This window comes from Colossoma macropomum, unplaced genomic scaffold (genome assembly GCF_904425465.1).
Source record: "Colossoma macropomum unplaced genomic scaffold, Colossoma_macropomum, whole genome shotgun sequence".
NCBI lineage: Eukaryota > Metazoa > Chordata > Actinopteri > Characiformes > Serrasalmidae > Colossoma > Colossoma macropomum.
The window spans coordinates 5,175-77,263 of record NW_023495330.1 but is presented as its reverse complement, the minus strand read 5'-3'; the positions used below and the strand labels follow the sequence as shown (position 1 = coordinate 77,263).

Here is a 72,089-nt window from a genome sequence, read left to right as displayed (position 1 = left end):
AAAAATATGAACAAATGAGCAGAAACGGCCTCCAGTCAAATTCTGCACCTGTACAAACCAGGAAACAAGGAAATGCACACAAATGTACAAATGTTGCTTCTACACATATTTAACTTCCACACATACTGTACAGTACTCTGTATGTACAGTGTCTGTGTGTGTGTGTGTGTGTGTGTGTGTGTGTGTGTGTTCAGGATGCAGGAAAAGTGACTGATGAGGTCATGACAGACAGCAGCCTTGATTGGAGGACAGCTGCTTCTTCCTGTAGCTCTTTTTACACACACATGCGTGCACACACACACACACACACACACACACACACACACACACACACACAGATACATAGATAGTGATTTTTTTTAAAAAAAAGCCTGTTGCCTTTTACAGTGAGTGTGTGTGTGTGTGTGTGCGTGTGTGTGTGTGAGTGAGTGAGTGCGTGAATGAGTGAGTGAGAGAAGAAATGGCCCAAAATTACTTAGAAAACATTCTGGTTCCACTGACTTACATCATAAGCAAAGTATGTTTTTTCCTTCTCCTGTAAAGTTACCATATGTAATTTTTTTCCAAGCAATTTCTATTCACACAAAGTAATCTGTATTTTCAAGCTACACCATTACCCAACAGTGACACACACACACACATATTACACACACACACACACACACAAGTCAATGGAACCAGATATATGGGTCATTTTGGCTGCATCCTTTTGTCCATTCATCATGACATTAGCACACGATGTAAAGGACAACAGGCATTTTCAAATTATGTCAAAAACTGAAAAACGACAAAGACAGAGATATGAGGTTTCCCTTAACTTCTGTTCGTTTTTTGTTAATTTTGTTTTTATTTGTAACTACTTTTGCACTAAATGTTGACACTGGAATAGTGTAATACTAATGTATATTGTGTATATGTGTATATTCAGAGTCGGTGTATATATATATATATATATTTATTTTTTTATTTATTTATTTTTTCTTAGATATTTATATTTTTTGTATTTAAATTCTACAGGGGGGCTACACACCTAAGATTTTCACTCACTTTCCACCTGTGTAAATGTGATGTGACAAAAGTGATTTGATTCTTCAGACAGCAGCGATACACACACACACACACACACACACACACACACACACACATATACACACTCTTAAAAAATGTATTCGTCAAAGTCTCTCTTTTCTCTCTCACACAAACACAGTTTTCTTGGACAATAACAGTAACAAACACTACAAGAACATCAATACAGACTAACAGGCTACAGATGCTCATGATCAGTAAAACCCACGTCACTGACAGTCGCAGATTCAGCAAGGCTGCCGTGCCGGAGCTGATTTGTATGTTTGGTAAAAGGGAAAGTTTTGCATGCTGGCACTTTGCATAAATTCACTTCCAGTGAATGAACACACACACACACACACACACACACGCACACACACGCATACACACACACGCATACACACACACGCATACACACACACACACACGCGCATACACACACACGCATTCACACACACACGCATTCACACACACAGAGCATACACACACACACACACGCGCATACACACACACACACACACACACACACACAGTGTGCAGTTACAGGAATCGTGCAGGATCAGTGAGAAAGGGAGGTTTGGCTGGACTTCAGAAGCTGAACACTTGTGTGTCAGATCTGTTCCTCCTCTCTTACTGAAATCCCCCAAAACACACGAGTCCACTCCAGCTGCACTGATATGAATTAAACTGACGACACCGAGGTCACTGAACTTATTTACTGTGAAAAAACACATTTTACATGAACACACACAGGAAAATGGTGCTGATTATTTTATCTCTGAACCCGGATTTGTGGAGACAGGAGCGTGTCTCTGTGTGTGTGTGTGTGTGTGTGTGTGTGCGCGCACTTAGGAGGACAAAATCTGAGAGGAAACAAAAGCCAATCTTGTCTACACTTTTAGCACAACTTTCTTCACTCTCTTTCTCTCTCTCCTCGCATGACCTCTCAGCAGGACTGCTTGTGAAGGACAGGTGAAAGGTCACAACCCCTACACAAAGCCACACATGGCTCTCTAGAGGGGGTGGAGGGATGGTTGGGGTCTTAAATGGAGCTAGTGAACCATCACTTGGCAGCTCCCATTCGTTAATATATTAAATCTCAGTCCAATAAAAATAGAGACTGAGATGTTTCTTAAAGTTCTAAGGCCGGTTACACCAGCTATCTAGTACTGAGTCGTTCTCCGTTTGAGTGGGAAACCATGTAACAAAGGTTGCAGGGCTTAAAAAGATCAGTATGTAGGGCTCCAAAAGTCAGTATGTACATTTACACAGTTGACCTAAGAATAAATAACACTTTTCCCTTATAATTTCTGATTTTTCTTTTTTTATCCTGTTTCATAGTCGCTCTGCATCTGTAAAACAGCTCATCACAAAACCAGTTTTCAACATTTGAGAAACCATTTTTAATATAACAGTATTTTTAAGAGAGGTTTAACTGAGGAATTTGTATAAAACAGATTCATGATTACTTTTTATATCATTAACGTTATACTACATTTAAAAAAAATATATGTATTTTATTTAAAATATTCATTTGTCACAGAGATTCTGGTCACTGGTGTTATCAGGACTCTTATTTTACATTAACATTTTCAGCTCTATTAAACTGCTTCTTTGGGTCGAGGCTCATCAGAGAGGAAGCAGCTCAAGGCATGAGAAGGCGAGTCACACTCGCTCACTATATTTCATTAATTTATTAATAATTTTGTTTATCAGGCAGCACAGAACTTCTATGTGTCACTGGTGTTATAAGCTTTAATGGCTGGGTAATTAAAATAATGTCATATATCATTTTTATGACTGATATTAAACAGTTGCACAAGGTCACCTGATCAGCCAATGAGTCAGTTTTAACCGGAATGTCACTGGAGTCACAGTCACTGGTGTTACACCATATTCATACAACACCAGTGACTGTAAAATATGTTTGTAATTAAGCTCTCCTTTTTCCATATATGATAATAGGAGATGTTAATGGATGTATTAAGATTATTTAGTTTTAGGATGAAAGAAACTGATTTTTTAAAAAAAAATGTATCCACCTGAATTCCCACTCCAAACAGAGAATGACCCAAATACAGTTAGAGTCACACTAGTTATATAGAGCCTAGTATGTAGAGTTTACAGGGTCAGTGTTTGCACATTAAATCAAAAACACATTGCAACATCTAGTTGGTTATGGTGGAATCAAAGCAGCCATTAAGCTCCATGCAGAAGCTAGTTAACCTAGAAAAACATAGCTACGTTATAACAAGCCATCAGCTGAACTAGCTACGGTTGCCGATGCACAAACCATTTGCTTATATCAAATCTTTCCAACTGTTTTTGACGTATCACGTTCCCTGTACGTTCAACAGAGAAAAAACTAGGCTAAATATGATAGTTGGTCCTTTACTAGAAACACAAACCAGTAAGAACCAAACCTATAAAGAGAACCTGCGCTGTGCTCTTCTGCACAAGCTCTCTCTCTTTTGCACGTCTACAATCCCATTTGATGTTTGTGTGGGTTTTTGGGCCTTTTATTCATGTAAATGAGCTCTGCTCTGACTGGCTGACCTCATTCAAAAGCAGTCCAGGCTGAAACACTCCTTATAACTTCAGTGTGAATAGGCAGAGCTAAACTGCTGTAGGCTGAATAGGTGGGCATAGATAAACGTGGCATCCCCGAAATGGACTGTGCAGTTTAGTTTCCGTAAATGATCAACACGTTTACCCCACCTTTAAAGGCACTTGCATTCAACATGATGCCCACATATTATATATCAAAGTATATATTCAGAGCAACCTCAGCTCTCTCTATAATGAGGCCCTTTTGACCGTGTAAAGTGATAATCGGGCCAGAAAGCTGGAAAAATTAAATCCTTTTTTAGAAATTCTTAATATATCTTGTGAAAACAGCTTTACTCAATTGGACAAATTGTTCTGGTGCTTGAAAGGGGTTTACAAAGTCTTCAGTTCACAAAAGTAGCGGAATGTATGAATAAAATAGCAGAGAAATATTCTCCTCATCACTATTTTCCAAAACCGCTGAAACAACTTCAGCAGTTGTAAACTTTTTTCCCCACACCATTTCACATCTCTGTCCGAGGCAACTGAACAAAAAATGTGTTTTTGATGTGATGGACAGTCCTTAGTGATTTCCTGGTTGTCTATTGGTCAGTTTCACGTAAAATGTAGACAGAATTCACCAGTTACAAGCAAGAGGCAGACGACGGACATACATTTTCACCGGTTACACACAGTGAGAGGCGGATGGTGTGTGTCTCAACCTGTCTTCGTTGGCTTATAACTCCGGATGTGAGTCATGTACGATCTCACAATGTGATGGAATCGAAAGGGTGAATCTACAGATTCAGGAACTGTTGTAATCGTATTTCTGCACCGACACAAACACCTTAATACAAACATAGAGAAACCTCTGATTTGATGCGCCAGCATGTTTATCAAGCCCAGAGGGTTCATTATTACGTCAAACTATTACTTAAAACAAGCAGGCTAAAGATGATAATGGGTCCTTTACTAGAAACACAAACCAATAAGAACCAAAACCAATGAAGAGAACCTGCGCTGTGCTCTTCTACACAACCTCTCTCTCTCTCTTTTGCGAGATATGCTCTGCGAGTGTCTGTAGATCTCCCAGGTGGGGCTCCTTCCCCTCCTTAAACTTTTCAACTCAGCTCTGCAGTCTGGAGCTGATTAGCTGAAGCAGCAGCAGAGTTCAGGCCTCAAACGCACTTTAAACTCTCAGAAGTGTGTCTCTGTTTGTGCGTGTGAGGTGTGGCAGGGGTTAAAGGAAATGACCCACAACGCCTCTTGCCAGATCGGGCGGTTTCCCACCAAACTGGGTGGAGCTTTGTTCCATTTTGTGGGAGACGAAAGTGCTCTGGTGGGTGAACACAATTTGGGCTGCCTTGTTATGATTCTGGATTAGATTTTAATAAATCTAATTTCTCCCCACATCCAATCAGTTTCTGATAGATCTACATTTTAGACACTCTAGTTGAGAGGATAAACTCACAGTAGTTGACAGTTGATGTAAAGACCTGTTCTGCATAGCCCAGGGGTCAGCAACATGCGGCTCTTTTACTGCCCTGTTTGTGGCTCCACAGCTGAATTAGATTTGTAGGTAAAAATAAAATAATCCTCCTTTACAGTAAAATAAAGCTCTGCTGATCGTTCAACACAGTTTAACAATAAATGGTCTTAAACTCTGGAGTTAATGTAGAACTGCTAATTCACCCTTTAACCCTGAAGGTTTGCACGCAGACTGCTGGTCACCATAGCAACGGCGGCAACAATATTGTCTAGCTAGTAGCTAACGATAATTTGGAGATGAATGGACTTATTTGCATTTATAATCACTCCACTCATTTATAATCACTTAAGCTGCAACGAGAAGCTGTCAAACACTAAAAAGTCATAAAGCTGAAGTCAGTTTCTCGTTCAAATTGTCCCGTTCCACCTTAAATCGTGCAGCAGTTACATTCTGGTGTCTCAGGCACCATTTAAGGTGGAACAGGAAAATATAAACAAGAAGCTGGCGAATGAGAAGCGACTTCAGCCTTGTAAAAAGAATCAAACATTGAGAGACATTTTACAAGAAACTGTTTCTACTTTTGGAAAAGTTTCCTGCCAGAGATGCAAGAAAAGTGGCTATAGCTGAGCTTAAAGCAGAGCAAAGTAAATCTGTGTTTTCATTTGTCAAATTTTTTTTGCCTATACTAGCATATTAGCACATCCTGTGAAGCTTTACAGCCTAGATGGTAAAATGGACATAAAATGTTGTGGCTCCCAAGGACAAAACGGGTTGCCGACCTCTGGCATAGCCTATAAAAGTAAGCATGTTGCAAAATTGTGTATGAGTTGTAGTACACATTAAATGGGTTCTAAATTATGCAAAATGTGTTACCCCATATTATAGCAAACACATAAAAAATGTTAATACTATGAAAATATTAAGGAGATGGAAACAAATCAAATAATGAAATTATTTTACTGAGATTATGTAGAGTTTCTTAGTGTAGTTTTTTCTTAGTGGTTCTTTTGGTTCTTTGTGGCAGTGATAAATACAGGGATACAAAATGTTGGAATCATCAGTATCAGCAGATATTTACTTTAAAAATGTTTAAAATAAAAAAAACCTAAAAAAAAAGATCTGACTGATATTTGATAACATAATTATTGTGCTCCAGAAGAGCAAAATATTTCAGTGATGGTTGGTTATTGTGCTAAAATCTTGTCAGCAAATTTTTGAAGGCAAGGCATTGGCGGTCAGTGTATCCAGATCCTTATCATTATTGTCATGTTGGCTAAATGCTGTATTATTGAATATTATGGTTGAAATGATCATACAATGTTTGGCTGAAAACTATAGCAACAATCAGGCAACCTTGCCTGACAGCACCATAAGATCTCACAGTAACAGCACTGGAGTCATTCAGTCAGCCCAGTGTTCTCCAACCCTGGTCTTTGAAAATCTACCTTCTTGCAGAGTTTAGCTGCAAACTGCACCTGATAAGCTGCGTCGCCCCTTACTTAACTCTAGTACATCTGAACCGGCCAATCAGGGACTGGGGAAGAGGTTGATTAGCTGGAGCAGGTGTGGTTGGAACTAGGCTCTGGAGGAAAGCAGTTCTCCAGGACCAGGTTTGGAGACCACACGTTTCACCAGATGACCACAGTAAAGAGCTGCCTGGCGCTGCTGTAGAAAGTTCTGAAGACAGACAACTTATAAGCGCTAATATAGGACATGGATTACACACTGAAAAGACAGTTCACAAGATACATATGATTTCCTTGTGCCCTTATAAGTCATAGTTCAATATCTGATTTTAAAATCGTCCAACTCAACAGCCATCATGATGCAATCGTCAGCTCAAGCCTCGTCCACTGATGAACACTGTAAAGTGGGAGCCACCAAATTATGCAGGGAGGTGGACTACAGTACACAGAGTCAACCCAATCTAACATTCAACTTTGGAATATTAGAGCCAGGTGTGGATCAGAGCTCTCCAGGGAGGACCTACAGGACCAGGAATGGGCACCACTGCACTAATATGATCCAGCCAGCCAAGGCCTCCTGAAGAAGCTAATTAGCTGAGGCAGGTGTGGTTGATCGCGGTTAGAGCCAGACTCCAGGGTTGGTGACCACAGAGTAACATCACTAATAGTGTCAAGCATTACTTTCACTGCTTTGGCATCATGATAATTATCATTCATGTCCTACGAATTACTCAACCAGTGATCTCTGACCTAAACTGCCCCTTTTTTATTCTACTATATCCAGTTATCCTACTGACCTCTAACAAAGCAGCAGCACTGCTAACTAACAAATGTAAAAGTAAGGTATAAAATACTACTTGAATTGCTGTGACACCAAAACACAAAGCTACAAAGATACAGTATTTGTCCAAAAGTCTGTAGACACCTGCAGAGCATCAGTGAGGTCAGGTTCTGATGTTGGGTGATCTGTTCTGGATCTCCAACCCATTCCAAAGGTATCAACTCAGCTCCACAGCTCAAATTCAAGGCTTTTTACCCCTCCTGCCCATGCTTGCCGCTGGACATGGTGTCCAGCTGATCCAGAGCATCCCATTCTATTGGCAATGCTTTTCTATGGAGATTACAGAAGTTGAACACCACTGTCAGCAATAGGTGCACCTTAAAAGAGCCAAGCTCACTCATTAGAAGGCCTGTCAAGACATCTGGACAGACAGTTGGTGCTAAAGAAGCTTTGTCTCATTCACTCCTGCAGTATCTTCCACTGAACGCACAGTAAATGTAAGTTCATGCACTTTTTTGTTGTGATATTGGCGATGTGCCGTCACCTGTTTCCTTTCTTACACGCTGAAATGTTTATATCCAGCAGTATGAAGGTCAAAAGCAGTTTATCAAACAGTTTTAGTATCTGCTTCCATCCTGCCTTATGATCAGATTAGGGTAAGTTATGAAGAAGGTGAGAACGCGCAACGTGATTATTTACCATTCTGCTCATAGCGGTCTGACCAAACCACCGCAGCTGCTCACCTCGTTTATGGTCCGGGCTTTTCTCAGGCACTCTGCAGAACTCTGCTGTATGTTTGGTTGGTCGAGCAGGCTGGTGACTCTAACGAGGGTCAGAGGTCAGTAAGGTTTGAAGCGCAGCTCTGAGATCATCTAATTAAATCGGTTTACGGAACCCTTGTGTCGCTGAGCTCCGTGTGCAGGACGGGCGCAAATACATGTGGCGCAGCTGTAGCTTAGTTAGGCTAATTCGCTAAGTGCTTTTTAGTGACAAACCACTTTTTCACAGTTTTTACAACAGAAATTCAGTTTTAACGAGTAAACATGCTGTTAATAACGGCTGAAAATAAGATTTGATGTGAAAAATGCAACTTTTAGTAGTAGAAATGATGTTTAGCACCGAAGGTTTCTGGTCTTACTTGTGGGAATTCATGGCTTTTCCCATTTTAATATCTGGGAGGAGCAATTTTTACTATAATGAATGAAATTTCTACATGTTTAACCAAAATTCTAACATGTTCAAGTTCAACTTCATATTTGTACATGTAAGAATTTACACAACAATTCAGTTTTCATTAGCAAGAAATCAATTTGAGCATTTCCTCCCATTAAAAAGAAACAAGGAAAAGTCATGAATTCTGACTACCAGGAACTGAAATCGCATTCAAAATATAAAATTCCAGCTAGTAAAACTTGAATTAGATTTTTCTTTTTCAACATTTTGCTCAATCAAACTGAATGACTAAGTTTTGCTGCACTGTTGGTTAGTCCTGCTCCTCTCGTGCCTAACATTTTTCCACTCAAACAAATTGTTCTCATGAATATTATATTTCCTTCAAAACTGCTTTTTGTTTTGCTTTATTTATTTGTTTCTGGCTTATAGTCAGGTTAGCCAGTTGGCTAATACTGGCACATTTAGCTTGATAAATAAATAAATAAATAAAAAAAAATTAAAATGCTGTAATTTTCAGATACTACATATGACGGAGTAGAAACATTTTCTTATCTCAGCTGAGGCTCTGGTTTATTAACCTGTTTGCAGACAGGCCTGATTCTGCCAGTGACAAGTTACTCCCTGAGAGGAACAGGTCATTAGAGCTCCAGGTCAGGGTTAGAGAGACCGCTGTGTAGGAGTGACCTACATTCAGAGCCAATTCACCTCACCACTGAATTGGCACTGGATCCATGCTGATCCAGCACATCCCACCATAACTGCTCCCTGACTGCTTCCTGTGAGTGCACTGTTTGCTTTTTTAGCAGGTTCCTATCACCACCACTGTAAAGAAATCTGAGTCTCCACAATCAACCATTTCACACCAAACCACTCTGAATAACACATCTCAACCACTGGATTGTGCAGAAATTTAGAGACGCTGGTGGAATTCCCCTTTAATACACACTCTTGGCCTAGTGGTGACATCATAGACAATCAGGAACCACACCAGGCATGCCAGTCAGTAATCTGAGAGAGACAGAGAGTCAAAACAGAAGTAGCTCCTCCTTAGGGAGCGTCTTGTGGTTTACAGAGAGTGGAGCTGATGACAGAGCAGAGCTTATAGATGCAGTCTGGAAGTCCAGGAGACTGTATACAACCGTCGCCATCTGGCCTTTAGCGCTAAACAAATACCAGATACACCTAAATCATGTTAACAGCTTCCATCCAAATCATCTTATACCACATTGAGATTTAACAACCAGAGCCAGTATCAGAGTTCCTGTGAGCACTAATTAGAAACTGATGTGCTTGTATATTGTAGAAAGCTTCAGACGAGTCTAAAGCTCCTTTAATGTGAACTTTTACACTGGAATTTGATGGGAAGGGATAAGAGTCAATACAAGCCTTAGTCGAATTTCCAGATCTGCGGGTGATCCCGTTCAATTCCTGGGAAATTACTGGAAGTGCTTGTGTGTGATACGTTTCTGGTAGATCATCACATTTTACTTCATTTCCATGTGTGTGGCTGCCACGTTACATTGTTTCTTTTTTGTTTATTTTTATTATTTGCGTGTACATTTTGATGTTTTCCCACTGGCTGAGGTGTTTACCGTGGCGTCCAATGAGATAGCGGCCTACATTGACTTTACCTTGTGGCTCAGAGACGATTTGAGCAAAGCTATATGGCTGCAAAACTGCGCAGCAGCAGATGGGCTACAGTCAGAAACTGTAAACCTGAAGTGCACTGTGGAAGGTGTTTCTGATAAAATGGCCAATGAGTCAAGGTAGGTGGACCTGATGACCTACATTAAAGGGCCCATATCCTACATAATTAATATATTTTATTCATTCGCTGAGGTTCACTTATGACATTTTTGTGGGTTTCATGTACTAAAAACAGCCATAATTCATGTTTATAAGACAGTTTCCCAACCTGTCTTTGTGCCTTAGAATTAAACAGGGCTGCTTTTGTTACTGCACCTTTAAGACCGATATATGTAAATGAGCTTTGCTCTGATTGGCTGTGCCTCATTCAACAAACAGTCCAGGCTGGAACACTCCTTATAACTGAAATGTTCATTTGCAGGGTTAAATGCTGTAGGCTGAATAGGTGGATGTGTAAATTGGTTGGTTCTTGTGACATCACAAAAAAATGAATTCAAAACAGGCTGTTTTTACAGCATAGTTTCCGTAAAAGGACTGTATAGAATGAATGGTATATTTTGAAACTTTCAGAAAATGTACATCCTACATCAAACTGTTATTAAGAAAACAAGGAAAAACATTACGTGGCCATTTTAAAGGGGAATTTTATTTTTTTTTACATTTCTGCATACATAAATGATGTGAACAGAGTGATTCAGAGTGATTTGGTGTGAAATGTTTCAGATGTCTTTACAGTAGTGCTGACAGGAACCAGGGGTCGCCATGGCTACAACACAAATATAGCCATTTTATTTACCATCGAAGCCACAGTGAAGCTGAATGTGTCTTCTGAGTTTTATATGAAATGTTTGTTAGTGGATGTTAATGTTGTGGAAAATCTGAAAAAATAAGTTTTTTGGTGGCTATTTTGCCTCACAACATCCAGCATTTATCCCTCCACCATGAATGTATTTAAAAAAACTTTTTAAGCAAAAACTTCATCTCAAAATTATCATAAAACAATGTGTCAGACATCAGGCATCACATTCATAAGCATTTCATGTAATTCATGTAGTTCATGTAATAACTTACATAACTTACATCATGAGTCATTAGTTCAAAGCCATGTTTATTAGTCAGGGCGGACCCCGACACAGGAGACCCCCACCTCCTGCCTGTGACAAACAGCATCCAGGCGCTCTACTGTGTGTGTGTGTGTGTCTCATTTAAAGTCTTTCATTTTCAGTTGTCCCAGTGTTTCAGTATGATGTATGAAGGTGGACGAAGCACAAAAAAAAAAAAGACAGGATATTGTGAAACTGCGAAGAACAACCCTGCAAAAGTGAAATCATCTCATATCAAGGCGATAAATCTTGTTTCTTCCTCTGATAAGATTCTTCATTCCCCAAAGCTTATTTACTTTTTTAAAGTGTAACTACACCCCACTACTTTCAGCTAACTCCACCTCTGACTCATCTTTGAAAAATGCTCAAAAATGGGAGGGGCACTGCAGTGATGTTTGGGTTTGGAGGTGGGGCTGCGAGGGAAACCGGGTGGGCTGGGCTGCTGTGTTTTTAGAGCTAGCATATGTTAGCTACCAGAAAATATGGAGAGTGACAGAATCAAACACCACTTTTGCAACATTGAGGTCTTACGAGGTTGACGATTTTTCTCTACTACCGTCCCCATCTTCAACGAAGGAAGGTGTTTCTGATCAGCCAGTGTATCCTGAGCCTTAACAGTATGAGCCACTGACTCAAGCCGCTGAAGAGTTAACGTAGTGCCAGAAAATGATTAGTGGTCAGCGGCAGAGGTGTCTGAATGGTACAACATTCTCTAAAACCATGACAGCTCGCTTCTAATTATCTGTTCAGCAGGTTCATATTCAACAAAACAAAGAAAAAAGTTCAAGAAAGGCTGTACAGACGAAAGGTTGACACAGTCAGTAGCAAAGGCCATTTAATGTGAACCCTTTCTGAACCGTTTCTCTTTCCGTAGTTGCTGCTTGCCATTGAGTGTGGTTATCGCTTCACTCTGGGCTCCTGCGCTGTCACATTTATGAGTGCAGCATGAGTAGGGCGTCATCAGGGGGCGGTAACATTATTTGAATGATTTGAATACTGTGACGTGTCACCATATGCCCACAGCAGTTTAGCTCCACCCACACACTCTGAAGTTACAAAGAGTGTTTAAGCCTGGACTGCTTTTTGAATGAAGCACAATACAGGAAAGCCAATCAGAACAGAGCTCATTTACATATATCAGTCTTCTATGTACAGTAACAACAACAGCCAGTTTAATACGAAAGGGTAAAGAGAGGAAAAATATGAAATGTAAATGTCATATAAAAATGATTCATGATTCTTTTTGGTACATAAAACCAAACAAATGTTCTAAGTGGACCTCAGAGGGAAATATAGGTATGAAAAATGTAAAATATGCCTTTTTAAGAGCAATTAGCCTCATCAGTCTTTGTGCATATTAATGAGACAAAACAAGCACAAAAAGTCACTCATCAGGTTGTTGTGACTGCTATGTCAAAAGTTATAATATTAAATTAGTTTAATAACTTGTTTAAAAAGCAGATTTGATGTTATACGAAAGTAAATTTTGAGGTTTGAAATATTAACCCTTTTGCCAGAATCCCCAGGTGTGATATGAGGTTAATAAAACAGCAAAGCAAAATAAGCAAAACATGGAGTTGACCAGGTACCCAAACTTTGGCATACATTTGTAACAGTTTTTGAATATAATACGTTCTTGAAAAGAACAGCTGATGAAAAATAAATAAAAACTGTTCTATTTCTCTAATAAATGTGATAGTAATTTTAATATAGCACTGACGTTTCTTGTTCTTCCCAACAATGTACAGTCTTGTGCAAAAGTTTGCACCCCAGGTCAAATTCCATATTTAGTTGATTTTCTAAGTGTGAATAAGTGAACACACCCTCTACAGAGAACACACTTTTGCACATTCTAATAAACAAAAGTTATGGCACATTTAGTATTTAATTTTATTCCAGTACGTTAAAATTGCACACTAAAACAGAAAAATGACATATTTAAGTGTGTTCTCTGTAGAAGATGTGTCAACCTGTGATCTGAGCAGGGGCATCCAAAGTTCTGCATATGACTGTATATCTAAAAAAAAATAAATAATAAAAAAAAATCTTGAAAGAGTTGTGTAACGTGTTTTGGAAAGAAACTCTTAAATACATATGTGTTTGCTGGTCAGGAGTACACACACACACACACACACAAACACAGATTTCTTTCTTTCTCTTTTTGGTCATTTAGGCTGATTACTCGTCTTATCACTGCCATCAGTGACCCGACTGTGAGAAATCCTTCAGATGGTAATGAAGCCTTAGTCTGTCTCTCTCCCTCTCTCTCTCTTCTCATACACACAGGAAATGGAGGAAATGCCACAGAGGGTGTGTAATGCCATCTCTAATGGCTGTTCATGCTCCCTCTGTATGTTGATAGGGGTCTAAAGATGGTACAGCAAGAAATTCACATCAGGATTTTACTAGAAATAATGTGAGAAACGAGAAATGTATTATGGTTTGGGACTTTTCCCCATCACACACTGTAACACAGCACTTTGACTGTAAAATTAAATATATAAAATGATTCTATCCTGATGCTGCTACTCTACAACTTCACAGCTTTCGAACAATTATCAAAGTTGTTGTAAAGTTGTAAAATTTAAGAAATATTTGAAGCAAAACAACTTGAAATAGTTAGTCTGTAGTTTATGTAGCATGTATGCTAGCTACCTCCATAGCTAATCCATCTGAAGCTTTAGTATGTTACTAAAACTTCAGCTAGATTAGCTGGCAACTTTAGCTATAATAACTATATCTTTTTTTGTGATAATTTTTTTATTTGTTTCCTGTTAATCAAGCAGCATTTTATCACAACATTACAGAACTGCAGGAAATCAAAAAAAAACAAAAAAAACAACCCCCTTACCTCCCCATCCCTCTCTGTCCCACTGGTCCATCCATCCCTATTTCCTGTACATACTTTATACTATTTACTAAGTAAGATTTAGTGCAAAGGATGACATCTCAAAAATAAAATAAAAAAGAGAGAAAAAAGAATGTTAGCTGTACCTCATAGCATTTGTTCCAATCTTTTTGTCACATCACAACAAATCTGTTTCCATGTCTCAAGAGCAGATGTTTTAACTTTATTAATCCTAGCTGTGGCCAATTCTAACATAACTATGTCATGCAGTTAGCTATAATAGCTATGATGCTTGCTAGCATACTTACTATCCTATACTTACTAACAGCATAGACTCAGCATGTCACCAGTAAAACCAGCATATGTTGTGTTTTGAATGCTAGTATGGTGGTCATCCAACATAACCATGCTGGGTGACCAGCTAATCAGCACTAGACCAGCATAAAAGAGCTTGAACCAGCATGGAACTCATGCTAGTCTGTGCTGCTTTTTTAGCAAGGGTAAACGTTGTTTTACCTTTTTCTTTCACAATGCATTTACTGCATGTAACGCTTTGTTCTGTCACTCAGACAGAAGGTTTTATCGCAAAAGGCTCGTCATTTAAAACATTAAGCTCGTTATTTACAGCGTTAAGATTGGCGCTCCTAATTAATCAGTTCAAGTGTCAAGTTGTGAGTCATTTATAGGTGAGTCTGAGTCAAGCTGAGATCAACATTCAACTCGAGTCTCCATCTCTGCTACAACTCGAGTCCCCATCTGTGCTCCATCTGTGCTACAACCCGAGGCCCCACCTCTGCTACGACTTGAGTCCCCATCTGTGCTCTGACTCAAGTCCCCATCTCTGCTACAACTCGAGTCCTCATTGGTGCTCCAGTTGTGCTACAGCTTGAGTCCCCATCTCTGTTATGACTTGAGCCCCCCATTCTGCTACGGCTCGAGTCCCCATCTCTGCTACCACTCAAGTCCCTATCTCTGCTATGACTCGAGTGCTATGATTCGAGTCCCCATCTCTGCTACAACTCGAGTCCCCATCTCTGCTACAACTCGAGTCCCCATCTCTGCTACAACGCAAGTCCCTATCTCTGCTACAACTCGAGTCCCCATCTCTGCTACAACATAAGTCCCCATCTCTGCTACAGCTCAAGTCCCCATCTCTGCTACAACTCGAGTCCCCATCTCTGCTACAACGCAAGTCCCTATCTCTGCTACAGCTCGAGTCCCCATCTCTGCTACAACTCGAGTCCCCATCTCTGCTACAACTCGAGTCCCCATCTCTGCTACAGCTCGAGTCCCCATCTCTGCTACAACTCGAGTCCCCATCTCTGCTACAACTCGAGTCCCCATCTCTGCTACAACTTAAGTCCCCATCTCTGCTACAGCTCAAGTCCCCATCTCTGCTACAGCTCAAGTCCCCATCTCTGCTACAACGCTACCCGTTACATCACACAGCGCCACAAACACACAGAAACTCTTCTAATCGCTGTTTGGATTTTGTTACAGGTGTGCCATTGACAGACACGCAGCTCAGCTTCATGGCCCATGGCTCTGTGTGGTCAGCGCTCTGCTCATTAGCCACCTATTGTGCGCCACAACATAAAAAGTGCCTTTCACCACAGCCTGTGTGTTTATGTGCGTAAGCGTCAGTAACAGCAAAGAGTGAAAGGTGAGCTGAATAGGAAATGAAAGGCACAGAGCAAATCCTTTATTATGGGGCTTTTAGAGAAGGACCACAATGGCTGCAATTATCCTGTCGTGGTTATGAAATTGCATGAAGTCCTGGGACATAGTTAAACACCATAGTGTGTCCAAGTTATGTAATAGTTAGTAATTGTAATAGTGGTCTAAAGAAGCTGTCTGCACACATACTAAACAGTAATTTTTGCAAATTTCTCCATAATTTAGTCCATTTAGTCATTAAAGTTTGAACATATCAGCACATATTAAGCTCCCTAACGTATTATCGAAATCTATTAGGCCACATGTTAGCATGTCACGTATTAGCATGTCACATGTTAGATCACATATTAGTGTGTACATATAAGGTTACATATTCGAATGTCACAAATTAATACATAACGTTTTAGGTTACATATTAGCATGTTACATTTTAGGTTATGTATTAGAATGTTACATTAGGTGTATTAGGTGACAAAGCCTTTGGTAGATGATCCAGGGGCATGTTGAGAAAATTAGGGATATAAAATTACATTATGAGGTTTTATATACTGCTATATTTCTAAACTATATGACCTTTTGACTGACATTAACATTAAGCAACAAACTATGGCTGCTGATTGTTTCAGAGTATCCCAGCCAAGACAATGCTGATCTGATTAGATCTGCAGCACCTCCTTAGAATATTAAAACTGGCCTAGCAACACCCCTGAGGTCAAATAGATCTGTTGAGTCATAAATTAGCATTAAAGCTTCTCCTACAGATGATGGTCAGTCCAGAGAATCATGGTGCTGCACTTACATCATTAACAGATGACATATGAATGCTGTACTCAAGTGTTCCTTATGTCATCACCTCTCAGCTCTCTCTCCTCTCCTCTCTCTCTCTTTCTATCTGTGTTTCTCATCACTGTGGGCTGGAGTGATGGGGTTTTTCCTGCTTCCTCCTGTCTACGCCTCATTGTGCACACATGGACACTAGAGATGCCAACTCCGTCTGAAAACAAGGTGGAGCATTTTTTCCCCTCATTTTTTAGGGAGGCTATATTGACCCTACATATGTAGCTGTTAATCATAGGCCAACCAATCATAGGTTAACTAATCATAGGGTAACCCATTACAGGCTAATCAATCACAAGCTAACCAATCATAATGTACCAACCACAGACTTAACAATCATAGACAACCAATAATAGGTTAAGTAGGCATTTCTGGACCAATCATAGACTAACCAATCACAGGCCAATCAATCATTGGCTAATTCATTTCAATCACAGGTTAATCACTCATAGGCTAAGAAAGCTAGCAACCACAGACTTACCAATAATAGGCAACCAATAATAGGCTAAGTAGTCATATCTGGACCAGTCATAGGCTAACCCTTCATAGGTTAACTAATCACAGGTTAACAACTCGCAGGCTAATCAATCATAGGCTAAGTGATCTACCAACCACAGACTTACCAATCATTGGCAACCAACAATAGTATAAGTAGTCATAGGTGGACCAATCATAGACTAATTAATCCCTCACAGGTTAACCAATCACAGGCTAAGTAATCATAGGTTAACCAATTACAGGCACACCAATTGTAGGCTTATCAATGCCCATCCAGTTACCTGTGCCACTTTTACATAGAAGGATGGGTGGAGAAACTTGTTTAAATAGAGTTTTCCAGCTCTTAATTAAATTATTGTGCCTACAATTTAAAAAAAAATGTCACTGGAAACTGTTCATCGCCATTCACTGCCAGGTTTGCCATTATTTCCTGTGTGGTGGTTGTTATGATGCAAGTTTGCTGACTAAGCTGGAGCTTTTGTCTGCAAAAATGGAGTACGCCGGATCATGTGTTGCTTAGAAATGGAGTGGAAACCACATCCACACGGCACAGCCAGTACATGTGCTGGGTGGATGCTGGACCACACCCAATCATAAGCAAACCAATAGCTGAACCAATCATAGGTTAACCAATCACGGTATTAACAATCATAGTCTAAACAGTTGGTCCACCCTGCACATGTATAAGCAGCGGATAATCACAAATGCCATGTGGGAAATCAAGGCAAACCTTGGCAAAGAATGGTAAAACTGAAGTATCCACAAGTGCCAATTCATCCTCACTGATGGCAGCTTCCACAGTGTCGAGAGACATTATTTTAATTGTAGACGATTTGCATTTAGCTGGTCTAAGCAACGTAGACACTCCATTTAAACGGGTTTCTCCGGCCTTGGCACTGCATCGAAAGTGGTGAGTGGGCAAAGGTAAATGGAACAAACCCAGTCAAAGAATAACCATAATAGGCTGACTGATCATAGACTTACCAATCAGAGGCTAATTCATTGTAGGCTAACCAATCATAAGCTACTTAACTGATTACATGTGGGATTTTCCCAGATAGAAGTGGAATGGACTCTGGAATGAGAGTCAATTTCTTGGTTTGAACCTGAAAGACAATCCCTGAGGTTTGACACACACACACATTCCTAATATTTCTACCAAACCGTGTCCCAGTCTAAACTGCAGATCTGTCTCTCTCTCGACCTTATCCTTCTGAATACTGCTGATATCATTTATCCTTGAAACTGCAGACACTGAGAGACGATCTCTATTAGTCAGTCTCTCTCTCTCTCTCTCTCAGGTTGGATTGGTTACACGTGAGCCCCTCCCTGCCCGGTGGGAGAACTGTGACAAGATTCAGATTTCAGTTCAACTCAAACAGCACACACACACGGGTGAGCAAATAAGCGACCTGTGTCTTTTGTTACTCTTCACCTTTTTTTCCTCGTGCATCTGTTATCACTGATCTCTCTCACTTGCTTTTAGCAGCAGTAGTGTGTGTGTGTGTGTGTGTGTCTCCTGATGACAGATCTAGAACTTTCCAAACTGGGCGAGTGTGTTCCTCCCTCTGGGGGACGGCCTGTCCCGTTTCTGCTCTGCTAAAGTTAGCCCTCTAATTAGCACAGTGGCTAATTAGCCCAGAGACAATCACAAACCCCGCAGAGAATCAAACACACACAGTGGCGGAGCCAGAATTTCGTTTTGGGGGCTGGTTACAGGTTGAGGGGGCATTGCTGTAGTGAGGATGACAACCAACTAGCCTACTTCACTGTAACTATGCTATTAGAGAACTGCCCCCATTACCAAAACCACAACAACAAAAATATAAACATAGCACACGATTGCATTTAACCACATACTCACTATTACAGCTGACAGTATAACATGATGGGTTTCGCCTACATAACCAAGGGCCAGATTCTCAAAACACTTACAATAGAACCTCCATACGCTATATGGCCAAAATTATGAGCTTGTTGAACATCCTATTCCAAAGCCATGGGCATTAATGTGAAGTTGCCCCCCTTTCCGACTGTAACAGCCTCCATGGGAAGCTTTCCACAAGATTTTGAAGTGTGTCTGTGGGAATTTTAGACCATTCAGTCAAAAGAGCATTTGTGAGGTCAGACACTGATGTTAGATGAGAGGGCCTGGCTCACAATCAACATTCCAGTTCATTCCAAAGGTGTTCTGTAAGGTTAGGGTCAGGGATGTGTTTAGGCCACTGGAGTTCATCTGCATTAAACTCATCAAACCACGTCTTCATGGAGCTCACTTTGTGTACAGGGGCTCAGTCATGCTGGAACAGGAAAGGCTCTTCTCCAAATTGCTGCAACAAAGTTGTTTAAAATGTCTTTGTGTGCTGTAGCATTAACATCACCCTTCACTGGAACTAAGCGGCCCAAACCCTGAAAAAAACAGCAGCTCATTATCCCTCCTCCACCAAACTTTACTGCTGGCACTGTGCATTCCAGTAGGTAACGTTCTCCAGGCATCCACCAAACCCAGATTCATCCATCAGACTGCCAGATGAGGGGTGACTCATCGCTCCAGAGGACATGTTTCCATTGCTCCAGAGTCCAGTGTTGGCATGTTTTACACCACTACAGTCGACACTTGGCATGACAGTGCCGTGTTCACAGTCAACCGCCAAAGTTTGTCTGAATAATCATGTGCATGAGTTTATACTCTTATTAGTAATGGGTGTGGCTGAAACACCCAAATTCAATAATTAGGAGGGGTGTCCACACACCTTTGGCCATGTAGTTCAAACTTTTGCACACAACAGTAATGATGTGGCCTGAGACATAAATCAGTAAGGAACCTTCACAGGAGTGAGGTGATATTAGAGCTATTTCCATCAGCGCTGACCTCATTTAACCAGCACAACACATTTCATACTCAGCACACACACCCTGCTCTCTCCCTCTTTTCCTTTCTTTCTCATTTCATCGCTCTTTCCCTTTCTATTGTTCTCATATACGCTCAGCCCTTCCTCTCTATTCATTCAGAACGTTATAGGTTCTCTCAGAGCTCAGTTTCTGAAGGAAGTTGGAGCAGAAATGCTTGGGCTTTGTGTGTGTGTGTGTGTGTGTGTGTGTGTGTTGTGTTGTGGTGGGGGGGTCTGACTGTGAGCCCAAGAATTCAAAGAGAAAAAAAGAAGCCAAACAATCTGAGCTCTGTTGGCCAAACCGCTGCCTGAAACTCAGGTGCAACCAAACCTCCATTCAGCTTCACAATAGCGCTTTCTATGAGTACAACACTACATACACACACACACACACACACACACACACACACACACACACACTCACAGCCTCATTCTAAACATCACTACATCGCTCACCCAGACCAAACTTGGACCCACCCTCACCACAATCAGACAATTATTGTGTATATAAGTAAAATAAGTGATTTAATAAGTTAAATAGATATGCAGAATATGGGGCTCCTGACAACCACCTGGAAAACCTTGTAGACATCATAACTAATGAACAGCAGATCGGATAAACAGCACTTTGAGAGATTCAACCAACTTCTAAGACTGAACTTTGGAGTTATGGCTGCAGATTTCTTTGAGAAACAGTGAGTTTCCTGGAAAGAATGGAGTTAAGAATAGAAATATTGAATATAAGAATCTAAAAGAATATAGAAGAAAATGAAAAATGTTTTCTGCTTTTTTTTTGGATCCTACAGCCAGAACGAAACCTTCCTAAAAACACCACACACACACACACACACACACACACACACACACACACCTGGCACTAAATAAGAAGAAAAAGAGGAGGCACTTTGCTTCAGCCAGATACTCAACCTCCCCATCTCCGGTGATGCAGTGTAGCCAGAAACCCGCCTATTTACCAGAATCCAGGAGCCTCCTGAGAAAACTGATAAAGGAGGAACCAGAACCACTAACCATAGTCCAAAAATGATTACACACACACAGAAACACATCCACATATTTATCTATCTATCTATCTATCTATCTATATGTGTGTATACAGTTATACCTTGTATGTCCATTTTAGTCAGTTTTGCCCTTTACATTGTGCATAAATTTCATGATGAATGGACCGAAATATATATATATATATATATATATATATATATATATATATATATATATATATATATATATATATATATGTGTATGTCATTATTGTATCCATAAGCACCATTCAAGATACCCAAGGGTACTGTACACATACACACACACACACACACCAAAACACATTTAAAGGAAAGTTTGACAAAAAAATGCACCCCCTCCCATCTCAACCCATGTTTGAAGTGTACTTCTTTAGTTTTAGCACTGGAGCTATGAAGCTAATGTAGATAAAAACGTTAGCTATGATGTTCATTTTTGTCTGTTGTTATAGATTTCTACAGTGGCTTGAGACGAGTGTGGGATGATTGAGGCATGCAGTTAGCACCATGCTAACTGGTGGGGTTTAAACACTGCTTGTTAGCTACATTAGCCTCGTAGCTTCAGTGTAAAACTAAAGACACCAGACACATCTCGGCTGATCGACTACACTTGATGTAAGGGGAAACTGGGTAAATCTGATTTTTGCTGAACTATAACTTGGTATCTTTTTTCAAAGCTCAGCAGAGTCTTTCGAATGAAAGCAGGAAGAAAAGAAAAGACAGAAAAAAATGCCTTTCTCAGTTTGAATGTTCATGAACAGATGGAGCGTCATAAATCAACACAAAAGAGCTGAGTGTGGAGGCTCATAAAGACTGCAGTGATCCACAGGCCAGCAGACAGGCTCTGGTCAGACCTTCTCAGACTCCTGTAGAGGCAGTATGAATCTACAGGGTGTGTAGTTTTTACAGTCTGACAGTAATAACTGTGAAGTGATTTTAATCCAGTATGAATCTACAGTGTGTGTTTGTCTGCGCTTCATGTTTACCATCTCTGTAGATGAACCCTCACCGAAACTGGAGCCAGAGGGCCAAACTGACCCTTATCATAAAGACATGAACATATGTCTATTGATCTTTTTTCGACTTTTTTTTTATTTTAAAGGATTTGAACTGGCAAAATTGTCCTAACACTGCCTCACTGTGAGCCACAGGGGTTTTCCACTGCTAGTACAACAGAGCCAGTGTGCAGCCTTTAGCCATCGCCATGGGCATGCTGGTCAGAGTCCAACAGAGGGTCAGTCTGAAGGCTGAGCCAGTCTGTGAGTGGAGTGAGTGTGTAGAAATCTACAGCTATAAATGTGTGTGTGTGTGTGTGTGTGTGTGTGTATTCCTCTCTTCTACGCATTGCCTTACAGATTGGGGCAATATTTCACCGTCTCATGCCAAACCTTTCAAATCTTACAGAAAATATCCAGCTTTAAAACTTCATTTTAAGAGTGTATTAATGTATCGTGTCCAAAAAGGTAACTTTACAGGAGAAGGAAAAAAAGCTTTCGCAACATTTAATGAAAGTTAAAAGCAAATTGTCAACTCCAAGTAATTTTAGAGCATTTCTTTTGCCCATTCATCATGAAATGTAACAGCTGGTGTTTTCAAATTATGTCAAAAGGGAAAAAGGACAAAATGGAGACCAGTGGAGGTTTTGTCCTGATAGCACCAATACATATGTGTAATGTAGAGATGGTCACTGTATGCTGTGCAACATGAGTGACATCTTGTGGTCATATTCTGGTACTACATCGGTTTAAGCAATCAAAAAACAAGAGGCAGTGTGTTACAGTGAATTACACTGATGATTAAACGAAAGGGGCAGCTCAGGTCCTGCATAGAGGCAATCAGCATAAAGGGTCAGGAAGTAGATCAAGTCATTTACGTCAAATGTTTAGGAATAGAAACTGATAATTAGCTTAACTTTCAGGATAATGTGACTCACAGCCTTAATACTAGAAAGCACACGCATACCATGGTCTGCAGAAGAATCAAGAGTGTCCTGGCATTTCAGATTGTATCATGGAATATAGTATATAGTAACTGCTGTGGGGCATAAGCTGGGATAGTAAAATGAATAGGAGATAAACAAATCCAACTTAAGGACGTATTCTTCAAAGCTGAACAATGATAACAGCCCAACTCATCTTCTTCACTCAGTATTCCAGATTCGAAAGAAGTGTAGAGTGTAGAGCTTCTATAAGCCAGTGCTAAAGACTTCACAGCAGTAATGCTGTTTGCAATAACACCTACATGTTCTGTTCAGAGTTTGAGCGAACCCTTAAACATTGTATCCAATGTACTTTAATGCAGGAATTTTCTTCAAAAAAGTAGTACCCTTTTACAGATAGAGTTATAAATATATCAGGTTAAAAAAACACACAAATATGCTGGTATGTTATCTGCAGGCTGTACAAAGAAACAAGAGCTTGTCCAGAAAAGATCTATCTATTATAGCCAAATCTGATTCTGCTCCAGTCCTTCCTAAACTGCAGTCAAGACAAAAAAAGCTGCTGTAAAACTCATAGATGATGTTTGCATTCAACCATCCTTTGAAAGACTTACTCGCATAAAAAAGAGGAGAAACGTCTGTCAACAGCCTCAGGATTTGAAATCAACTGACATGCATTACTGCAAGAACTAACAAACTGAGCCACGGAGTATCGGCTACAGCTGACTTCTTAAAATCAATTATGAATATTTATAATTGCTATGTATTAAATCCAGATCAATGTTGTAAACACTGTAAATACTGCTGTAATTCCTAGTTATGTTTACTCTCATTGTGTTGTAAACTACCTCGTACCACTTAGTGCCACGCCTGCTATCATGTAAATACAACAAATATGTCTTATATGCAATAGATATATGTTTATTCCTACTCTCTCATAGTTTAACTTATATCTATTTTTTTATTTCTAAAGTTCAGTAAAGATGCATCTATCTATCTATCTATCTATCTATCTATCGACCTATCGACCTATCTTGTAGTATTTTAGCACAGTTTTATCCTTGGATGTCCTTAGTTAGTTTAGTTTGTCCAGTTTTTGTCTTTACATTTCAACCTTGAAACCTAAGTATATATTCAGCAAACTATGAGTTTAATAGTTTTTATGTTGCAAATACTCGTTTACGTTTTCTTTAAATGAGCTTAATAGTTATTGTTTACTACTTTTATGTTATCTTTGCACTTTAAAATATATTACTAGGTTTTTAGTTAGGTATTTTTTATCTTTAATTCTACTTTAAGTAGACATGAAGTTATGAATATAATATGAACACTACTAGTGGACTACATGTATCAAAATTCATAAGACATGCATATTTAAGAACATATTTGTTTTCTATATAGATCATTTTTTGGATGCCAAAAAATAAGAACATTCATTCATCATCCAACCCGCTTATCCTCCTGGGTCGCAGGGGGTGCTGGAGCCTATCCGAGTGCTCATTGGGCAGAAGGCAGGAAACACCCTGGACAGGCCACTTGTCCATCGCAGGGCAGACAGACATATACATTCACACCTAGGGGCAATTTAGCATCTCCAACTGGCCTGACTGCATGTCTTTGGACTGTGGGAGGAACCCCACACAGACACGGGGAGAACAGGCAAACTCCACACAGAGAGGACCCTGGTTTCCATCCAGGGAATCAAACACAGCCTTAAGTTTAACACAGTCTTTCAGTTTAAGAGACGTATACTAATGGCACACTTGAATAAACTTCTTTTTTTGTAAGGTTATTCACTTATCAGTCTATTGGAAGCTTGGTTTTAGCTTGGTTTAGCTTCTGCCTTTCACAGTCTAGTAAATGACCATCACTCTTACCAACAAACAACTTCCTACCTCAGTTACTATTTTTATTTATTTATTTATCTATTTATTTAGTGTCAAACAACACTGAGAAGTCCATCCCCATGTACACAGAGGTTGTGAATGAGGGGGAATGTAACAGGCTGGAATATTTTAAACTCCTCTGATTGCTGGGTTCAGCGCTATCAAGGAGTGTGTTTAAATGCGCTCAGTAATCCAATCATAATCGGATTTCTGCAGTTATCTGATTATTCAAACGGTCATGTAAACAGAACACTCCAATTTCTTAGATCAGAGTAAGGCCTAGAAATCTGATTAAGAAATCTGATAAAGAGGCTGGATTTTTACAGACCGGAAATCAGTGATACGCAGCGACGCCGGAACCAAATACAGGCTTGACGAAATGAAGGATTTAAAGATTTAAATCTTCTGGATGATGTTTGTTCATATTTTCACGTAAAGTGGTGCGATGTTTAAAAAAAAGTCACAGCATGAAGTTTGAGTTTTACATTACATTTACGTCACGTCTTCTTCTGTGAGGTTATTGGCTGGTTGCAAAGCAGAAATCTGATTACTGTCTGACTCATGTAGAGTTTTTTTTATCATCTGTTTACTCAAGTGCATGTAAACATGTTGATCGGATTACTGACAAAATCTGATTTTCTGCAGTTATCAGATTATTCACACTCAAGGTTACTTTGAATGTCAGTTTTTCAACAGTAAATTACAGAATACTGCAAAAATGTCACTTTTCCATCTTAATCATGTCTCTTAATGTGAAAGTACACAATTCTAAAAAGCCTGTAAAGTGCCTATAAATATATACATGTAAATGAAATCAAACTCTTTTCACTTGCATAATATTTTTTGCATCCACAGTGTTAAAGATGAACTTTGAATGGCCATATTTGAGCTTGTGAGACACATTATCAGAACACTACACAGACAGCAGGAACGTCACGCTTTTATGCCTGTAAATTGCCAAAGCAACAGTTCAGGAGCTCAGTGGAGTTTCTGAGACTCAGCTGCACCATCGTGTGGCCGCATCTGGAACTGTATACCAGAGTTTTTCCTGGGAGAGAGAAAATGACACATTCCCTGAACTTTTACATGTTAAAAAGGGGGGAACAGCACTGTTCAGTCACTTGCCCACTTTTGCGTCTATGGTGAAAAGCTTCACTCTTAAAAATAATCATGGTAGTTTACATTAAAGGCTGGGTTGTTGGGGTAATATTAGATTATATAAAAGCCCTTTTGTTATCATGAGACAGTCAACACCAATTTGGCCAGCTAGTCGCAACGGTTTCTGTTTGGCGCATTAACCATGCCTTAAATTCATTCACTTCCAGACTGCTGAAGCTCCAGTCTGGCTTTAGTGAATGTACTAAATATTACTGCACTAAACAGGGAAGTCTCTCTGAATAAAAGCTGTAAACACATGCATGTGTTTCCCAGCACCTGAAAGCAATCATTAGCTAATGATCAGGTCTTTCTGGAGCTGAATGAACCAAGTTAGAGCAGAAAATAAACTGCAAGTGGACCACATGAGCACCAGAACTGCTGGAAAACAAGCAGATTCCACAGTGTGACGTCACGGCATGACGGACCAATCATATATTTACATCGTCCAAGCAATAAAAGGTCCAGAAGGCAGCCCTGCCTCACTTCCACAGAAGGTAAACTCCAGTGTAGTTCCACCTCCACCTGTACTCCCAGGTAAGACTCCAGCTGACTGCAATATTAAACATATTCAACATTAGAGCTTTAATAGACCACAGCAGTGTGGAGTAGCCACCAGATGACCAGCTGTTCAGGTGGGACAGTAAACACAGTAAGTAAGTCACTGTGGTGGCTTTAATTGACAGACTTGTAGTTATTGCTTGTATGATTGTAGCACCTTTGCCTGTATATATACATATACCTTATGCCATGTCACAATAATGTGCAGTATTTATTAGAAATAAAGGTTCTTTGCAGGTACATTTTTTGTTTAGCAATGTACAAACAGTGTAAATGTTCCCTCAAAGGTACAACAGTGGTTTTAAGGTCTGATTGTGAACCTTAAATAAGTTTTTCCAGGTGAAAAGTTTGTATTTGTACCTTTTCATAACTGAATGTTTTCAAAACAGAACAGTAAAATAAAAGCCTGGAGACGAGACGGGGTGTGTGGAGTCAGTACAGCTTAGAACATATCATTTCAGTGGATTATGGAACAGTTATGTTCCCTGACTAAAGGTACTGAGATGGACCCTTGAGGGTTCCACCCCAGTGACAAGAGGGGCACTGCTCCAGTGACAGTTTAGTGACTTTATTTCTGAGCATGTAGTTGAATCTTTAAAGGGCCCATATCATGGAAAACTTTCTTGAATTAAGAGTTTGATGTAGCAAGTTTCTAAAAGTTTCATAACCTATTGCGCCCAGTTTCCCAAAAGCATCTAGTGTTGATCATCTTACCTGGTAGAAAGGATGTTCAGTGCGATGCTCACTCTACCCTTCCAGCGATTTTTCAAAATCTCTGCATAATTAACTGGTTAAGATGTAAACAGAGTCATTCAGAGTGGTTTGGTGCGAAACGCTCTGTTTTAGAGAAACGTATTGAGTCAGAATTGTTCACCGTGGTGGTGATAGGAACCAGACGTCCACCTCTAAAAGCTCCCTCACGGAGGGTTATTACATGAGATGGTTATGAATTCACTGCCTGATGCCTGAAATGGTGATTTACAATAGTTTTTGATGGAAATGCATATTTTATCCATTCTTGGTGGAGCGGTACATGCAGGGTGTTGTGAGGCAAAATAGTCCTCAAGGAATTCCTACTTTTTCAGATTTTCCATTTTTCATCAACATTACTTATAAAAGCTCAGAAGACACTTGTAGGTTCACTGGTAATTTTGGGCAATACATAAAATGCCTATATTTGTGTATTTATATGACTTTGTTTACATCTCATGACTGAATTAAGCAGACATTTTGAAAAATCCCCTTTAAGAATGATCTTTGTGTGAAGATACTTGGGAAACCCAGCGTTCACTTTAAAGTCTATTTAAAAGAAACTGAGCTACGAAAACCAACACATTTTCATACACCCACCTTTTCAGCCTACAGCAGTTTAGCTCCACACATTCACGCTAAAAGCCACTTCGGCCTGCACTGCTTTCTGAATGAAAGATGCTGTTATAGTTACTGTGCCTTTGAGGCTGATGTGTAAATGAGCTCTGAAAAAATGAACTACGGCTATTTTTATTTTTTTTTAAACACAAAATATAAACCTCAGGCAAAAAGTTCAGGAACATTAGAAAACAGAGATAAGGGTGTTAAAGGAAGGGGTGTCCAGTCTTACCACAAAGGGCCAGTGTGGCTGCAGCTTTTCAGCACAAATAAGCAGGAGCACACCTGATCCTACTGATTTAATCACTTAGTCTCAGTCTTCAGCTACCGATCATGTGTGCTGCAGTGTTGTTGGAATGAAAAAGCTGCAGCCACACCGGCCCTTTGCATGCAAGATGGGACACCCCCGAGTTAAGGTCTTTGTGTGAGTATATCTCTGGCAAGTTTATTTCTACAGATGCATGGTTGGCATCTGGGCGTTCAACATTTAGCCTAGTCTAGTGGGGCCAGACGTCATCTTGTAATGAGAATTGCATAATGATCCACCACTAATAATTCCCAGATTTTCAACATTTGAAATACCATTGATAATTATTTTCTCGATGTTAAGTCCACAAGCTGACAATAGGCTGGATAGCAGCCAGACAGTAGCGACTTCATCAACCAGCATCAGTGCCTGGAGGGAAGAATAGGGAGTCTTTTTAACCTAGCCACCATGGCCGTCCCCGCCACCAACGTTGTATGACGTCTCTAAGACCGACCACCATTGCCCCCTACTTTGAGCTTCACATTCACGAGTTGCTGGATTGGTTTAGAAATGTCACGCTCAGTTTGTTCCCACCCTAATAAATCTAGGTTCCCACCAACATTTAACGCAGTGTTGTCCACAGGCATTGTGGTTATGAGATCACATCTGATCTCACGAGACTATAGCTTGTCAAGCGATGTAAACCATAAATCAAGCTTGTCCAGTATAAAGAGGTCATTCTTATAGGACAGTCCTCATTTTTGGCTTACTATGAAATCCTGCTTTGTGAAATTCATGCCAGAGTTAGCTTTCTGGGGGGATTTAAAGAGCATCTGTCCTGCGTCCATACTCAATGTATGACCTATTAGCATTGTTGCAGTGTAGTGAAAGAAGGTTCATTTGAATGGTTTGCAACACCTACTACCACTACTATGTTAACTATCTGTCTTATCTAATTTCTCAATGTACATACAGCCATAAACAGGCATATTAATAATCAGCATAAATGCAGAATATAGCTGAAGCAATGTTAACACACAATAGTAAAGGGATTTGTGATAAAATATGAAGTTTAATAATAGAAATGCACCAAAAAAAGTAGATATGCTTATTAAAACTGTAAACACAAGTCACTGTAGAACCTGACAGCTTCCATAGCGATCTGCAGATCAAATGGCGCTATCACTTAGTTTTTTCCTCCACCATATAGACGTTGGTTAATTGTTAACACTGAAGTTATCTGCATTTGTTGTAAAAGTTAATTGATGATAAGATATTCTTTTGACAGTCAGCAGGAGAAGGCATGGCATCCATTATCAGTGCGCTGTTAAAAGTGACTGCAAAGTACTTCTCCATGGAGGGAATTCTGGTCTTTCTGGTGGTTTTGGTACTGGTGAAATACCTGAGTGACGTTCGGCCCAAGAACTTCCCGCCTGGTCCCTTTCCTCTGCCTCTTATAGGGAACGTGCACAACATCAACATTCGCAATCCAGTTGGGTCCTTTTCAAAGGTCAGCATCATAATATAAATAATATATTTATTTTTATAGCAGCTTTGACAAACTTTACAATTGCTTTAGTCAGAGAAAATCACAGCTGAATGTATGCCTAGCTGGTTTTAAAGATTTCTGAGCACCTCTTTAGTTTGTTCTTGTGTGACAATGCCTGCCACTATGTTTGTCCCCAGATGCATGAGAAGTATGGAGATGTAAGCACGATTTACCTCTTGAGCGAGGCCTGTATTCTGCTCTCTGGCTATAAGAGTTTCAAAGAGGCGTTTGTGGAACAAGCGGACATCTTTGCTGAGCGGGCGTACTACCCACTGAATGACCGACTGTCCAGAGGATTGGGTAAATGCACCCGGATCCATCTAATGCACCTGGGTTCCTCATAAGGAGGAACATGCCAGCCTAGGGCCATGTGAAATTGACATTTTCAGGTTTTTATATGTGGAGTCACTGTTCATAGCTGCCTGGAAATGTCCCAACACATTTAGAAAAAGCAGTCACCCACACACAATGGGACAGCCTTCAGTGATGTTACACCTGAGAAATGCATGGCAAACAAGTGTGTCTTTGTGCTGGTGTGTTTGTTTGGCCAACAAAATGTGTTGGAGACGAGAAAGTGTGTTATTTACATAACACTTTCAAGAATGCAGTGTTGAAATTGACACGCTTTTATCTACCCAGATGGACATGGCTCACTAAGTCTGTCATAACTGTTATGCAACCACCTGATTAAGCCAGCTGCAATTACTTAAGCTATTATTAGTTTTCACCATGCTATATTTAAGGCACAGCAATCAGACCATGTTGAGTGGAAAATTTTAATGTTGAGAGGCAAACAAATGCAGGAAATGCATTTACTGAGACGTGCCTGGTGTCTTAGAAAAGCAACCAAAGTTCTAACTTCTGACAGGTGCTATGACACCTCTAGAGGGCAGCGGCGAGCAAGAACTTATGAAAGAAGTCCACCTGCTTCGTTTGTCATGGGATAATATAATCTACTCATGATGTTTTTAATTGAATTTTTGTTTGCAGGCTTGATCTCTTCTAGTGGACACGCGTGGAGCCAGCAGAGACGCTTCGCTATAGCCGTGCTGAAGCACTTTGGGGCAGGGAAGAAAACCATGGAGGAATCCATCCTGCAGGAGAGCCGCTACCTGTGTGAAGCTCTGCAAGCACAACAAGGTCTGCAGGTTTTAAAATACAAGTCTGTAATTTTCAGTAACTGTAGTCACGATCATGGTAACTGCAGCCTGGTGCTTACTATCTCTCTCAGGTTTGTCCTTTGACCCCGACCGTATCCTCTCCAACGCAGTGGCCAATATAATCTGCAGCCTGGTGTTCGGCCGCAGGTTTGAGTACAATGACCAGCAGTTACATCAGATACTAATGTATTTCGATGACGTAGTTCAGCTGCCTGCAAACGCCTGGGGTCAGGTAAGAGGCCCGAGGATACGTGCTAGAAACGCTGTTATGTTATCCAACTTATGTATTTGTTTATCATGTATTCTACATGAATAGGTGTAGAGGTAATTGCCTAATCTAATTGCTTTATCAGTATGTAAGGCCATATTCTGTTGACCCTCTACCCCAGTTGCAATTGGTTAACTCTATGCAGATACAGAGAAGATAAAGATAAGTGTTTCTCTTTCTGCTTGCACAGTTGTACAACCGCTTCCCCACCCTCATGTCCTGGTTGCCGGGTAAGCACCAAACTGCCTTCTCCAGCCTCGCAAAGATTAAGCACTTCATCCAGGAAGAGATCCAGAGACACAAGCAGGACCGAAACCCCAGCAACCCCAGAGATTATATCGACTGCTACTTGGAAGAAATCGAGAAGGTATTAAAGTCATCTTATACAACTGACCTTTGAGCATCTTAGACAAATTACTGAAATATGAGTTTCACAAAATAAACATGCACTAAAAACCACTAAACAGAAAGGTCCACATATTAGAAGCCATTTATGTATTTAAGGCATGGGTCACTGACCTTATCTTTCCAAGGGACTGGTGTGGCTGCAGGTGTTCATTACAATCAAGCTGAAACATGCCTGATTCTACTTGTTGAAGCAGTTGGTCTCAGTCTTCAAACAACTGAGGGGATAAAGTGTTAGCCATCCATGCCTGAGAGTCCAAAAGAGCCTACTTTTCCTTACTCTGTCTGGATTGGTAGGATTATCCTCCCTCTACCCAATCACGATACTAGCCAACACAGGCCTCTGTTAGCTGATGGAACAGAATTCGCTGTTAGTATCCTCCTCCAAGCGTGTTGAGCTCCAATGACTTTGTGTTAGCAGCAGTTTAAAAAGATGTGGGGGGACTTAATGGGTCTTGGAGTAAGTTCATGCTAGCCTTCACCCTCCCAGGTTGGGAGCATCATGCACTAGTGGGAGACCAGTAGCCAGAGGGTGAAGTTGGAAAAGACCTTTTAATAGAATAGTCTTGCCCATTTGTGCACATTCAAATAATTGTATTAATAGATGGAGGCAACATTCCTTCTCTGTGCAAGTAATATAATATATAACTGTTCCTCTGGATTGAACCTAGTGTTGGGCTAAATTGCAGTGCCAATAGTATTTCACCTTTTAAAAAATTCTATTTAGTCTAGATTTAGGTTTTTTCTGAGAGCCTTAAAATGAGAATTCCGCCAATTTTTTTAAATGTCTGCATACTTCAATCACTGAGTTGTAAATAAAGTCATTCAGAATGATTTGAAATGGTGTACTGTAGAGAAACTTACTGTCTCAGACTTCTTTACAGTGCCGGTGATTTATGGCAAACATAGACATTTTATTTACTATGCAAAACCACCAGTAATCCTACGTGTACCTAATTTTAAAATTTCACAAAGCCGCTCCACCGTTAGTGAATTTACAAAAACAGTGAGTGCATTTACATGCACTTAATAATCCGGTATAATAATCCGGCATAAAATCAAATTTTGTCAGTAACCCGATCAACATGTTTACAAGCACTTGAGTTATCAGATAACTCCAGGTCTACATGAGTCTGGCAGTCAGATCAGATTTCTGCTTTAGAACCAGCCTCACAGAAGAAGTGACGTAATGTAAAACTCAAACTTCATGCTGCAGCTTTTAAATCGTGAGTTTCATCGTGAATGTGTTTGGTTTCAGTGTCGCTCCAAAAGTGTTTTGCTGCATTTCGTGGCGACGCTGCTCGCCTATTTATGGTATCACAGTCTGTTTTCGCACAAGCACAGACTGAGAAATCTGAAAGAAATCAGAGTAAGAGTTTACATGCACTGAGAAATCTGATTATCATGCACTGAGAAATCCAGCCTCTTTTTCAGATTTCTTAATCGTGTTTCTACATCAGAGTATGGTGTTTTACGTGACCATTTGAATAATTGGATAACTGCAGATATCTGATTATGATCCGATTATTAAGTGCATGTAAACACACTCGGTGTCTCAGACATTAGGCAGTGTATTTATTACCATTTCATGTAGTAACTTTCTGTGAGGGAGCTTTTAGAGGCATTAAACTCTTCAGACGTCTGGTTCCCATCACCACCACTGTAAACAATTTTGTCTTGGCAAGTTCCATATCAAACTACTATGAATGACTGTTTCCACAATAATTTCATTATGAAAAAAATGGAGTGTCCTAGGAACTTTCACTCTCTCAATAAAGTAAATCTCTGCACTGCTTGGTTTCTCCAGTGTAAAGACAGCAGAGCCCAGTTCACAGAGGAGAACCTGGTGTTCTGTGTGGTGGATCTGTTTGCAGCCGGCACAGAAACTACTTCCAACACTCTTTTATGGACGTTACTTTACATGGCCAAATATCCTGAAGTGCAAGGTAGGACTGTAATGCCCTGAACCATGTTTTGTCAACATAAAAAATGTCAATGACAAGTTGAGCTGGTGATGGGTAACATGACTATATTTTATTGTTATAAATTGCATCCTAATATGCTTTGCTAAGGATACTGTGGGTATCCCCATCTGTGTTTTTGTTCTTTTACACCTGCAGAGAAAGTCCATGCTGAGGTTGATCAGGTGATAGGACGGGCTCGTCAGCCCTCGATGACTGACCGGACTCTGATGCCCTACACCTACGCAGTGATCCATGAGGTTCTACGTGCTGCTAACGCCCTCAACATCACTCCTCCCAGAGTGGCCAACAGAGACACTACAGTATCGGGCTACCTCATTCCTAAGGTCAGACACTGGGGAAGAAGTCTGCCGTATCTTAATCTTTAGCTGAGTCACTACAGCAGCAGGCAGTCTCATTACTAAGTTTGGGATCCCACGGTGGGAACTTAGTGGAACTTACTGTAGAGAGTTCTTTCATTCCTTCACTGACATCTGACACCATAAACACTTTTAAGGAATGTTCCAGCGCTTTCCAGAAACCTAATCGCTATCAGTTGCATCTGCATCATACCGCCACGGTCTGTTCCCATAATTTAGAATTGTTTCCCTGTACTTAGAAAAGAACAGAAAACCCATTGACTCAAAACTCAATTTTATTAAAGGCCACTGCATGGCTGCTGGATTCTGCAAATAAATGAATGAAATACATGACCGAATAACGCAACTGCATCCGTTACGCTTCAACAATACAGGTCTTGAGTCAGACATGAGATGGTGTCTTAAAGATGTTCTGACGTTTTATCCAAATTTCAAACACTGGCGCAACATCACAAAAAAACTTTGTTTTCACTTTTGCTTTCAGTGAGGCCTGTGAAAACTCCGCTCACACCACTACACTGGTAATTAATTACCCACACATTTTACCCGTTTAGAGAACTCTCATATTTGAAAACCATTAATATACAGACTTACAGATATATTTACAAATTCCTTTAAATAATTCCGGAAAATGTTCTCATATATATATGGCTGAAGATAGATAGATAGATATATACACACACACACAATTTTTTCCCTACAGAACAGGTCCGATTTCAGCTTTCAACTCAACCACCAATCAGTCGACAGTCTCACTCTTAAAAAAAAATTAGTTGTCTATACTTGTGATACCAAAGCAGCAGGTAGTCAACTCAAAGCTGCACTGTGGTGTTTGGATCTTTTTAGCTAAGCTAAGTTAGCTAGGCCAGAGGAGCTGGGTAGCATTAGCTTAGGGAGGAGGTTCCAGCTACAGATACCAGAGAAGAGGTTTAATTTCAATTTTTAATTTCTCACATCAGCCACTTGACTTCACTTCCACAGAGCTCAGTCATTATCATCTGAATGTGTGTCAGTAAAGGTTTTGTTAGTCAGAGCTGAACCTGTTCTGTGGTGAACAGAGATGGCAGCATGGCTAGCTAAATGCTCACCAGTTACACTCTGCTGGTTAGCAGCACCTTTTAACAATTACAAATTGGTGTTAGATTGAAGCTTTGACGTTTATTGATTTAAAATCCTGCACTGCTTTCATTTTTTTGGTGTCTTTGTGAACAACTTATTTGATCATATCCTGGTTTGAAATAACGCAGCAGGATGCTCAGGCATAAAAACATGCAACAAATCAGCAAATGGCTATGTTGTTACATCATCCTACTGAACAGTTCTGTGGCTCCGAGTACAGTTTCGAGAACGGTTACCCTCTATGCTCAGAACCATTCGGCCCTGCAGTGGAAAGAAGCCAAGGTCAACTCCTTCCAAGAACTTGTTAGATATTTAAAAAATGTCTGGTCTGTGAACTTTTATGTAGGTTTTGGGGTTTCAATCCCAACGTTTCATGTTGCCCAGTGGTTTAATGCCAACAAAAGGTTCACAGCTTTGTTGGCACACCATCTTAAAGTGGTCATGTCCTGGTTTACTCTGGAATCCAGAGACACTCGTCCCTTTTTTTCTTTCTCATCCATCATGTTGCAGTCTTTTACCCTGTTCATTCGGACTGCGCCTATGTACTGGATTCCTCTTTCTTTCAAATGTTCAACCAGTGGAACTGATGTGAAATAGTTGTCTGTAAAAACCAGCTGGAAGGTTTGAGGTCATTTCCGAGACAACGCCTCCAGTGGCACCAACAACAGATTTCGTTTGGTCTGGATTTCCTGCCTTTTCGCAAATGTCACAGTCATAAAGAAAGCCACTTTGTCCAGCATGTTCCCTTGTGAGGTTTTGCTGGCAAGTAGACACGTAGATGCGATTCGCCCTTGCATGGCACAGTGGTTTCATTAACAGTATGATCTTCTAAAGGAGGTCTGCAACGAAACTGCTCACGTACTTTTTGTAACTGTGGCCTGAGTTTCCAAAGTTTCTTTCTTCACATCAGACACACTGAGATGGTCCTGGAAGTGAATCTATGTCAGCAGTTTCAGAAATAGATCTTGAGACATCACGTCACAAACTGCGGGGTGCTTTGTCTTCATCTCCCAATAAGTTTGTCCATTAGGCATCTGTACTAACCCCATGTGCATGTACATACTCAGTAAATGCTTAAAATCTCTGACAGTTGTGTTCACTTTCTGTACACTGAACAAGTTGGTTTATTCTGCAATTTCCTGTAGCATTTAGTCAGTCGCAATTTTTTAAATACATGTATGGCGCCCAGTCAAGCCTGTCTTCCGAGTCTTCCTTGACACATTCATCAAAATCAACAGTTGGAGGTCCATATTGTTTTTTTCCACTGATGCTTCTTTCTTTTCACTTTGCCCTTTGCTGACTGCTTTGTTGTGTCTTGTGTTGATGTTGGGCCCTCGATGTCTGCATTTGTCTGGTTGACACTTTCATATTGCAGGTCTTCTTCATTACTTCTCATTTTCCCTCTGCACAAGTTCGAGTCGTCGTCGTTGTAATCTTCCTATAACTGCTCCATGTCACTTGAATCACCATCCAAAATCATCTTCAGGACATCTTGCAACACTGTGCTTTTTTGCCATCTAAAAAAAATTCACACCAAAAACATTGTTTTTCTTCTCAGTCAGTTTTTAGTGAAAATCAATGAGCAAAAGACAATTTATTAGTAAGTGAGCCATCTAATTGTTGTTTAAACATTAAATTATTTTAGTTAAATAATTCAGAGTGCATGTTGCTTTATAGAATGCAGAATGCATGAAATGCAATAAAATGATGATTGATGGATTTACAGATAAATTACTTCAATTACCTGCTGTATATAATTTGATACACACATTTTCAACTTGTTTACAATAAAAATTGTGCAATATTAAGTAATGATTTGCATCAATCCAGTCAATATTCCTGTTGAAGTATCAATAACATTTTGAAAGTTTTTCTTACCTTAACCTTTACAAAATTGATAAAAATCCACACAAAACCACAGGTGGGTCACTAACTGATGGCAACCATTTGGATGGATTCTCAAACTCCTGTATCAAATATGATTCTCTTGGCACTGAAGGGGTTAAAATTTGATAATCTGCAGTTATATTTGTCTGTAAGATGCAGTGATTTTAGTTGCTTAGTCAACCCATTTAAAAGCTTGGCAGCTATAAAAAAAAAACCTGTCTTTCAACTTTCTTGAATTAAATAAAGACAAAACATCGACTTATTTATCTTGATGTTTTGGGGGAGTTGCAGCATGTTTTGTCCCCTGGCGGTCAAAAGTTAAATGGTATTCTAGGAATCTATTATTTTTGACCTCTTGTCTGAACTTTTTATTGCATATCTAGAAACTTGTTTAGTCCTTCTTTTTCATTTAAGAAATACTGCTAAAGTGAAAAGAAGCCTGTCTTTGGAAGATACTAAAAAAAATCATGCTTTTATATCATGCCTGAAATACTGGAAGACTGTCTGCATCAGCGCATTGTTTTAAGAACTGCCTTGAGACTTTTATTCTCTTACATTCATTAGTTTTAATATTTGAAAGGATTTTTTTCCTCATTTTTTGTTAATGTTTATTTTTTTACTGTGTGTGTGTATGTACATATTGTTTGTTCTGCTTTTAATACTTACATACATACATAATCTAAACATCATCTAAACCGCTTATCCTTCTGGGTCGCGGTGGGGTGCTGGAGCCTATCCCAGCTGTCATTGGGCGGAAGGCAGGATACACCCTGGACAGGTTGCCAGTCCATCGCAGGGCAGACAGACAGACAGACATCAGACAGACAGACATATACAATCACACTCACACCTAGGGGCAATTTAGCATGTCCAATCAGCCTGACTGCATATTTTTGGACTGTGGGAGGAAACCAGAGTACCCGGAGGAAACCCACACAGACACGGGGAGAACAGGCAAACTCCACACACAAATGACCCTGGTCGCCCAGCCGGGAATCGAACCCAGGCCCTTCTTGCTGTGAGGTGACAGCGCTACCCACTGCGCCACCGTGAAAAGTGCGATAATGATAATATTTCAGCCCTAGAAATTAACATGAGTGATGGTATGGGTCAGTTTAACAAAGGGTCTTCTTCCATGTGCATTATTATAGTTGCTTGTGTGTGTGTGTGTGTGTGTGTGTGTGTGTGTGTGTGTGTGTGTGTGTGAGTGATAGTATATACGGATGTCACTAACTGTGTGACACTTTCACGCTCCTTTCTGATCTATTCCAGGGGATGACCGTGTTCCCCATGCTGAGGCCAATCATGCAGGACAAGAATGAGTTCAGCACACCAGACCAGTTCAACCCTGGACACTTCCTGGACGAGAATGGCAAATTTCTAAAGAAAGAAAGTTTTATCCCCTTTTCTATAGGTAACGTTCAACATTTTATGATTCAGAATGATCTTCCGTACAAAACAGTGCATGTACTACAAACTCAAGCACGATACTTTTCTTTTGCTTACTGTTTTCTAAAAGCACAGATTTGTATCCCTGAGCGTTGCTGGTTTGACACAATTCAGAAATTTATATTATTTTGATGTTTTCATTCATCAGGTGTTCTTTCACTACAAAACCCAGCATGCGTTAAACAAATTCATCATACACTGTAAAAAGTGTCTCATTAGATCTACTTAAATTACTTCAGTAGTAAGAACTCAATTAACCAGTTTTATTCAACCTAAATAAACACTTTGAATGAACGATTCTTTCAATCAATGAAGTTCAAGTTGAATAAACCTAGTTCAACTGCTTGTTACTACGTGAAGTAATTTTTTTAAGCAAATCTGACGAGACACTTTTTACAGTGTATGACCACTGAAAGTACCTGTGGGGTCAAGCAGTCATGACTGCTAGCTGACACAGTTTGGTTGCGTTGATAATTTTATAAAATGGCTTTAAACCTTGAACCTGATCACACAGTGCTACTGTTTCTCTGCTCCACTTTACACTTAATTATCACAGCACACCAGACTGTGAGGTCCATCATATGTCACAATGAAACAGCAACATTATAGAAGCCATGAAGTGTGATACTAATATCAGGAAAAAAAGACTTCTTGTTGTTTGTTGCCACCATGTGGTCTGAAACACTTACAGCCTCAATCAGTCAGAGAAGTGAATTTATATATATTATTGCTTTTAGCTCCATTAGATATTTTTTTTCCAAAATAATAGTCACATATCTTGTTTTTGTTATTTTTTACAAGCTGTCTGCAAAAAAACACAGGAAAGATGCTGGTAGATGAATAGTGAAGCTGGTAGATGCTGGTACGGAATAGTTTTTGGTACCTAGATAATAAGTTTAATTAACTAGCTAAATATGATAAGTCACAATGTAATATTAACTTAGCCATGTTCTCCCTGTGTCTGAGTGGGTTTCCTCCCACAGTCCAAAGACATGCAGTCAGGCCAACTGGAGATGCTAAATTGGCCCTAGGTGTGTGTCTGTCTGTCTGTCCATCTGTGATGGACTTGTGGCCTGTCCGGGGTGTTTCCAGCCTTCCGCCCAATGGCCGCTGGGATAGGCTCCAGCTCCCCTCGTGACCCAGAAGGATAAGCGGCTTAGAAAGTGTGCGTTTGTGTGTGTGTGATTGTAGTTATTTAACAGAACATTACCAGGATTAGGTTTAGTCTTGGTTCTTATGACAAGAAAAATGGATTTGAATATACTTTGTATAATTAAATTCAGGTCTGCGTACAGAAAACCACAAACTGATATGAACTCTTCTAAAAATGCCCCCACAAAACACCCTTTTAAAACATGCAAGCCTTGCCTTCTCCAAAGTCTGCACACGCCACTGACTACAGTTATATGACTGTAGTAAAAGTTTCAGCTTCATAGCATTAATGTTATCAGCCTTCCATCTGCTGTAAAGAAAACGTGGCTTCTGTGTCAGTAATCTCTAATCCAGGCCTAATCTGGCCTCTCACTGTAGCTCTGTGAGTTCACTAACTGGTGCCATGTTTTTGCAGGTAAGCGTACGTGTCCAGGTGAACAGATGGTGCATATGGAGTTCTTCCTGTTCCTCACCTGCATGATGCAAAGCTTCAGCTTTCAAGCCCCTGAGGGCCAGACTGTGATGTTAGAGGGCACTGTGGGCATCACCACGGCCCCCAAACCCTTTCAGATACGCGCCATCCCACGCTGATGCCAACCTGACCAACCAGATTTCCTCAACTTTTTTCCAAAAGAAGTGTTTGATGTGTGCAAACATTGTTAAAGTTTCAAATATACTGTTTTCTTTTCAGTTCATATGTTAACTGTTTAGCAAAAATGGCCCATTTTGAAACCAGACTTAACTTGTGGGAGTGTTTCAGCACTGACTGCTTTTTGAGTGAGTCAAGGCTAGAACAGATTGTTTACCCATTTGAGCCTTAAAAGCACAGCCTCTTTATCCCTTAGAATAAAGAGATGTTGGTCATGTAAAATGAATCACGGCTGTTTTTCTTACATAAACATAAGTAAAATTCATAAATGAGAAAAAAAGTAAATACAAGAAAAAGTAGGATATGGTCTGTCTTTTAATAGCAAACTTACTGTAATGCCCTATTTACACACTAGGTGGTGCCATATCCTAACTATTACAACTGTAATGAACAGTTGTGAATGGTGGTTGTCAAAAAGCATTCAAATCAGTTTTATTACTAACCTAAGTTGCATTATTAATCTATATCTTACATCATTAACATCATTTGGTGTCTAACTTACATAAGCTTTTAATAACATTTTATTAATGGGTCATTCTACAGAAACCTCCATTTTTCTATCTCTCCATAGGTGTCACTGGTGTTACTGATCCTCATTGGTGTTACACATAATAAAGGAAACACCAGAGATATTTTAAATGAAACATGCATTTTACTAAACGGCTGTTACAGAGCATCAAACCACATGTTGTCAATCACTGAATATGCACTAAAATATGGAATTTAATCCATTTGTATTCTATTTTCTCACAGTTACCTCAGAATAAAGTCGGTCACACCAGTGACTTCAGCTAAAAGCTTTAAATGAAATCATGAGCTAAATGAGAAAATCTCTGATAACTGAAAGACACAGTGGACTCACCATGTGCTTTTCTTCATAGATCCTCAGAAAACAGGTAAAAGGAAGTCAAGTGATGTCATCAGTGTGATTTTTATTTCAAAATAAGAGATTTTTTGTTACGCAGTAACACCAGTGATACGACTCCTGGGGACAACTTTCATTATATATTTTATAATATTTATTTGCCATTCGTTTTCTTTGTCATTTAAATCATATATTTCATAGTCATGTATAGATTATTGCAGTTAAAATAGCAGAAAAACGTTTTTTACTTCAGCATGGTATTCGCCTTTTACACATGACTGTGAGGACAAGCACTTCTGTGGTGCTTGGAATTCTAGATAATTAATTTAAAAAGCAATATTGCTAAATTGATGGATCAAGAAGGTCTAATTGTTATATTGATAACATTGTTTTATTTTCAAATATAAATTGTAACATGTTTTTTTAGGTGTAATATATCTGTAAATGCTAGGCACACAAAAATGTTTCTGTAGAATGATATTAATAGGCTGGTAACACTACATTAAGGATCGCTAATCAATCATTAAATATATAATAATCAACTATTAGTTTCCCATTATTCAGTTATTAGTTAACTCTTCATTAAGCATTAGCTATTACTTAGTAATTGATTAAGCACTTATCAATTAGTAATTAAGTACACTGTTAGTTGATAAGTTAGTTTGTCGTTAGTTTATGTCTTACTTACTCATTATCTGTGTGCTAACTGCTGCTTATTACATTGTTAATTAACTAATAAGTATTTTTCTTCATATAAAGAACATGATAACTTACTAGCACTTATGTGTTAATCCCGCTAATTATCTGTTAATTAACTTTCCATCACCTCCATATATTCAGTTGCTTCACTTTTCTCACTTTGGTTCTTGTTCATTAAAGATGTTTATGGTCCCATCTGACCGTAAGATGAGTGCACACAAATTCACTGACGGTTTTGTTATTCATCACGTTCATCTTGGCATATCTGTACTCATATCTGGTAGGAGTGCATGTAAATTTGGGCATAAATGCTGGATATGTGGCTAATTAACCAAAACTATTATCAACATAATCTGTAATTGCAAAAATAAGAACAACAATAGAAAATATCAATAATACTAATTTGTGTGCAGGACAGTCCAGTACAAAAGTGGATGTACTGACTTTACATGCACATTGATATAAACAAGTGCTGCAACTATTTCATGTTCCATTTAAAGACACATTACACTGTGCTTTAGTTTCATACTACTGACTCACAAACACAGCTTCGGTCATACACTGCAATAATACAGCGTTTATTTTAGGGAATTAATTACACTAAACAATCACTCTACTATGTTAACAACACAGAGTATTTTGTTTTATTTCACATTTTTTTTTCCAGTTGTTTTCATTTTAATACTATGAAGTTTGGTCAGCAGGGGAGGAGTGCACTCACTGCTGGACATCAAACTCCACCCACGAGCACGGCCATTAGCTTTCATGCCAAACACTGCCGTTTTATTGGCTGGCTACTGAAACATTTGCATGAATTAGTGTGTGCTTCATGTAAATGATATGTAAATGAGGTGCTGGTCGGCTGGTTTCATGCACTGAAGCTGATTTATCATTTATGCTCAAATCTCCACTTGTTTCCACATCCTACAAAATTGTTAAGAATCAGACGCAGAGCAGTTCAAACCTTATAAAAGACAAAAAAACTTGTTCTTTTTTTACGTAACTTTGATGATTAATGGGCCCTTTTCACAAGATTTGTGATTACTTCCGGTTTAAGCATTAGCAGGGTAAAACTCACTTCCTCTCCATAAAGCTACTGCAGACGCGATGTCAGAGTGTTTAGTAGTGAACTATAATGATCAAACTCTGAGCTACAACAGCTGTATTGTAGTGTTCCTGCTCGGCTGTGACAGTGAGAGTAAAAAGTGGACGGAGGCTCTGATTTAACTGTAAACAGAGCTGAGATGCTGTATGTTGTTTTTACTGCAGTCCTGCTGCAGCTGCTTCACATCAGGCCGTCTCTGTGTCTTTGTACAACATTCCAGTGATTTCGGTAATATTCTGTTTTCAAAAGAAAGAAGAACTTTTATATGTAGCATGAATGTTATAGACTCTTTATATTAAGCTAGCTATACTGGCTAGAAGCTACTGCTAACCAAACCAGCCCGGCTAACATGAAGCAGCTTTTTCAGATGTTTTTTTCAGCTCGGAGTCTCGTTTTTGACTGAGCAGTGAAAGGTGGATGTTTTCTGAAGTGCTGCTTCAAAAATTTCCTTGAAACCATAAGAATAATGCTGTTTGGCAGATCGCTAACATAGCCAGCGTTAGAGCTAACTTAGCTTTAAAGTTTGCTACTCATATGAAGCTGGTGCTCCTCAAACTGCTAGCCTACCGTAAGCTAATACAGTTTAAACGATGTCTATCAAATAGACCTTACATGTAAAAGTTGTTAGCCGGCTGGTGGCAGCAGCTGATGAAAGCTAGCTTCCTTATTTTGTGAACACAGCTACAGTTAGAAATGGCTTCTAGCGTTGCTAGCTAGCTACAGCTAAACAACGTCTATCAAATTCATACCACACAGAAGAAATTTTATTTCTTTTGAAAACAGAAATATTACAGAAATCTCTGGCATGTTGTTCAACTACAGAGACACAGCTTGATGTGAGCAGCTGTAGCAGCAGTAAGCAGGGCTAACTCTACACCACACACAGCATTTCAGCTGTGTTTACAGTTAAATCAGGGCTTCCATTCACTTCCTTTTGTCATGATAGTGCACGAAAACTGACATATGTCTGTTGTAGCTCAGTGAGCATTATAGTTCACTGCTAATGCTTAATCCGGTCGTAATCGCGACTCTTTGTGAAAAGGGCCCACAGCCATTAGATTTTTACACTTTGACCATTAATTACTTATTAAATTCCACTTAATCAACCATTCATTGCTTCTTAAATTCCTCTTACTTAATCATTAATTATTGATTTTGTGTTGTCACTTTACTTGGAGGGACACAAAAGCATTAATTAATGGTTAAGTAAGAGGAATTTAAGAAGTAATTAATGGTCAAAATGTAAAGATCTAATAGCCGTGGGCCCTTTTCACAAAGAGTCGCGATTATGTCCGGATTAAGCATTAGCAGTGAACTATAATGCTCAAATACTGAGCTACAACAGACATATGTTAGTTTTCGTGCACTATCATGACAAAATGGCCATTAGATCTTTATATTTTGACCATTAATTACTTCCTAAATTCCTCTTACTTAACCATTAATTATTGATTTTGTGTTGTCACTTTACTTGGAGGGACACAAAAGCAGTAATTAATGATTAAGTAAGAGGAATTTAAGAAGCTATGAATGGTTGATTAAGTGGAATTTAGGAAGTAATTAATGGTCAAAATGTAAAGATCTAATGGCCATTAATCATCAAAGTTAAGTAAAAAAAGAACACATTTTTTGCCTTTTATAAGGTAGCCAGCCAATAAAACGGCAGTGTTTGGCATGAAAGCTAATGGCCGTGCTCATGGGTGGAGTTTGATGTCCAGCAGTGTGTGCACTCCTCCGCTGCTGACCAAACTTAATAGTATTAAAATGAAAACAACTGGAAAAAATAAAATGTGAAATAAAACAAAATACTCAGTGTTGTTAACATAGTAGAGTGATTGTTTAGTGTAATTAATTCTCTAAAATAAACGCTGTATTATTGCAGTGTATGACCGAAGCTGTGTTTGTGAGTCAGTAGTATGAAACAAAGGCACAGTGTAATGTGTCTTTAAATGGAACATGAAATAGTTGCAGCACTTGTTTATATCAATGTGCATGTAAAGTAAGTACATCCACTTTTGTACTGGACTGTCATGCACACAAATTAGTATTATTGATATTTTCTACTGTTGTTCTTATTTTTGCAATTACAGATTATGTTGATAATAGTTTTGGTTAATTAGCCACATATCCAGCATTTATGCCCAAATTTACATACACTCCTACCAGATATGAGTACAGATATGCCAAGATGAACGTGATGAATAACAAAACCGTCAGTGAATTTGTGTGCGCTCATCTTACGGTCAGATGGGACCATAAACATCTTTAATGAACAAGAACCAAAGTGAGAAAAGTGAAGCAACTGAATATATGGAGGTGATGGAAAGTTAATTAACAGATAATTAGCGGGATTAACACATAAGTGCTAGTAAGTTATCACGTTACTTCTTTATATGAAGAAAAATACTTATCAGTTAATTAACAATGGAATAAGCAGCAATTAGCACACAGATAATGAGTAAGTAAGCCACAAACTAACGACAAACTAACTTATCAACTAACAGTGTACTTAATTACTAATTGATAAGTGCTTAATCAATTATTAAGTAATAGCTAATGCTTAATGAAGAGTTAACTAATAACTGAATAATGGGAAACTAATAGTTGATTATTATATATTTAATGATTGATTAGCAACCCTTAATGTAAAGTGTTACCAATAGGCCTATCTTTATCATAAATTAGAAGTAATTAAACGGTGTAGAGGATGGAGCAGAGCTTCTTTAGGTGTAAAAGCATCAGCATCATGTGCAGAGCAGTGACTCTCTATGATAGAAGTCTGCTAGGAGCTTTTAAATTCTTTTCCAAACAAAACATTGCCCCTGTCCAGGAGCGGTGCCATTCCTCCAAAATTAGAGAGGTGCAAGTTATTGGCAAGAGGACAGCAGCTTACTGACCAATGTTTCTTTTTTTCTAACTGACAAAAGACAAGTGGGCCACTAACTGACTAGAAGTACTACTATTCATATAGCGCATGACTATAATGTATAACAACATGACCCAATAAAACTTTTCAAGAGCAGCGTCAGTGTTTTGACCCTGCACTCCTCACTGGGCTCCCCTTTGATAGTTTACATCCCCGAAGAACAAATTCTAGCTTGGGTATAAATATTGGTAGAAGTTTTCTGATCAGTATTAAGTGGGTAATGATTTAATATTATGGCAACAATTATAGTAACAAATTTACATACTCCTTTTCTGGTTGTTAATAAATAATAAGGTGGTGACAGTAGTGGTAACAAGTCATTAATAAAATGGAAAAATGATGGTAACAAACTGCATATCGCCACCAGCCATTTTGTTATTTATTTATTTCTTTTCTGCATAATTTGAAAACTCCAGTTACTTGTTGCGTTGTGTTAAAACTTTATGATGACTGGACAGATAGAAATGATCCAACATTCATTCAAAATATCTGGTTAGATTATCTTCCATTACAAGCTAATGTTTTATCCTTCTTCTGTTAATATTACCGTTTATGATTTGAGATTTTGTTCTGACAGCGAGGATATAAAAAGTTACTTTCCAGTTGATTCAAAAGTGAGTAATACTAAACAATTGGTCAGTCAATGTAGCACCTCTGTTTTACATTTTATATCATACTATTTACTGTCCAGCTCTAACAGCATAATATCTGCTTAATCAATTCTTTTAAATCATCATGGGGTTTTATTACATTAGGGTTATTACTCCAAAAACAATAAAGTAGTTCTGATGAAATGATCTGGTATAGCTGTAATATACTAATCCACTTGTGTCTACTAAGTTTCTTACCTGTTATGTACAACTTAGCATTATTTTAGCATTTAATTACCTACTTGTTATTGCTACAAACTTAAGAAAATTGGCATGTAACTTTTAGGTAAATATGACTTGTTACCATAATATTTCCATACCAGTACTTACTTATTACAGATCTGTTGCTACCAAAATATTTTTGTACTGAAAAATAGTTTAACATTTGTTTTTTTGTGCTGGTGTGGTGTTATTTTTTTCTATGAGAAACAGTATGCCTGGTCAAAAATGGTGGGGCATCGACCCAGTATTTGGACAACATGATCCATTAGACCAACATGTAGGTGTGTGAAGTGCTGCGTGTCTCATTTCTCTCTCTGGATGAACACAAAAACTAATATCTTGTCCTCCCATGAAAGGAACCTAAGAGGCTTCCTCGAATTGGAACATGGCTACTATTAATGTAAGCTGAGTAAGAGATGCTGGTTCTGGATGTAATTAAATGCAGTAATAGAGAAATACTGAGCGGTGCTTACAGACCATGAGCAATGCTGGACGTTAGTGGATGGTGAATTCAGGGTGACTGAATGGACACCTTCATTCAAAACGTGTTTGAAAAATGTTTTGAGTTTTGGACACTGTGTTGTCCAGTTTGTTGTAGTCTTTGGTTCTGCTGATTGTTACCACTGTGTCTACCTCTTTCCATGCTAACTAAAGCTTGTGATATTTGTCTTTATCAGTCAAGAAGGAATGTAATCTGATTATTTTCAGTTACTTTTGGATTACACATCATTAAATAAAAACAAGAATAAAAGCTATTTAAATAATAAGTCAATCTGGTAGACATCAACAATAATATATATACATATATATATATATATATATATATATATATATATATTTATATATAATAATAATATACATTGAGGCCATTTTAAAAACTCTAACTGACCATTTTTGTTCTATCTGATGAAGTCCTTCACCGACTCTTTAAGGTTCATATCAGTGCATCATGCTTAGATTTTGATGATCGCTGCTTGTGATTTAATTTGTTAATGGTCCCTTTTAGCTTTAGTTTTTGGCAGTCCAAACAAATTTGTGTGTCCTACACATTTTAAAAGGCATTCATTTTACACTCACATACTTAGTAAGAGCAAAGTCTTAGCTACTTATAATGATCATTTACATGTTAATGTTTGCACCCATTGTTTGAAAATTATTGAATAAATAAATAGAATGCAAAAAAACTGTTACTGCTCACAAGACTTTTTCATGTTTTGTTATTCTTCTGTTCTACGTTATTCTTCTTAGTTAACATAATTTCACTTCAACACATTAATTAGTTAATGTTTCCCCTTGGATAAAGGCAGCGGATCCAGGGGTCCATGGACGCAGGGAATTATAGTAAACTGAGACTGGTGCTGTCGTCCCGCCGCTCACACGCGAACACTCAGGTTTGTGAAAGGTGGAGCGGAGGAATGCCAGATTGTTTCAGGGTGCTCCCGTGTCTGTGTGTCCTTTCGGTTCGCTCCTTTTAGTTAAGCTGTTATAGTCAGATCTGCCAGAGTCGTTAGCCACACTCTGGAAATGTTTTACATACTACTATACATACACCCATACAGAACTAAACTAACTCCATCTCCCTACCTTTCTTCCGAGAAAACGACTGCCCACCTGTCCGGCCGGACACTGCTGGATGATTGTTTGTAGAGCTCTCCGGCTACCCGCTTCAGACCAGTTACCCACAACCCAGTCACCGCCACCTGCCTTGGACTGGCTGCCCACTCTACACTGAAGTCTCCTAACTATCACTACCTCCTAACTATTACTACTACTACTATTAATATTAGTAGAATAATAATTTTGTATGTAGTTTGACCAGAGGAGGATGGGTCCCCCCATGTGAGCCTTGGTTCCTCCCAAGGTTTCTTCCTCAGCTCTGAGGGAGTTTTTCCTTGCCACTGTCGCCCCTGGCTTGCTCACCTGGAGGATTTACAGTTCATGTTGAAACTTTGTTCTAAACGGATTTCTGTGAAGCTGCTTTGTGACAACATCAGTTGTAAAAAGCGCTATACAAATAAATTTGATTTTGATTTGATTAACAAACCTACTGTTATCTATCCTATTGATATCTAATTAAAGTATAGAATTTTGTGCAGCAACAAACAAGAATAAATGAGTTTATTTCCACATCAGTTTGCTGCTGTAGAATTGGTCATCATGTAAAATCAGGGTAAACGTTTGATTAAAGATGTCTTCATGAAAACTCTGCAGATTCTTCTATAAATTTCTATAGATTGACCAAATAAAAGACTGAACTGCTGAGCATTCTGGGGCTTGTTCTTTAGGTTTCTCTACAGGTGGCAGCCCCAACACCATCCAAAATTCTTCAAATCTATGATTCATGTGACATATTTATCATTGAGAAGAGTGAATTTTGCCGAAAGGTAAATATTTGCCTGTATGTGGTTTTAATGCAATTCTGCTAGAAATCATCCTGTTTTTATAATGTATCTATAATCTGATTACTGTCCTGTTTTCTGTAACCATAACGGATTACAATGACCTTTTCTTGTATTCTGATTACACAATGCTGTAAAACATATTCCTTTACAACCCAAACCCAATGCCTCTTTATTAACACCTATACTGACAGTACACCTTGCTGGTGTGCATTTAGAGACTGACCTTCTTCCATGCACAGGACTAGCCATCCTCTAATCCAGGGTCCTGCACTGTCAGTATCCAGCACAATTTGGATAATTCCCTGCTCAAACACACCTGATTCATCTGTTAATTGTCAGATTTGGTGGGTGAGCTTGTGTAGGAAAACTATCAAATGGTGCTGGACACCAGGACAGGAGTTGTGCACCCATGCCTTAGCCCTTCATCAGTGGTCAGTTTCTGATATCTTGGTCGGGGCACTATTCTACATAGCAGTGACACAGATGTCTAAAAATCTATGCCTAATAAACTTCCAGCTCAACACCCACTACCATGTCAGCATCGTTGTTTTTCTGAGAATGTATGAGGAAGCAAGAGCTTCAAATGTGGTCCTTCTCTAAGATTTTAGTCAGTTCATATTTCCATTTATTCATTTCATATGTTAGTGGAGTGGAAGTCAGGGCAGCACTGGGGACAGCAGGAATTTGTTTAACAAATGTTTACAAATTGTTTAATTAAGTCAGTTTCATTTAATGAAAATTCGTAAAATCAGAAACTCAGAACTGACATTGACTATTTTCCATATCAAAAAGGCATTAAAATAAACATAAATATGTCTGGAATAAAACAAAAAGGTAGCAATAACAGAGTTGGTAAACATGGGAATAATGTTACAGTTTCTACTTATTGTAACCCTAAAAGAGACAAATATCTCACAGCTGAAGAATTACCACTAATCACGAATATTAACAGTGTTATGATCATATCATTAAAACTATCACTACTGTGACTGATAGTAGAAATGTGACATTTTCAGTTGTTTTCTCCATTGTCTGCTTTAATATTGGTGTATTGGGTTCTCTCTGTTTATTTATCCATTTACCATTGTGGATCCTTCACTAGATCACAGATCTGCTTCAGTATTATGTCTGCTCGATGATTGCAGCTCAGATCCAGCTCTCTCAGGTGTGATGAGGGGTTTGATTTCAGAGCTGAATCCAGAGCAGCACAGTCTTCACCTGAAATTTTGCAGTGAGACAGCCTAGAAAAAGAACAGGAAAACATACAGCTTGTCTGTTTCAAACTGGAGATTGTGTAACTGTATAGTCAGTGTGTTGTAGCAGTTCACTGGTGATTCAACACTACACCACAAACAAACAGTGAGCAGTTCAGAGAAAAAATCATTTCAATGAATAATGCATATCCGATCTAATCTTTGAAAAGAACAGTAATGCTTACCACCTGAATACCATAGTTCAGTCTTACTCACGTCCAGCTCTCTCAGACTCTCAGAGGAGTTTGAGCTTACAGCTGAGAGTGGACCTGCATTGCTTTTCTCTGTGAGATTTCACAGCCTTGGAGACAAAATATGGTCGAAGAGAAACTGACAAACTGTTCTTTTAAATTAACTGGTGAAACTTTATGCAACAATCTTTAAATTTGTGTTATAAGCTTAAGAATTTGGAGAATAAGCTTTCACTATTTAACCTTGTAAGTTTGGACACACCTACCCCTTTAACATTTTCCTTTTCCTACTATTTTTCACGTTACAATAATATGAATAAAAATGAAAACACCCAAACAATGAAATAGCACACATGGAATTATACCGAGACTAAAAAAAGTCTGTTTTAGAAATTAGACCCCTGTTGTTTTAATAAAGCTTTACACACTGGCTCCACCTATTATGTGTCTGGCTAGGTGTCTCCCTGCTGTTACAGAGACTCTGAGCCAAGTGAAGTCCTACCCTCTGTGCCAATGATGAAATGACTCAAACCAAATCAGATAATGTGCTGATCCAAGAGCTACAGCAGCTACGCTTTAATAGAGTTGTGTAATGTATATAAGATTGAACATTGGGCTGTTCCTCAGTATCTTAAAAATGATTTTACTCAAGTGAAAGATATCCAGTTATTCTACCAGAAACAGTCCACAGATTTGGTTCCTTCTTGTTTTAAAAGTAAAATGGGTAGGGACACTTTTAGGTAAACTTTGTGGAACAGCTTGTGAGGGTTTAGGCATGCCATTAGGAAATCATTAAATGAAGAAAGAAAAAAAAGCTATTTAATAGGTTGTTTCAAAATGTTTAAAGATGTTGAGTATTTTTATTGTTAAATTTGTAATGATTGTACTGATATAGATATTGATTTTGTATCATGGTCGAATACTTGCTATTTTACACAAATTTTGTGTTATCCTTGACTGTTTCTATTTATATTATATGCATTGCCTTACATTTAAAGTGTGGTAAATGCTGTTTATTTTAAAAAAATGAAATGGTCTAATAAAAAATCTAATAAATCAATCAATGTATCATACATTTATTTGTACTTTTTGCTGTTTTTATTAGATATTTGCCATTTACATGAAGCAGAATTTGTATAAAAATAGGTTTAGCCCAGACAAAGGGAACTACAGATGTAAACACACCCTTAGATTATGTATATAGACATGTTTAGGTTGTTGCATATGAATCATGCTTTAAGCCTGTTCCTTTTATTTGTTATGTTGTGCACTGACATCAAACAAGACGTAAGTACATCACAAAATAAACACAGGCAGTAATGTTATTAAAGAGCTGATGATTTCCAGATTTTATAATGATATCAATTGTTTTGGTAGTAATATTGTGTGTGTGTGTGAGTGTCAGTAACTCACTGTAGTTTCTCCAGTTTACAGTGTGGATCTTTCAGCAGATCAGAGAGCGCCTTTGCTCCTGAATCTCCTAGATTATTGTTGCTCAGATTCAACTCTCTCAGATGTGAAGAGGGGTTTGATTTCAGAGCTTCAACCAGAGCAGCACAGCCTCCCCCTTTAATACCACAGGATTCCAGTCTGCAGAGAGAAGAAAAACTTACATTTACAACTCAACACACACAGTACACACACACACACACAGTAATTATGTTTATCTGTGTGTGTGTACGTGTGTGTCTGTGTGTGCAAAACAAAGTGTGACAAAGTTTCTCTATTCCTAAAAAAAGATAACTAAATTCAACCCCTCTAAAGATTCTGTTATGCTAAATTGTTCAGCTATAGTGGTGTGGTGACATGTAATAATGATTTCCTTTTATGTTATTTAAAAATATTGCACTTAAAGCAACTTTATTCTGTTAATTAAGATAAGATTTAGAGGTCGATCTAGTTCTATCCTAGAGGATTAATTTATTCAGTTTATTCTTGTATTAGTAATATAATCCCCACATAACAAGAAATACAATATATTACCAATCAAAAAAGCACACCTTCTGGAGTATTACGATTATTATTAAAAGATGATGTATTTCCTATTTATATTTTGTCTGTAGCCAAATATCTCATTTAAAAAAAAAATCTGTAACATCTGTAACTTTCATATATTAATTATATTACAATTAATAATAATTATATTACAATTAATAATTTTAATCATATTACATATCAATAATAACAATTGTTATATAGGAAAATATTTGAAGGAAATAGAATTATTCCTTTCTAAGAAAATTCTAATTGCTTAAACATTGTATTTATAAATTATTAAAACATTTGATAAAAATGTAAGAACATTGTTTTTAGAATTTATGAACATGAAACTAGTTTATTTAATTATTTTAATGAATTTATGCACTGCAAAATACAAAAATAAATTATTAAAAATCCAAAACACTTCATGAGGGAACAAACAATTTAACTGGTTTGATTTAACTTATATAAATACTGTCAATAGTCAGTCATGTTCTACACACAACTTTCTGAAAAGCACATAAGTCTAGATTCATCTGTACTCTGAATATTGATGCACACAATTTCAGTATTATCTTCTCACTTTGTGCACAAAACTCAGCTCTGAATACAAGGAACAATAGAAGACAGGTGAGGATTCTACAGAACTTAACAGCTCCCAAATGAAAACTATCAGTAACTCACTCTAGTTTCTCCAGTTTACAGTGTGGATCCTCCAGTAGATCAGAGAGCTTCTTTAGTCCTGACTGTCCTGGATCATTCCAGCTCAGATTCAGCTCTCTCAGTTGTAATGAGGGGTTTGATTTCAGAGCTTCAATCAGAGTAGCACAGCCTTCATCTTTAATATTGCAGTATTCCAGTCTGCAGAGAGAAGAAGGAAAAACTCCTCATACTTACAGCATACTTACACACAGACATTTGAAAGGCAAAATTAGTTTTTTTCTTTTCTTTTTTGGTCTCTTTTCACTATTCAGAATTCATTCTCAAAACAGTTAAAATACTGGTAGAGGACCACTGGCCACTTTCTTTACAAAAGGGTCAAACCCCCACAAAACACTAAAAGCATGATAAAAGCAAATTTTCCAGCCAAACACTACAATCTACAATCAGGAAAAAATCCTGTCATACTTAAGTGTTTTCTCTGCAGAAAATGTGTTAACTTATTTCCACTGAAAACATATAATTTGAGCAGGGGTGTTCAGACTTTTGCATATGACTGGATGTATCTACACTTAATGGCTGTTTTACAGGGTTTACAATTACAGACTGTAGCCCTGTCACTGCACAGTTTATCACCCCCCATATAAGGCCACCACTGAGCAGGTATTATTTGGGTGGTGGATCATTCTCAGCACAGCAGTGACACTGGTAGGGTAGTTACATGGTAGTGTGTGTTGTGCTGGTATGAGTGAATCAGTCGAGCCTGGTGCTGTCTGACACAGTGGAGGCATAGGTGCCATATAAAGTTATTATTTTATAACTAAAAATAGCTTTATAATAAAATATAGATTGAAATATTATGACCTAGACACTAAAATGTATTTTTCCAAGTTTTTTCTCAATATTAAATTTTTACACTCTATATTAGTATTTTTGAGAACAATAAAAACTGAAATGATAAAGAGTTTAGTATAATCCTCTATTTTGAATCATTTTATATAAGATTTGACTACCTCAACACACAATGCATTCTGGATATTAATTGATTATAACAAAATTCTTGATGTATGCATATATTTTTAAAATAACATATTAATCATCTATTTCCTCAACAATGAGGACAATATTGCAGCCTTATGTTTTTATTTCTTATCTTTCAACATGAAAACAACTAGTAACTGATACCAAACAAGATAAACTCATAAATTTCAGCAAAAGTTTTATTTCATTAAATTTAAATCAACAGCGTGTACACATTAACTTGAACTTAAAAGTTTTTGATGCACTTGTGGCTTTCTATGAGGTACAGCTGTGCTTTAGTGTATCTGCTACATGGTGGTGTGTGCTGGTCCAGTGTGTGGTGGTCTTTAAAAGCTGATAAGAAGACACAGCACCTAATTAAAACCTAATTAAAGTTCAGCTTGCTGGACAAATAAATAAAAGTCTGGTTATATGTTGGTGGTTGCACAAAAACACATGTAGGATAGAATCAATGTTACCCTTCACATGATCTCAAACAGCTTAAAAAGAAAAGCTTTGCTGACAAAAAACATTTGTTGACTTGTGGCTGCTAACAACATTTAGTTTCTCTGTGTTCATGGCCGCCGCTGATTTAAAGTACTAGGTAACTATAGTTTATCAGCATGAGATGTGCTTGAATTTTACAAAGTTTTAAATCTGGGAGATTCTCAGTACACTAGAATGTACAGTTATGATACCTTAGTGTTTCCAGGTAAAGTGACTTTGTACATTTGAGCCCTGTCACTGTTTTGTCCTCATTACAACTACTACTACTACTAATGATATCAATGATAATAAAAATAATTTTTATTATTTGTGTAGTACTTGGGATAGGCTCCAGCTCCCCCTGTAACCCAGAACGATGAAGCGGCTTAGAAAATTGCATGTAGTACTTTACAAATTGAACAGCTCCAACACCAGTATAAAAAACAGAAAACTGTCAAACTGAATAAAAAAAACAATGAATAAACTAAGATAAAATGAATTCTATGATTATGAACATAAAGATACTTGTCAAGCACATTTATAAATAACAGTAATAACACATCACAATAACAAGATAATAGGTTTGGTTTACTGTGTGTGTGTGTGTGTAAGTCAGTAACTCACTGTAGTTTCTCCAGTTTACAGTAAGGATCCTTCAGCAGAGCAGATAGCGAATCCATTCCTGAAAATAGGAATATGTTGCTCAGATTCAGCTCTTTCATGTGTGAGGGATTTGATTTCAGAGCTTCAAAAAGAGCAGCCCAGCCCTCCTTTGTAAAATCGCAGTATTCCAGCCTGCAGAGAGAAGAAGAAAATGTCTTCACACTAACAACTCAACACACACATCTACTGTTGCAAGTAGACAGGGAGACTGACAGTACCCATGTTTATATGTAAACAAAAGCCCAAGTTCTTACTTAGTCTAAAAAACTGTAACAAACTAAGATATATTAGCTGTATAAAAGATTAATCCATTTATAGTACTGTTTATATTCATGCCAGCACAGTCTGCCTTAGCAACAAAGTGAAAATCCTTCTTCATGATAAATTTACCATGCAGATAAATTTACCATGCAGGAATTTCCTGCAATCACCTACAAGCCTGACAGGACACATCATGGTTTTACATTATTTTTTTTTAATTGAGTAAAACCACTTAACATGCTTATCACATGAAACAATTTGTTTTTGGCTGAACAGACAATCCATTTTTACAGTGTAAATACAACACTGAGAATAATATATATATATATATATATATATATATATATATATATATATACATATATACACATCATTCGTCCGATCTCTCCAGAATGCTCCTCGAAACTGATTCTGGACAACTTGGGCCCTTTCATTGTGGGGGTACATGAAGTCCATGAAGGGTTGCAAATGGTCACCAAGCAGTGAAACAGTCAGTGAGTTCAGGCGGACCAATAGACCCAACTCATTCCATTAGAACACACCCCACACCAGTATGGAACCACCACCAGCCTGCCCATTGCTTTTTTGACATGGCTTCATGGGGTCTGTGTCAAAACCCTACCATTGCCCAAACAATTGGTACCCTGACTCAGTGGATCACGCCACATGTTACCAGTCCTCTAGGGTCCAGTTATCAACCTCACGAGCCCAGGTGAGGCGCTGTGTCCAGTGTTGTTGTGTTAACAGAGGCACTCTGGTGGGTCTTCTGCTCCTATATCCCATGGAAGCTAAAGAACGAAGCACTGACCTACAGGATATGTATGTGGGGCCCCTTGCAGTTAATGTAGATGTGATTTCTGCCAGAGTCACTGGTTTGTTTGCACAGACAATACAACACAAGTGCTAAGAATGATCCACCACCTAAATAATGCCTACTGTCCTGACCATTGAGGAACAGGGTGAAAGTGGGCTAACAAAGTATGCAGAGAAACAGATGGACTACAATTTGTAATTGTAGAAGTACAAAGTGCACCTGTATGGTAAGTACAGCTAATAAAATGGACAATGATTGTAGATACAAGAAAGCATACTTAATGAAGTAATTACTGTGTGTTTAACCACTAAATTATCAACCATTAAGAAAAGCTTTATTAATCACAAAGTAACAAGAATAAAAATAATTAGTAATCATTTAAAAACAGGATGTAGGCAAATAGTTATTCATACAGCTTCTGATTTTTTAAAAAGAAATTAGTTCATTCATAATTAATATTTCAAGAGTATCAAATAAGTAAATTGTTAACAAATTAATTACTGTGATTAATTATTTGTAATAATTAATATTACAGTTATATTTACTGACTAAATTTCTACAATTTAAAATATCTTTTTGGTAAGTCACACAAGTTATTGCTTAATAGTTTAAACAGTACCACTTTGCTGCTGTTGAAACCAAATCTTTTATCTCAGTTTTTGTCATTTTGAACTTTTTTTTACAGAATTTAGAAATACTGCCCTTTACAACATGCTAAAATTTCATGATGACTGGACCAATAGAAAAGCTCCAAAGTTACTTGAAAATATTTAACTTCCATCCAAAGTTAAACATGTTTTGCCAGTAAATTTACAGCTTTGGAGATTTTGTTCCAACAGCAGTGATATTGCTGCTGTCAAAATATTCAATTGACATTTTTGCTGTATTTTGCTTTCCTATAGTTTTATAATTTAATAATGAATGGACCAATAGAATTGCTCCAAAATTACTTTTCTGTCTGTGGGTGTGTTCGAGGCTGCTGTTGTTGTCACATGTGGGTGTGTACACAGCTTCTAATGAGAAAATATAAAAACGTGAACTATATAGATTTTGCAGTTTTGTTTAAGATATGAACTGCTGTTACAAGTTTACAAGTTTATAACTTTCTCCTTCATATTTTAAGTTATACTATTGGGGACAGGAACAAAATGCTGGAACAGAAGGGCCCCTCTGTCTATGATTGGTCCAAGGAATTCATTTGACTCAAAACATTTGTTTTGCATTTTTGCCTAATAGTTTATTTGCATAAAATTAAGAAAATTTCTACTTAAGTTTTTGATTTAAGACATGACCAGACTGAGATCTGGGGAATTTGGAGACCTTCTCAATGTGATTTGTTGGATAGGATCAGACAGGATAGCCTTTGTTGCCTCATGCATCAATGTGCCTTGGGCACCCATGAGTCTGTCACTTGTCCATGGTTTTCCCCTCCTCTGGCTACTGTATATATGAAACTGAAGTCAAGATTGAAGAGGCATCAATTCATCAAGGCCATGACTAACTCACATTATGCACACTGGAATAAATCGCTTATAAAGCCTGGAACACATTTTAATCATATTAATCTTAGTTCCAATGAGACTCTAGTTGGGCTTTTACAATAGAACTGAGCTGTGTACATCATCATAAAGTATCTTAGTGAGACCAGCAATCTTAACTAATACTGGATAAGCAGTGTGCATGTAAATGTAGTTATTTAATGACTCTGTAAATGTTCAACTCAGAAGGATAACAAACAAGAGATCTCACCTCAGTATCTCAAGTTGACAATGTGGATTCTGCAGTCCAATAGAGAGCATATTTACTTCTAAATCCTGCAGTTTATTCTTACTAAGGTCCAGCTCTCTTAGTTTTGTGGAAGTTGAACTGAGAACTAATGCCAGAACTTCACAGCTTTTCCATGTGAGATTACACTCAAACAGCCTAGGAGAAAAAGCAAGATGTATATGTACTCATACATATAACCCCCACACACACTTTTACTGTGTAAAAGTGTTCTCCAGAGAAAAAAGAATGGACAAGGAACAAGTCACTCCAAGATCTTGATGTTAAGGTCACTGGCCTATAGATAGCAAGTAGGAACAGTGTACAGGCTGATTAAATGTAATTGAACACTGAAGCTAGTTGGTCTATGCCCTGCTTGAGTAGAGAGGATGTCAAAACTCCCTTGTACTTTCATTTGTGGTTAAGGTGGATGCATTCAAGGTGGGAGTTAAGGTAATGCTTTCACAGCTGCAAGGTGACACTGGCAGAAAGGAACTATGACAGAAAACTATGAGCTTACTGATCTAAAGCTGACCCTGAAGGACTGGCAGCCAGGCTAAAGGTAGCCTCCACCCTTTCATTGTGTTCACTGATTAATGCAACCTGGAGTACATCAGGAGGGCCCATCAGTACTGGAGATAAACAACCTGCTTTTCTTTGTGTTCTTATGTGTTCCATTGTAGTAACCAGCTTGTAAATACAAACAAATTCATACTAAATAATGTCACATGTTTCAGCAAAAAGTAATTTGAAAAATTCTCTAAGTAGCAGGTAGTTACTATGGGATAAAAATGCAATGCAAAGGCACTTGAAGATATTAGTGTGAAAAGTACCTGTTTATTACCTAAACATAAAATTTAACCTGGGCTATAAGTGAAAGCAGTGACTCGAATTTTATTTTATCGATCCTTAGTCCTTATTCAAAGAGTTTTGACTTACTTTCCTACAAGAACCTGTCATGGATTTGAACATTATTTATTTCTAAATATTATTACATTAATAAACACCTATTTATTAACATGCTAACATGTTTTATCACCAAACTAAGAGAGAACAGTAATTATTTAATGATAAACAAGATATTAGGCTACAAAAAATCATGCTATATTTAAGTAACTTTAACTAAAACATGAACATAACCATGATTTTGCAACCATCACCTCTTCAGTGAAAGTGAAGAGTTAGTAAAAGATATGGCAAAAAAAAGTTTAAACAAAAGAAACTGCCAAATACTCATTAATTTCTTTGGCTATAATTTGAACTTCTGAATGACAATCAAGTGTCCTTAATCATGGAGCTGAGAGATGGAGACAATGAGAGATAGAAATAATTCACTGAGTCATCAATCCTAAACAAGATTTATGCTTGCCTGTCACTTATTTCAAGTCAGAGATTGAAAATGAACTTTACTATTCATTCAATATACCAACAAACTTGACTTTGAAAATACCTTTTTAAAGACAGATTTTAAAAGATATACATCTTGAACTTACTTCTGTACCATGGCTGCAAAAATAATTTTAAGGAACAGACACATTTGCCTAGGTATGTGTCATTTTGTTATGACACATTTGAATAGTCTACCAGCATCTTTCATATTTACAATTATGGTTAATAATGAAATGTAAATATTAATGTTTTAAAGGTAGTATTAAGAACAAGCATGTGTGTATGTGTTTGGATACACCAACAAGCATTCAAAGGCTGTAAATTGTTCTTCCATTGGCCATTCCTAGTATTTTATACTTCTACCAGAAGTATTAGGGGTGTGCTTTCAAGAAAACATTATGATTTAGTTCATCAATAATCAACATAAAATTTCATGATGTTGAAGTGGACCAGCTGTCCTACTTTACTGCTCATTGTCTCATTTTTTTCTGCTTTATTCTCTTCTGTCCTCCCCTTCACTCCTCCACATTCTTCTGTGGTAGGAGAGAAGTGGTAGTGAGGAAGAAGGAGGACAGGAGCCGTAACACAAAAGCAAAAGTGTCTGAATGCAGCAAGAGATTCTCTTTTGGACCTTTATAGACTCCTGATCCTAATCCATGACTGACTTTCTAGGCCACTTCAGAAACTCACACGCACACAAACTCACTCACAAACAAGACTGTATTTCTAGAAAAGCTGACATCTCTTAGATCATCCTAATCCTAAGAGATTTGTTATTGTGTAATTTGATTTAGTTGAAAACTCACCTCAGTTTCTCCAGTTTACCATGAGGATTTTCCAATGCAGCAGAGAGCAGCTCCTCTCCTGAATCCTGCAGTTCAGTCTTACTCAGGTCCAGCTCTCTGACTGCTGAAGAGTTTCTTAGAGCTGAAGCCAGAGCTGCACAGCTTTCCTCTGAGAGACTACACTCACACAGTCTAGAGGAGAAATGATGATATATCAAAACACTGACAACTGAAACACACAGACACAGTTATTCCCTTTTTTAAGTTCATTGTCATTTTAAAGGTAAACTGAATGCATTGTTCTTTTTTTCAATGTAAAAATGATGAACTTCCATGGGCTAAACTTATATACCAAATGGACAGATAAGCGTATTAACTGTTTTTTTTTTTTGTTTGTCTGCTTTATGTTGTTTACTGTAAATTGTATTGCACACACACACACACACACACACACACACACACACATATATATATATATATATATATATGTGTGTGTGTATCTCCATGTTGACGTTTTGCAGTTTGTGACAATGTGAAAATGCCTGTTGCCCTTTACATTGTGTAAATTTGGGTTTTTTGTTTTCTTGCATTACGTAAAGTTTACTTGTTATTTGTTAAAATTTCAGTGTGAGTTTGAGCCAATTAAATTACTCACTTAAAACATAAAATACTCACACAACTTTTCTGAATGTTTCAGCTCTTGGTAGCAACTCCAGAAGACATTTCTCTGGTTGTTCATATGTACGCAGGACATTCATGTTTATGTAGAACACATCCAACTCCTCCTCTGAGTTTGGCAACATAAATAGGAGAAATTATGAAATTTAGGACAACCTGACATTTTATGTATCTGAATAGGTACCCATGTATGCTCAATAGGTGATGACATCACCAGAACAATGTCTACAACTTTGACCTCATTAAGAAACCCAGATTATAAGAATGTGAAAACTGGCAAGACACCAAACCCTTTATCTGATAGCAACAGGACAGTAAAGTTCAATTTACAAACATCAAAACATCCCAAAGCCACATTAGGCATTGCAGTTTAATGACATGCATGGAACTGTACCAAAATCTGAAAAAGTCAAGCTATGGAGCCAAAAGTATAGCAGCACTGCTGAAGAAGAGGTGGTACCAGGAAGCATGTTTAAACAAAACAGCACAATGCATATCACAAACTAAACTCACCTGCCAGCTCACGTACATACAGCACAATGTTTAAGTACCAAATATGGCCAACTCTGTTTTTGCACTATAATTGGGGCTTTTGCAAGGGCTCTAAGGATATGCAATTGAGACACTTCGGCAACCCAACAACAGTCCCACAACAAAACCCTTCATGGAAGGTCTGCTTTTCAGCCCCTCTTGTGGCAATGCAGACAGATTAACCAAAGTCAAACTCAACCCATGACCCATTACCACCACAGTACTCCTTGGCATGACAGGGCAACAGTAAGCCTCGAGGGGTGGGATCACACAGGATCACCTCAATTCTCTGAGCAACAGCTTACTCTGCCACTACTGGGCGAAAGCAGAGCTGAAAAAATCCCATGCAACTCAGCAGCCAGCACCCCTAACTTTTCTCCCTGCATCAGCTCAGCAATAGCCATTTCCCACTAGCTTCAACTTTGCTACTTATCATTGTTTACAGTCTGGTTGACTTCTCACCAGAGTTGCTCCACCTCTTCCAGATGGCTTGACCCCTCCCACCAATATAGCATCAGTGAAAAAAAGACACCCCCAAATACAATGTATATCTTGTTTATTTTTTCAAAGATAAATGTATCCACTTTTTTATTTATTTGTATCCATCAAAAAAGGAAAGAGCAAGCAACAATTTACTACCTGAAACTCCAACATTAGTGTCTATGTTGGTTATGTATGGCAGTATTTAGTATTTTATTTAGGTCAATATTTTGTTGTATATGTTCTGTTGCATTCTTTTGGGGCCATATTATAGAAAATCCTTAAGTCTGAGATCATATCTGCTGCGTTGTCATGGCAACTTCAGTTATGACTGAAGTTAGGACAGAAGCCATTACAGAGCAACAGAGCTTAAGTCTATAATCTTATTTCCAGATAAGAAAACGGTTTTACAGAAACATCCTAAGTCACCAAAATATCCTAAATAAGTTGTTAACTTTAAGACAAACCCAGAGCGTCTTATCTTGTTTTAATCGTCTGTTTCTTTTGTTTTATGCAGTTTCAGGCAGCACAGTTCACTATAACCAGCATAATGACACTACATTTGTATGCACTGAAAACGGTGCTTGGACTTGTGAGCTTTTTTAAACAGAATTTTTTAAGTACTCTTTACAAATACAAAAACAAAACAACAACAACAACAAATGATAGAAGTGTCACAAAGTACTTTCTTTGCACTGAAGTTCCTTCACAAGCTTCTATTGAAACAGTGAGGAATAAAGAACCCACAACCCCATCAAGAGAAGAAGATACACAGACAATAAACTGTAATCGCTGTAGTGCTTATGCCTTTTCATGTATAGTAATCAGCAAATTAAATTTGGATACACAATCTCAGAAATTAAATAAGCAAATAAATAACTTGTAGCAATCCTTGCAGAATATATGACTTCTATATAACTTGATCGAGATAAAGATATATTCATTCACATGCAGCGTGTTTCTTGCATACTTACTTTTGTGTACGTTTCCTTCTGTCTGAGCTGGGATGCTGGTCTGGACAGGAGTGGTGTGAGCTGAAGAAGAAGACATCTTCTAAAAAGGTTGTCTATGATCCTGTCTTCAGAAATGGACGCTGCTCAATGTGTCATCCTCACTTTTTAACCCATCTGGTTTCCATGTGACCACAGAATAATAAGCTGGAATTGTTTTTACACACTGAAGAATGTGGCATGATGTGCTGACAAATCACTGCATTCTCTTGACCTACCTGGCTAAACAGGTGGAACTAGAGGGAAGAAAAAATAGATAAATAAGATCTAACTTTAACCTTATTTTCTTTTCCTAGACATGGATAGAGTCCAGTTTAAAATTACTGTGAGCAATGTTCTCCTGTTTCGATTCAACTCATTTATCATTGCAGATTCTCTCACTTTGATTATTTTCTCACTTATTTAACTCTTTTGTGTTTGTCTCATCTCATTTAATCTCATCTCAGGCTTAGTTGAATATCTTTATAAGAAAAGCTTAACATTATTTTAGAAAACACTACATCCAGAGCATATCACCCCCATTTAGACAATGCACTTACTGTCTGTATCTTTTAGGAGTTTTGGTATTGGTTTTAATGGTTTAAATGGCCTTAGACACCTGCATACCTCACAGACTGTCTGTCTGTTTATGGTCCAACTCATGATCTTAGATCAACTGTATACTGACCTTCTGCAAAAACCGTCCATCAAATATAGAAGACGCTTTCATTAATTTTGCTTCTAAACTGTGGAACTCAATTTACTTTTTTGTGGTATTATAGCATTTTCTTGGATTTCTGACATCATTTTGAAAAGCTAAGGTGAGATAGTTTGTTAAAAATGCTGAGTTTATTATTTTTCATAGAGTATTTGAAAAGTATGCCCTGCGATGGACTGGTAGTCTCTCCAGGATGTATCCTGCCTTCCGCCCGATGACAGCGGGGATAGGCTCCAGCACCTCCCACGACCCATAAGCGGCTTAGAAGATATGTGTGTGTGTGTGTGTGTTTGAAAATTAGTATTTATTTTATTAATTGAATCTGTTGTTCTTGTTGGCTGGGATGAATGTTAAATATTTCCTTAAATTTTCCAAAATTACTATGTCTTTATATCATAAACGGCTTGATAATGGTTTTATCATTTAAATTGGTGTTGCAGTTTCCTTATTTCCATCTATCTTTAAATTGTCGTTTAAAACTTTGATTTTGTTTTCATATTATTACAGTTACAGTCGAATGAATTCTTTTGTTAAAAATATGGGATATGACTGAATTTGTTACAAGGACTGTAGGTCTAGTCATGGAGGTCTATACATGTTTGACATGGGGCTGAAAAATATAAATATTCTCCTGCTGAGGGATTTTTTGATCCCCAAATATCATTAAGACCAACAGTGCTCGCTACGGTTTTAATACTTGTATAGAATGCCACTTCCCAAGATTATCAAGAATACTTGATCTGTCCAATGTAAGATATGTTACTGTATACAATTACTAAGTAATTAGTAAGAGTCCCCAACAATTATGATGTTTGTGAAAATATTAAATTGTGAGAAAGATATATGAAAAAAGATGGATCATCAATATTTGGACCATAACTACTTGCTATTGTGTAACTGTTTTTATTAATACAGCCATTGATAATACCATATCTTATTTCTGGGTCTGCTATCATGGTGCAATGAATAATTTATGTACTTTTTTTATTAGAATTGATACCCCTCTTTGTTTGGAACTGTAAACTGCTGAGAATATCCAGCTGAATTGAGTGATTAAATGTTGAATTTTGGCTGAGTTTCTTGTAAGAAGCAAATGTCAGCTATTAATTTGATCATATGATTAAATATTAAGTCCTTTTGCTTGTTCCACAGATATTTCAAGTTACAAATTCATAGGCGGCTACACTGTAAAAGAATGACTTCATGTGGTAACAAGCAATTGAACTAGTTTTATTCAACTAAAAAAAAAATACACTGATTAAAAGAAACATTCATTCAAAGTATTTATTTAGGTTGAATAAAACTAGTTAATTTACTTGTTACCACATGAAGTCATTTTTTTTAAGTAGATCTGATCAGACACTTTTTATTGTATGTCAGGTACTCTGTCGCATATCTACGTACATTGGATATCTGTGGAGTTCCTGTCCTACCATTCCCTGCCCCACTGAATCCATTCTTTTCAGATGCAAGAAATCAAAGATGCCTGTAAAATCAAATGATAAATGTTAGACAGTAGTAGCCAAAAAAGTAGTTTGCCAATAAGCTGCGAAACATATTAGTGATCCTTTTCTACAAATTGCAGCAGTTGAAGACTGTTCCTCTGCATTCCTAAAGATTGATTTGGAGCATTAATGAGATTACAAAAGCCATGGGGTAATCTTTGAGTCATGAAAAAGTTGTAAATATAAAGCTTGTCAATAATGATGTGTGCGCGTTGTCCATCACCTCAATTTTTTTTTCATTACTAGGAGTAATTTTTTCCTCCAATCATTCATTCCATTTTTGGTTCCATGAAATTCTTTATGCTTTTAACCAGCTCCTTCTGTTTGAAATGTTCAAATTTAGCTATTATTGGTCTTGATGTTGCTTCCCATTCCTAATCTGTACACATGGTGAAATGTGATTGAGTTGACAGTTTTAGGAATAGTTTCAGTGCTGATCACGTGAAGTGTTTGATTTTTTTTTTATTCTTCTGGATCGTTGGTACAATCCACATCAATACCAGTAAACATTACATTGTGTCTCATACTTTAACAACACTGAATGTTGAGAGCAGAGTCTTTGAGTCTTTTTTTTTTTAAACAATAATGTCCATTTGAGCAGCTGCCATTTGAACAGTGAAGTATTATGTTTTCATTTCTGATAGAATCGGCTTGGCTGTTCTCAAGGCTTTTCCACAAATCTTCTATCTCTTTGTGCAATGTTTCCAATAACACAAGTTCATTTTGATAGACTGAAGTAAGCTCACCTCAACCTAAGTTGTGGAGAGGTCATCTGTATCGGTCAAGGAATCTGCTCTTTTCTTGGCATTAGTGGGTTTTTCCGGCCTTTAAGTGTCCAATTTGAAATAATCAGCAAGCAAGCAAAGTTTATTTATATAGCTCTTTTTACAACCGGTGTTGTCAGAAAGCAACTTTACAGCCCCTATGAGCGTCACCAATGGCAACAAACAGTGGCAAGGAAAAACTGCCTAAAAGCAACAGGAAGAAACCTTGAAAGGAACCCAGACTCAAAAGGGGAACCTACAGAACAGTTGTCCGAAGTCCTATAGTCCCTCAACTTTAGCAGGTAGCTTTCTTTGTCTTTTTGAAATTGAAGCACAACAAATGTTGTGCACAAATAGGGCACTGCAATGTTAGATCTCACCTCCTCATGAGTTGGTTCAGATCTCACTCATGCTCACTCCACTTTTTTTATTTAAATTTTTTTTGCTCCTCATCTGGATCATATAATTTATGCCACATTGGGTTCAGCCAGGTATGTCAACGGCACCCCCAGCTTGGAGCAGTCAACATTGCTGCCAAACTGCATACAGTTGTCTTCTAAAGCTACACTATTAAAGAATAAAGCACTCACTTTGAAACAGCCTTGCTTAATATACCCAAACAGATCACTCCAAGCTCAGTGGGTTATACTAAAAAAACCAAGGTATGACCTGTTCACACTAATTCAAGGCTCACATGCATGCACACAATATTTGAGCAGCCCAGAGAGTTGATTGTAGAGTGATATAATTTAAAAAAAAGCAAGAAAAAAAACTGAATCATTATTTACAACAGTTACAGATGTTCGGTTTCTTTTAGGCAAGCAAATAATACTTACTACAAATCATACTTGAAAATAACACTTAGTTTATACTATAAACTTCAAATTCTGTTACTCTCAGAACTGTGGTAGTAGTTAATAAATATGACAACAAAAAAACAATAAATATATAAATAATCTATTGTTAACATAAATGCACTTGTTTTAAAAATCTGTGCAATTTAAGGGAGTGAATCAGTATCCCTCACAGCTCCACTATTGATCTTTTAATGGTTCCTGTTGATGTATTTAATCTCTTTGCTCAGAGGGATCTATTAGTAATATTTACATGAATGCAAATTTTGCTTCACTCAGCTAGTTCTGTAGTTGTCATTTGCAGGAAATGACCGTAAAAAGTATGAAAATTTTTTTTAATGGCAAGTAAAATCTACAAGCCTTCACAGTTTAACCATTACTCATGTTACTTATCAGGAGAAAAGATAAGTTCATGTTCAATAAAAATGTGTTATAATCTTTCTAGGATAGTTTCAGCTTTTTGTTAAATCGTAAGAAATGAATATGCCGGGAAAAAACCCAGAATAACACTGAATGAAACATTAGTAGATCAATCTCTGCAGACTCAATCTACAGTTGTAGATACTATGCTAAAGGCTTCTGCTCAAGCTTCAAGATGTGAGGAGTTGAGAATGAGTTGCAATGTCTCTGAGGTCTGTCTCATTCTCTTCACTGCTGACAGAGAATCCTGTTAATGGTTTTATCTCATCTAATCTGGATGACAGCAATGCTCTTTTACTTGCTCTTCCTAAGAACTCTATCTCTAATCTGCAGCTGAGTTAAGAAAGCCAAGATCATATTACACCTGCCTTTGATTCTCTTCCCTTGAATTGGCTTTACAGTTTTCATTAGGATTACAGTTTCCATTTATAATGGCCGTTGACTTTTTTCTTTGTATTGTAATAAATTTTATTGTATTTCTCTTGTTGTTTCTTCTGCATTTTGTTTCTTTAATTCCCACATCCACAACAATGATACTACAGTGATTAGACCCTGCTAATATTACCTTTATATAGCATTACAGATGTACATGTATAAATTTGTAAAAAGTATGTTTCAAACTTTATACCTTATGTGCAGCAAAACCCGTGTCTTAGGATGTTCTTACACTATGGGATCTATACCGTGCCTGAGCACATTTGACCCCCAAAGTCCAGTTCTTCTGACTAGGGTGATCACTCCATACCGGGCCTGCTTGAAGAGATGTGCTTGGGAATGGTTCAGTTGGTCTTAGGCACAGTATGCATCTAGTGTGATCACTAACCGTGCCCAAGCATAGAACACGAACGTGGCTTTTCAATTCATTTGAGAATATTTTGGTTAATAACGGGTCTGGTTCTCACTTTTTTGAAGAACGTTTATCCCTCAACTTCAGTTGCCTCCATAAAAATCTTATATGTGTCACATTATTAACAGAAAATCAATGTATTGCATAATCGATACATTTATTAGGCATGTGAGAGGGCCAGGTGTTGGCATGCCCAATACTACTCCAAATAAGCCACAAAATAAACACAATCATGAACTACACTGTGCTGTGTGAGAGCACTTCTCTTTAACAATAAAAGTTGCATTGTGATGATGTAAGCATGATTGGGCCCAGAACGTTTAGCGCAATGTGAGCTCAGTCCAACAGAGGAGTGTGGAAAAAAGGACAATCATACCGGGACACAGTACAATGCAACCGGGCTTGCTGTGTACACCCTTAGAGAGCAAGGTGTGGTTGTGTCAGTGGGAGCCCACTGTACTTCTCATTCAGCTAATATATGGGCCCCATAAAATCAATCAAGATTTGGGAATTTTGTCATTTTTCCCTTTAATAATGAAAACATACTGATCCTGTTTTGAGTAGTGAATTGATCCAATTATTTCATCTATTTAATCATGTACTAACAATGCCCATCAGTCCCACTTTATATTAAGTGTCTCTAATAACTGTGTAGTTACACATGAATAACACTGTAACTACTGATGATTTAATCCGTGTTACAGATGGATTACAGAAGTACAGTCTATGTAATTACACATGTGTATGAACTTCACTTTTGCCTTATTTAATTACCCAAGTGGATCTTCTTTACAGGACCTTTCCTGTAGTGTCGTGTTAAAGTTACACTTTAAAATAAGTGGACAGTTCCTGTATAGTTGTTATGTAGGTACTGTGAAATAATGGAGTGGTAATATAGACATTGCTGTCTATATTAGCAATGTCTAGTGCTACAGCACTAGCAACATAAATGCTAAATAAATGTTAGGAAAGCTGGTGGATACAGTGTTAGTAATGCCTTAATGTACGTTATTACATACTTAATTTTACTGCTGAAAACTTCTGGGAAAAAAACCCTGTTCCAGTCTGATTACAAATGTAATTACATTTATGTTATTACACTTGTGTAATTACAAGAGGCAAAACTGAAGTTGATACACGTGTATTTACATAAGCTGTACTTCTGTAATCCATCTGTAACAGTGATTAAATCATTAGTGGTTACATTTTTGTTGCATATGTTGTTCACATGTAACTACACAGTTATTAGAGACACTTAATATAAAGTCTATCAGCACAATCACACATTGGACCTTATTTTGTCCTTTAGGCTTTTATTGTACAATACTGAGGTGGAAATATTTTTCAGACCATAGGTCAAGTATTTTCTAAATTCCAAAGTTCTAAAAACATCTGACTTTTTGAAACTAAATTGTTCTTTACTATGGAAAACCTCATCTGAAAAGGTCAGATGTAAAATCAAGGCTCTGCTTTGTTTTCTGATTTGAATAATTTGTGGTTCATGTGTTCGTGACATTTTGCTTGGATGACTGCAATTCACTATAAATGGGTTTCAGTCAGTCTTCTTTGGCACACTTACAACTAGTTTGGAATGCTGTACGGCTGTTCTGTGGTATGAAAAGCAGAGATCTTATCACTTCTACATTTTTTTTATGTTTAATTTTAGAGCTCTTAAATATCAGGTTCCCTTGTAAATTATCAAAGTGCTTTCTGTAATCTGCTGTTTTTTCAGTCTCAATTACAGCAAAGAGGAGACTAAGCTTTTGTTAGTAATACAAGTCAAGTGGAAAGTAATAACTGATACTGAGCTAACTAGCCTGCTTATGTAAGCCAGTTATTACGAGCTAGCAACAGAGCTGCCCATCAGGAGGACTGGAAGATTTCCAGTCAGTGTTAGTAGGCCAGGATGGTCAGGCCAGATGCAGACATGAACTAAATTCAGATTTCTACAAACGTGTGTCATTACATTTTAAGAGCCATTTTTTTTACAGCGCTGACAGTATGATGTTTACAAAATTTCTATACCTTCTAGTTTATGACCCAATTCCGATGATTTTGTTCCCCTTTCCTGACTTTTCTTTGCCCTCTCTACATGGAAATATCCTGCTCCCCACAAAAACTATATGATCTGTATTTAAGAAATTGTTGCTGTTGTCAGAAGAAAAACTTGTATCTCCAAAATGGTAACTTTACAGGAGAAGGAAAAAAAAACTACTTTACTTTTAGTGTAAGTCAATGGAATCAGTCTTTTTTAAAAGTCATTTTGGGCTGTGTCTTTTGGTCCATTCTTCATGAAATTTACACACAACGCAAAGGACGACAGGTATTTTCAGACTATGTCAAAAACTGAAAAATGACAAAAATTGAGATATGAGGTTTTCTTCCAACAGCAGCAATATATTTCAGTCAAAACACAATAAGTGATGTTTATGACCAAAAGAAATAAAACTATGTATAAAAGTGATGTTGTAGTCTAAGTTTCCCTTATAATGTAGACTCACCTGAGACAAAGAATTAAAAAACGTAATAAGATTGTGTGAACCAGTTCATTATAAGGGGCTGGGGGCCACACATGGGCAGTGCCATGTTTTTTGATCATGTGACAAGAGCTGGTCAAACTTGCTGTAGAAGGAAAAGAGTTGCATGTTCAAGCTGCTAAGTCTGTGCTAGTCACTATCCCACATGTTATTCAATGCAGTACCAGACAGGTGAGTTGCGCGCTAATGAATATGAAAATGATCATGGATGATAATCACTATTGTTTACAAGCAGAAAAGACAGAAATTCAGCAACATGTAACATTAAGCCATGTAAAAGGAAGAAAACTTAAGAGACCAGTGTCAGAAAATAACCAGAACTGGGATAAACATCCGTGCTAGTTTTTTTCAGTTGAAAAGCCCTCAAGAAGAACAGAGGACTTCAGAGTAACAGCGAAGTTGTTTGTTTTATGCTAGAAAGGTACAATTTTGTTCTCTCTTATATCTGTGCTGGGTCAAATACTTTATTTGTTTTCAAGTATTGTCGACTAAAAAGTTACCCGTTTTTTTTTAAACTAAGCGTTAAAGTCTAAAAGTAATTTGGTACTACTGTACATGCTAATAGCGCTACTGCTACATTCAGAGTGAATGCTTTGGTAAATCTAAAAATGGAAGTCGTCCATATGACTCTACTTTTCATTCTACAGCATTAAGTATTGCTGTAATAGCACTCAGTCCTCATCGGAAAGAGTAAATAATTGGTTAATCTGCGTTGCTGTCAGTCTGACACCATCTTAGTGACATCAGCTTGAACTGCAAGTCATAGCAAAGGCAAGAAATGACTTACATTTGCAGCTCGATCTCAAGCAAACATTATGTAACTGCTGGATGTGTTTGGTAGCTGTCATATGTTACTTGGACAGATTACTGTTACTGTCTAAACTGGTTATGACAACAGTTGCATCAGTTACATAAGTTATGACCCCTGATCTAAGGTAGAAATGCTAAGCTTCTAAAATATTCAAGCTATCAGCTCTTCATATATATTTTCCTAGTTTTAATGCAGGATGTGCAAAAGATTAAAGCGTTTATTTGCTGATTGTAAAATCTATGCAGCAGAAACTTTTTTGAAGGGAAAAAAGGTTCTCCCAGGAAAACCTGGCCATTTCCACTCTTGCTCATTAGCATGTGGAAACACTTGAATGTGCTGTTTTTGTTTGTTTCTAGTCTCATTATAACTCTTATTGAAGTATTACTTTGGATGACAGCAATGATCTCTTATCTGCTCTTCCTGAGAACTCTCTCTCTAATCTAGCGAGTTCAGAATGCCACTGCAAGAATCCTCACATGCATGTAAAAGAAAGATCATATTACACCTGTCTTTAATTCCCTTAATTGTTTTCTCATAGTTTAATGTCTTTATGGTCTTCCCCTCATAACTTTAGGAAAAGACCTGTTAGATATGGTCCTGTTAGATCACTAAAGTCATCGAGC

At 37.9% G+C, this 72,089-nt stretch overlaps 2 protein-coding genes across 4 annotated transcripts; one reads left to right on the top strand and one right to left on the bottom strand.

Annotated features, from left to right (window-relative positions):
- Positions 1 to 26,441: 26,441 nt before the first annotated feature.
- LOC118801790 (cytochrome P450 2J1-like) lies at positions 26,442 to 40,419 on the top strand. Of its 3 annotated transcripts, none has more exons than XM_036562159.1 (10): positions 26,442 to 26,579; positions 29,511 to 29,728; positions 29,905 to 30,067; positions 30,758 to 30,907; positions 30,999 to 31,159; positions 31,386 to 31,562; positions 33,408 to 33,546; positions 33,721 to 33,908; positions 38,220 to 38,361; positions 39,964 to 40,419. In XM_036562159.1, the coding sequence occupies exons 1-10, from the start codon at positions 26,462 to 26,464 to the stop codon at positions 40,137 to 40,139; spliced, it is 1,632 nt and encodes a 543-aa protein (XP_036418052.1). In that variant the 5' UTR covers positions 26,442 to 26,461; the 3' UTR covers positions 40,140 to 40,419. The 3 variants fall into 3 exon arrangements, with proteins under 3 accessions (XP_036418052.1, XP_036418054.1, XP_036418053.1); XM_036562161.1 differs by having other exon boundaries at positions 26,470 to 26,579; positions 29,507 to 29,728; XM_036562160.1 differs by lacking the exon at positions 26,442 to 26,579 and adding an exon at positions 26,586 to 26,694 and having other exon boundaries at positions 29,507 to 29,728.
- Positions 40,420 to 50,144: 9,725 nt separating this feature from the next.
- LOC118801786 (ribonuclease inhibitor-like) lies at positions 50,145 to 63,098 on the bottom strand. Its single transcript, XM_036562155.1, has 8 exons — positions 62,996 to 63,098; positions 61,008 to 61,119; positions 60,354 to 60,524; positions 58,144 to 58,317; positions 55,281 to 55,451; positions 53,175 to 53,351; positions 51,924 to 52,100; positions 50,145 to 50,307 (listed from the first exon to the last, which is right to left on the bottom strand). Exons 1-8 carry the CDS (start codon positions 63,069 to 63,071, stop codon positions 50,145 to 50,147), a joined length of 1,221 nt encoding a protein of 406 aa, XP_036418048.1. The 5' UTR covers positions 63,072 to 63,098.
- Positions 63,099 to 72,089: the final 8,991 nt, after the last annotated feature.

What these genes read in the sequence shown, in the direction of transcription:
- LOC118801786 (XM_036562155.1), bottom strand. Translation starts at nt 63,071, where the DNA reads ATGTCTTCTTCTTCAGCTCACACCACTCCTGTCCAGACCAGCATCCCA. An exon ending in GAAACATTCAGAAAAGTTGT is followed by an intron (nt 60,525 to 61,007) that starts GTGAGTATTTTA and finishes TTTCTCCTCTAG; the next exon opens with ACTGTGTGAGTGTAGTCTCT. An exon ending in TGTCAACTTGAGATACTGAG is followed by an intron (nt 55,452 to 58,143) that starts GTGAGATCTCTT and finishes TTCTCTCTGCAG; the next exon opens with GCTGGAATACTGCGATTTTA.
- LOC118801790 (XM_036562159.1), top strand. Translation starts at nt 26,462, where the DNA reads ATGACGGACCAATCATATATTTACATCGTCCAAGCAATAAAAGGTCCA. An exon ending in CTGCAAACGCCTGGGGTCAG is followed by an intron (nt 31,160 to 31,385) that starts GTAAGAGGCCCG and finishes CTGCTTGCACAG; the next exon opens with TTGTACAACCGCTTCCCCAC. An exon ending in TTTTATCCCCTTTTCTATAG is followed by an intron (nt 38,362 to 39,963) that starts GTAACGTTCAAC and finishes ATGTTTTTGCAG; the next exon opens with GTAAGCGTACGTGTCCAGGT.